The sequence below is a fragment of the Meriones unguiculatus genome, chromosome 10 (assembly GCF_030254825.1).
Source record: "Meriones unguiculatus strain TT.TT164.6M chromosome 10, Bangor_MerUng_6.1, whole genome shotgun sequence".
In the NCBI taxonomy this organism is placed as follows: domain Eukaryota; kingdom Metazoa; phylum Chordata; class Mammalia; order Rodentia; family Muridae; genus Meriones; species Meriones unguiculatus.
The window spans coordinates 120,050,237-120,122,325 of NC_083358.1; the positions used below are offsets into that span (position 1 = coordinate 120,050,237).

Consider the following 72,089-nt stretch of genomic DNA (forward strand, 5'->3'; position numbering starts at 1 on the left):
AGGAAGGTTGAGAACCACTGCTCTACACATACACCATCACTCTACAGTCAGTTTCCATTTTTACCCAGACTACCTAGTAATACCATATGCTGTAATGGAAGTTGGGGGTTCTTTGTAAGCTCAGTTATATTATGTACATGTGTTTTTGTTTTAATCTCAAGAGTAGGATTTCAGTTGGGCCATAGTTTTTCCACACCTCTTCACTGTCTCACAGGGGTGTGGCGTTTGCCAGCTGGTTAGGACCGTCCATGTGTGGCCTGGAGAGGGGCGTGGTCTAGGTCTCCCAGAAAGAGAAGGTGTGGCATGGCCTGCTGTGGCTTGTGGTGTTGGCGTCTGGCATGTAGCAATTTTGGAGAGACCAGAGATGGATGGTGTGGTGGTTTGGAGCAGACAGACGGAAAGAAACAAAGAAACAAAGAAACCAGGCACAGCACCTTGAAGGAGATTGCTAGCTGGGTTTGCCATTGATGGAGATTGGTATAGAGCCCAAAAAACAAAACAAAACAAAAATGATCTTAAACAGCTGGGACAAGTAAAGGGCCCTCTCTCCCCACTAGCTTTCTCAATCCTATTTAGGGTTGGGAGATTGAGGTCTAAACACCCCATATAAAATAGAGTTTTTAAAATGAGCGCTACAATATGCTGTATTTAACCTAAGTAGAGGAGGATTGTAAATACTTTAGTTATAGAAAGGTGTGGCTGGAGATGTTCCAGGATGCAGCCTAAGTCAGCAGGAGGGCAGTGAGCAGCCCTGGCCTGAATATCCCAGTTCTGTAGGGAAAGCTAGAGCAGCTGAGGTGGGGGTGAGCAAATATTTTTTTTTAGTTAATGGGCAGTTACTGCAATTTCACATAACACTTCAAACTTGTGCCCTAGCTCAATTTCCCTTCTCACAGTCAACAGACAACCTTTTGAAATACATTTGCAAAGTTAAATTAGCTTTAACACCTTTTAAAACATCTTTCCAAAAGGGCAGAGACATGCTTTGGCTGGTTTTGGGCTGTCAACTGACCCTGTTTTCCGCTTCTTTAAGTCCCCAAGTTTCTGTAAACTAGCTCAGGGAACATGTTGAGGCTTTTCAGGGGAGAATCAGAGAAAGTAAAACAAACCCAAATGTAGGGACTTGGAGTCACCCTCTGTCACCTCTGTTTTGTTAGTATTCATTTAGAAGAGCAGTGGATGCTTTGCCTGCCTTCCTTGGTCATCTATACTGGGTGCTGGCACTTTTTCTCTAACACTTTCCCAAATCCAGGTGCTGCCAGGCTTTCTGTCCCCACTGCACAGAGAATGGTGGCTCAGGGATCAGGACCCTGTTTAGCTTCCCCCACTCCCTCCACTCTCTCCCATACTACCTCCCCTGCCATCTCCTCCTCTGTCCTCTCTTCCCTCACCTCCAATCCTAACTTTCCCCTTCTCTCCCTTCCCTCTTCTCTCTTTACCTCTTTTCTCCTCCCCTCTCCTCCTTTCCCCTCTTTCCTTCTCCTCCTAGCTGGCATTCTTTTCACCTCTCTCTTCCCTTCTTCTGGGAATGACTTCCCAAACAATCATTTCAAGTGAAAACAATCCTTACCTCAGGTTCTGCTTCTATGAAACCAAACTCAAGACATTGCATAAAAATAAAATCCTTTACCTTGTCAAATCATCAAACATTTAAAATTATTCAAAACATAGATGGAAGATCAAGGCAATGTGCTCAATAACACTTTTATTTTTTTGAGACAAGATCTCATGTAGTCCAGGTTGGACTCAGATTCACTTTGCTCCTGAACTTCTGATCCTTCCGCCCCTACTTTCGGTGCTAGGATTGCGGGAGTCTGCCACTTTGCTCTGTTTATGCTGGCATGGACTCCTAGGATTCGTGCATGCAGGCATGCACTCTATACCCTGAGCTACATCCTCAATGCCACATTTTAATAGGCACAGACAGTGACTTTACCTAGCGAAGTAAGCCTCAAACTTCAGCATTCATCATTATACTGGTAACACAGTGAACTGAGTCCTTCCCAAAGCTAGCACACTTCAAACTGCAGAGGCCAAAGGATGGATGTAAACAAAGAGGCAACAACACAGGGAGAGGAAGAGAAGTTGGCTTTCTTTAAACACACTCTGCTTTGCAGGTTTTGATGTCAAGACCACACGAACGTATAATTCTGTACAACTTTTTTAAAAAAATTAATTTTTAGTGAAGCAGAAACTTGAGAATTATATATATTAATTGGAGCACGATATAATACTTCCACCATATGCAGCTGTGGAAGGTCTTTCTGTCATCTGAAGCCTTTTCTTTAGGGTGTAAACTCTCAGTGCCTCTCTCCTGGCTGTCATCTGTTCTTGCCCTACTGTGAAAGTTGTGCAGGGTGTCTAAGGTCCCTCCCTCCTCACTGATCACCTTTCACCCTGCTCTCCTCCTCTCCACAACCTCCAGTAATACCAATATGTAAACTCTTTATATATGTATGTTTTTGAGACTATAATATAATTGCATCATTTTCCCTTCCCTTTTCCTCCAATCCTTCCATGTATCCCCCACTTGCCCTCTTTCAAATTCATGGCCTCTTTTTCTTCAATTGTTGTTGTTGTTGTTGTTGTTGTGTGTGTGTATTCCTAAAAACATGAACACAACCTGTTCAGTTTGAGTCGTGTTACTTGTTTGGACATAATGAGGGCTGACCACTTGGCATTGGCTAACCAATGCTTGTGCTCTGCGCTGGGGAAGACCATTTCCCACTCCCCACTTAGTTGCCTGTACCTCTTTGTCTAGAAATGGGGCCTCCTCAGGTCCTGCTTCTACACTAGCATGTCTTGGTGTTGTCCCTGGTCAGGCCATGTTTGGAAGCAGGTTCTAGCACATCCAGGAGCCACACTCATAGCAAACCTCCAGCTCCTCTGGCTTTTACAGTTTTTCTACTCCCCCTTCCAAAATGAGCCCTGAGTCCTCTGTGTAGGAGTAGTATTGTAGACATATTAGTTTGGACCAAATCAGCTTGTAAAATTCTACCTATACTTGAAATCAGCAGTTTAATAGACGTTTTGTTTTCTCTAAAAACTGTTTTGTTATGGAAATATGTTTTTGTTTTAATCCTAAGTGTGGAATTTTAGCTTGGGCTTTAGTTTGTCCACAGCTGATAATTGCTTCCTGTGGGCATAGTCTTTGCCAGCTGGTAATGGCCTGCCTCATGCAGCATGGAGAGGGGTGTGGTCTAGGACTACGAGGGATATAAATATGAGAGTCCAGAAAGAGAAGGTATGACAGTTTGGAGAGACTAGAGACGGATGGTGTGGTGTCTTGAAGGAGATAGACAAAGAGAAGTATTTCAATGCAGAGGCTTGGAGGAGAGTGCTTGCTGCCTTTGCTGTTGATGGAGATTGGTATATAGCCCCCCCCCAAAAAAAAAAACCCCACTGATCTTAAACATCCAGGAGAAGTAAAGGGGTCTGCGCTCTTCTCCCCCTAACCTTCTCTGTCTTTCCTAGGGTTGGGGGTTGGAAGGAAGAGGATTTAAGGAACCCCAAATTTAAAAAAAAGAGTTTAAAAATGAGCACAACACAGCAGTACTTACCTTCCTATGCAGGCTTATTACATTTAAGCAGTGAACCCCAATTCTATATTGTCTTTTTAAATGTTTATTATTATTGTTATTATTTACAATTTTTTCACTTTGTATCCCAGTTGTAATGCTCTCCCTCAGCTCCTCCAGGTCCCACACTCCCTCCCTTTTCCTCTCCTATCCCTCTTTCCTAGGGCACTGATAAGGGAAGTCCTCCTCCCCTATTTTCTGACCCTAGTCTATCAGGTCCCATGGGAACTGACTGGATCCTCTTTCTCTGTGGGCTGGGCTAGGTCAACCCACCAGGGGGAAGTGATCAAGGAGCAGACAACCTAGTTCATGTCAGAGAATGTCTCTTCTCCCCTTACTAAGAGACCCACATGGAAACTGAGCTATGGGCTACATCTGAGCAGGGGGTCTAGGTCCCCTCTACGCATGGTCTTTGGTTGATTCATCAGTTGTGGCAGTCCCCTCTGGGTCCAGCTTTTTTTGGCTTTGTTGTTCTCCTTGTGGGGTTTTTGTCCCCTCCAGGTCCTTCTATATCCCCCTTCTTCCATAAGACTTCCTGCGCTCTGTCCAAAGTTTGGCTGTGAGTCTCTGCATCTGCTTTGATCCCTTGCTGGGTGGGGTCTTTTAGAGGACATCTGTGGTAGGCTCCTGCCCTGTTCCCTCTCTTCAACTGCTTCCAGTGTCTATCCTGTTCTCCCTTCTGAATGAGAATTAAGCATCTTACTTAGGATCGTCCTTGTTGTTTAGCTTCTTTAGGTCTGCAGATTTTAGTGTTTATCCTATATTATATGTTAATATCCACTTATAAGTTAGTAGATACCATGTGTGTCTTTTTGCTTCTGGGTTACTTCACTCATGATGATATTTTCTAGTTCCCACCATTTGCCTGCAAATTTCATGGTTTCCTTGTTTTTAATTGCTGAGTAGTATTCCATTGTGTAAATGTACCACAATTTCTGTTTCCATTCTTCAGTTGAGGGACATCTAGGTTGTTTCCAGATTCCAGCTATTAAAAATAAAGCTACTATGAACATAGTTGAGCATATGTCCTTGTATGGTTGAACATCTTTCGGATATATGCCCAGGAGTGGTATAGCTGGGTCCTGAGGTATGGCTATTCCCAGTTTTCTGACAAAGAGACAAATTGATTTCCAAAGTAGTTATACAAGTTTACATTCCCACCAGCAATGGAAGAGAGTTCTTTCTCTACATCCTTTCTAGCATGTATTGTCACTTGAGTTTTTGATCTTAGCCATTCTGATGGGTGTAAGATGGAATCTCATAGTCATTTTGATTTGCATTTCTCTGGTGACGAAAGACATTGAACATTTTTTTTAAGTGTTTCTCTGCCATTTGATATTCCTCTGTTGAGAATTCTCTGCTTAGCTCTGTATTCCATTTTTTAATTGTATTATTTGGTTTGTTGGTGTTTAATTTCTTGAGTTCTTTATATATTTTAGATATTAGCCCTCTGTTGGATGTAGGGTTGGTGAAAATCTTTTCTCAGTCTGTAGGTTGTTGTTTTGCTCTGTTGTCAGTGTCCTTTGCTTTACAGAAGCTTTTCAGGTTCATCAGGTCCCATTTATTGATTGTTGATCAATAAAGCCTGTGCTGTTGGTGTTCTGTTCAGGAAGTTGTCTCTTGTGCCAATGAGTTCAAGACTTTTTTCCACTTTTTCTTTTAACAGATTTAGTGTGTCTGGTTTTATGTTGAGGTCTTTGATCCGCTTGGACTTTAGGTTTGTGCAGGGTGATAAACATGGGCCTATTTGCACTTTCTATATGTGGACATCCAGTTAGACTAGCATCATTTGTTGAAGATGCTATCTTTTTTTTCCATTGTATGGTTTTTGCTCCTTTTGTCAAAAATCATATGTCCATAGGTGTGTGGGTTTATTTCTGGGTCTCCAATTTGATCTACCTGTCTGTTAATATGCCAGTACCATGCAGTTCTTATTACCTCCAGAAATTCTTATTGTACAAGGATAGTTTTAGCTATTCTGCTTTTTTTTTTCATATGAAGTTGAGAATTGTTCTTTCAAGGTCTGTAAATTATGTGGGTATTTTTATGGGAATTTCACTCTATCTGTAGATTGGTTTTGGTCAGATGACCATTTTTACTATCTTAATCCTAACAATCCATGAGCATGGAGGATCTTTTCATCTTCTGATATCTTCTATTTCTTTATTCAGATACTTGAATTTTTTTTTTCCATACAAGTCTTACTTGCTTGGTTAGAGTTACAACAAGGTACTTTATGTTATTTGTGGCTATTGTGAAGAGTGTTGTTTCCCTAATTCATTTCTCAGCCTTTTAGTCTTTTGTATAGAGGAGGGCTACCGATATTTTTTTAAAGTGAATTTTGTATCCAGCTACTGTGCTGAAGGTGTTTATCAGTTGTAAGAGTTCTCTGGTAGGATTTTTGGAGTCACTCATGTATACTATCATATCATCTGGGAATAGTGATACTTTGACTTTTCCTTTCTGATTTGTATCCCCTTGATCTCCTTTAGTTGTCTTTTTGCTTTACCTAGGACTTCCAGTACTATGTTGAAGAGATATGGAGAGAGGGGGCAGCCTTGCCTTGTTCCTGATTTCAGTGGGATTGATTTAAGTTTCTCTCCATTAAGTTTGATGTTGGCTCTAGGCTTGCTGTATATTGCCTTTACTATGTTTAGGTATGTGCCTTGTATCCCTGATCTCTCTAAGACTTTAAACACAAATGGGTGTTGGATTTTGTCAAATGCTTTTTCAGCATCCAAGGAGATGATCATGTGTTTTTATTTCTTTCAGTTTGTTCATATGGTGGGTTACATTGATGGATTTCCACATATTGAACCACCCCTGCATGCCTGGGATGAAGCCTACTTGGTCATGGTGGATAATATCTTTTATGTGTTCTTGGATTTGGTTTGTGCATATTTTATTGTTTATTTTTGCATCAATATTCATAAGAGAAGTAAGACAGAAATTCTCTTTCTTTGTTGGGTCTTTGTACAGTTTAGTTATCAAGGTGACTGTGACCTCATAGAATGAGTTTGGTAATCTGTTTCTGTTTTGTGAATAGTTTGGAGAGTAGTAGAATTAGCTCTTCTTTGAAGGTCTGGTAGAATTCTGAGCTGAAATCATCTGGCCCTGGGCTTTTTTTTTTTTTTTTTTTTTTGATGGGAGTCTTTTGGTCAACTTCTATTTCTTTAGGAGATATAGAACTATTTAATTTATTTACCTGATCTTGATTCAACTTTGGTAAATGGAATCTGTCAAGAAAATTGTCCATTTCATTTAGATTTTCAAATTTTATGGCATACAGGCTTTTGAAGTAAGACCTAATGAGTCTTTGGATTTCCCCTTTTCATTTCTGATTTTGTTTATTTGGATGACGTCTTCTCTGCCTTTTAGTTAGTTTGGTTAAGGGTTTGTCCAACTTGTTGATTTTCACAAAGAACCAGCTTTTGGTTTTGTTGATTCTTTGAATTGTTTTTTTTTTCTAATTTATTGATTTCAGCTGAGTTTGATTATTTCCAGCTGTTTACTCCTCTTAAATGTGTCTTTTTTTTCCCCCTGGGGCTTTCAGGTATGCCATTAAGGTATGCTACTTGTGTGAGTTGTCTCAAATTTCTTTATGAAGGCACTTAATGCAATGAACTTTCCTCTTAGCACTGCTTTCATTGTGTTCCATAAGTTTGTGTAAGTTGTGCCTTCATTTTCATTGATTTCTTTTTTTATTTCTTCCCTGATCCAGCTATCGCTGAGTAGAGAGTTGTTCAGTTTCCCTGTGTGTGTAGGCTTTTTGCTGTTTCTGTTATTATTGAAGTCCAGCTTTAGACCACATGGTGTGATAATATATGAGGTATTATTTTGATCTTCTTCTATCTGTTGAGGCTTGTTTTGGGGGCCGGATCTGACGTCCCAAATGTCCCAGGAAACCTGAAGCTGCTGTCCTCAGGGATCCAATGTCTGGCTGCTAGAGCGGAGGGTCCTGGACCTGGAGTTTCATACTCGCTGGGGTGTGCAGAAAATCCTGGGGTTCACCATTTGCAATTCCTGGACCAGGAGAGGGCCGCGGGGGGCCTGTATCCTATCAGCCCTAACTCACAGGATGGCCCCACGGGTCCTGGGAAGCCCAGGGTCGATGCTCTGGATCCAGCCGCCCATCCACTCACCAGTTTTGAAGCCTCAGAGCCTCTGCCCCTCAGGGATGGTGCATACTGGAACTCCTCTATATTGTCTTAAATTTATTTATTATTATTATTATTATTAATTTTTTTAACAGCTGAATAGTCTTCCATTGTGTAAACATACCACATTTTCCTTATTCACTCTTGGCTGATAGATATGTCCATTTAAAAGCGACAAGAGCAGCAGGGCTTTTAACTGTGAAGGCAGTGCTCTAGCCTCTTCACTTCTTGACTGCTGTGATTGGTGCTACATGAATATGGGTTTTAATTATCTCTTTAACAAACTGACTTCATTTCTTCTTGACGTATGCCCAGGAATGGGATTGATGGCCATATACTGGTTTTATTTTGTTGTTGTTGTTATTTGTTTTTTAGTTTTTAGACAAGTTTTTGTACTGCTCTATCTCATTACTATACTTAATTATATATTCATATTGACAGCTAAGCAAAGCTTCTCTTTTCTCTATGTCCTAACTGACATTTACTATTTTAATGCACTTTTAAACTTAAAAAATTTAGGCAGAGTGTGGTGGTACATGCTTTTAATCCCAGCACCTAGAAAGCAAAGGCAGGTGGATCTCTACATGCTCAAGGCCAGCCTAGTCTATATAGTGACCTTTAGACTATTCAGGCTACATAGTGAGATCCTGTCTCAAAACAACACCCTCCAAAACAAAACTATAAATTGAGAAAAGGCAAAGTAATTTAATTCTGTAACTATTTATAAGCAAAACAATACAGGGATTAACTATTTGAAGTGCCTCTAGCATTAATTTGACTCTTAACACCTAGGCAGAAGTTCTTTACCTTCCTGATCTGTGACCCTTCAATACAGTTCTGCACTGTTGCATATTGGGAACTCACATTTTGAACCTCAAACAAGAAGCAGAGACAGCGAACTCTAAATGGCACAAATCTTGTTGGAATCTCATGGCCTTCCCCCATTGACTCCAGCATGAGCACACCCTGTAAGCCTCCCAAAAATCCACTCGGAACCAAGTATTCAAATATAGAATAATATGGGAACATCTCCTTCAAACTTCACAATAACAATAGTAGAAATGCTTCATTACTAAGTGGTGCCTAAGATGGTTTCAAAATAATTCTGGGATGAAGTAGGTAGGTGTTTGAATTTAGAGTATACACAGGTCCAAATAATACCCAGAAGCCCAATGATAAGTATACTTTTCATGCTTTTATGTATCAGTTAAAATTTAAATTTTAAAAAGTCATGTAGAAAATGATATGGAAGTAGAGGAGGAGCACTAGGGTTGGCAAAGTTAAACTGGGATGGGAAGAGAGAGGATGGGGAAAGGGAAGGATTGTGGGATAATCAGCTGAAACCTAAGATGTATAAGGAAGCTGTGTAGAAGCCCAGTGTTTTATGAGCTAACAACAATAAAAGAAAAGAGTCTGAATGAAGACACCCTGTGTAGATGGACAATGCTGCCCTCAGAAGCCATCATTTTTTAAATGAAAATTCTAGAGCCAACTTTGGCCAGGAAGCTCTCAGAGGCAGCAAGAACAATAGAAGCCATTGACCTCGCTCTTAGCCACCTGCTAGAACTAAATGATAAGCCCCTTTTGCTGAAGACATCATATGCTGAAGATGCAGGGCATAGAGAAAAGTTGAGGTTCAACTAGAAGCTTCTTCTTTGTTGGCTAGTTTTCATAGTACCAGAGACGTATATAGGTTACTGGGGATGAGCATTCATCATCAGCGGGAATAATGGTACCTATCTGTTAGAGTGACAGCCCTTTAGGAAGGGTCAGGGGTGTAGCTCAGGGGTAAGGATGCTTGCCTAGCACATGGTAGGCTCCGGGCCCCATCTCCAGAGCCAACCACTATCACACCAGATCAATGAAACCACTAAAGCCTCTTAAAGACAAGGGAGGGGGCAAAGAAAGTTAAGAGGAATACTCACGTATGTATGTATGGGTTTGTGTGGGTGGCTGTGCCATTCTTTGCTTATAAGCTGTTAAATTTCTGTGAGAGTAGGCCATCAACTAATGTGAGTCATGAGAATTATCACCAAACTCACCAAAGGTTATAATGTTATCAACATTGTCATCACCATCAGTTTTGTGCTCATCTTAGCTATGGGTGAAAAAGCAATATACTTTTGTCTAGTTACTGGCTAATCTAGTAGTAAAGTTGCTTTTGCTATTAATAAAAGCCCAAAGGAGAAATATTATCCAGGCAAAGAAATTATTTAGTAATAGTCAATGGAGATGCTCTTTATAAAAACACAATACTTAACTCATTTTTCAAAATAATTCGTCCAGGTGTTAACTGACGCTGAGTCATCTGGAGAAGATATAAGGATTGTTCAAAGCATTCAGTGTTTCATCTGGGAAGATAACTGGCTAGATCATAATAGATCTACTATTTTGTTACTAGTATTTAACACACAGTTAGCTTGTTGTATACTTGTAAATGCCTAACTGTGGTGGTTTAATATTACCTTCCAATGAAATCAGAATAAATTACTGTCCCAGACAACTGCTGACCTACTTATTGACAGCCAGTATCTTTAAAGAAGACAAAGCAGAATATTCCAGACAACTGACTCCTAAAACAAGAGTCTGTAAGTTTAGCTTAGAGTGTTTTCCTGTCATTTTGCTGCAATTTAAGGAAAGATAATCCAAGTTTGGAGACAAGTTTTAAAATTTTTATCAGACTAATTAATCAGTGTGTGTGTGTGTGTGTGTGTGTGTGTGTGTGTGGAGTGGTGGACAGGCATGTCATGATGAGTGTGGAGGTCAGAGGAATCAGTTCTCTCCTCCCACTATGCGGGTCCCAGTAATTGAACTTGGGCGGTAAGATTTTGTGGCAAACTCTTAGCTATAGTGAGGAAAGCAATACCTATTTGTCTACTAGCTAATCTGCTTATGAAATTGCTTCTGCTGTTATATAAGTCAAGATGGCAGAAAATATCCAGGGAAAGAAACTGCTCAGCACAGACCTACAGAAGTATACCATCAGTTTCAGTGACAAGTTAGTTTTCCATGTTCTGAGTGGAGATTTCAATATTTTCCCTATTAACTCTGGGCCATGGTTGAGAACAAACTGCTCCTGGCATTACCACGTTGAGGTCAAGTTTGTCTTTCACCCTTGAAAATGAAGTTCTTTGGACATAGAAGTTGTCAAAAATACAACATGAGCATGATTTGTAAATGTATCCTGGTCTTGGCCAAGCACACATTGTACTAGAGAAATGAGATGGCTGCAGAGCTCTGCCCTGGAATGTGCTGTTGTTTTGATACTGAGGCCATATAAACCACAAAGCAACATCCTGAAAAATACTCACCTCTGTTCTTGTTCATCTCAATAAACTAGGGTCCTTGGTAAGGAGGGCAGAAAAGAGTATGACCCAAAACTAAGAAATAAAAATAAACTTACAAGGAAGACATGGTGTTCTCTTGGGGTACATGTTGTGAGTTATTTCCATTATTACAGCCATGGAAAGATGGAAAATAAGCTGCCAGCAGCAGAAGCAGCAGCAGCATTTAAAGATAAGTTTATTGGTCTGTTGTGTCAACCATGAGAAAGCTATCAATATTGTTTCTCTATTGAAACACGTATGTGGTCTAGTCTCTCAATTGAGTTTGCCATCTCCTGGAAGACAGATACTCAGAATACTTTCCTTAAGCATTTTCATTTCTTTTGTACTTAGAGAATACATATGCACTTAATTAGTTAAGAGTGCCCTGATAATGGACAAGACAGTAAGGGAAGTACAGAATGACAAAAGGTGATTAATTCATTACCATCATCTAGAGTTGAGTCCTTTTGGATGGGCAGCCATGAGCCTCATGAGACCACATCCTCTTAAATTGTGGCTAGTATACCCAAGGGACTGACATTTCATTTACTTTACATTTAAATGGATACTCAGCTTCGAAATTGCAAACAACTCATTTTTATTTTCACTGGAAATCGACCTTCTTCTATCCTTCTTTTTTCTTTCTCCTTCACTCTCCCTTCTTTCCCTTTTTCCTGTCTTTTTGGTCTCTCTCCTCTTGTCCTCACAAGGGCTTGCTATGTAGCCCAGACTGACCTTGGACTCATAATCCTTCTGTCTCACCCTTCAAGTCTTTAAATTTTTCCTTTCCTCTGGTCTTACACCCCAGGAGGCTTGTCTCAAAAGAACTGTCAACTGTAAAACCTTCTGAGGGTATAAAAGTCAAACCTTAATATTCTAAGTACCAATGAGAGACCAAAAGATTAAAATGAGCAGTTACTAAAGTTTAAGGCCTGAACTAAGGCTAGCTGGGTGAGGTCCAGTAATGTCCTGAGAGGAAGAACCTGTCATACTGCATTCTTTCCCCACCCACTAGAGAGAGATACAGTTGCTAGGAAACTGGCCCATCCCCCTAGGGAGGGACACCAGGTCATTAATGGTTTGGGGACCTTCCTATAGCCAGTCAATTCAAAATGTAGCATTTTGACCAATAGATGCTTGCTAGGCAAGAGTCGCCTCTGCCTTGGGCATGCTGGGAGGGACCAGAATCTTTAAATCACCCAACTAACGTGAGCACCGGGCTCTCGGTTCTTGCCGCTTCAATGTAGGGGGTTTGATCCTGAGCTGCAGTTTGTAATTTGTAATAAAAAGACCCTCATATGGTTTGCAATGGACTCGGCTCCTGGTGGTGGTCTTTTGGGGTATTGAGATTCGGGCACAACACCAATAGGAGCACAACCCAGTAAATGAGAAATCAGGTATAAAATACAAACAGTGCACACCAGAGACCACTCCTCCTTTCTCAAAGGTAACATCTCATTCTTAGTACCACAGATTGCCTTAACTTTTTAAAATAGTAAGCTAATTCTAAAAGTGTCTGTAAGTTAACTATTTTCATGTAAAGTATTCTGGATTTTTAAAACCATAAACGATGGGTTGTGGCTTGCCAGCTCCTGCTTTAGTTCCTGTTTGTACTTCTGTGTGTGCCTGACACGCAACAGATGCATGACACCCCAATGGCTGTTTGTGGACAGTGAATTTGCTCTCCTTTCCTGGAGTGTGCATGGCGACAAATCCATCTCCAGCACTCTGTCTGGGTGTCCCTGCCTGGTAGTATTTCCCACTGGCCTGAAGACCTTTCCTTCACATTGAACAAGTATCTGAGGAGAGTTCTATCCATTTTGTGTGTGTGTGTATGTGTGTGTAATGCTGCTATCTTTGGCTTGGATAAGGTGCTCATGTGTTTGGGGCTTTGTTGTGAGAATTTCTGGTTTCTTTAAAAACAGAAATGTTCTGGGAATATGTTTTCATTTCAATCCCAGGCAGGTGTGGGATTTGGGGCTGCTTCAGATTGACCACAGCAGCTAACTATGATTTGTCTCATGCTCTAGCAGAAAAGCGATTTTGCCAGGTGAAGATAGTTTCTGTTTAGAATTCTGGGAACTCTTGATAAATGTCGGAGCCCTGAGAGGCACGGTGGCTGCTGCTCTACTGCTGCTGCTCCTGCTGGTGCCTTCTTGCTCCTGCTGCTGTTGTATTGCTGTTTGGTGATACCCTGACTTCGAAGATCAAACTTGCCCCAAGGACCATGAAGCCCCTAATCAGCAGGAAGTAATCTAAAAACATCTATGACCCCTCCCCCCTCATCCTTCTTTCTCTCATACTTAGTGTTAGGGGGTTGGAAGGGATTGCGGTGAAGGGTGGTAGAAAAAAGACCCAATAAAGTCTCCAAAAGTCTGGTTACAGGACTTGGTGCTCAGGTGGGGGTGCTCTTTGGGCCAGGGCAGGGCCTAGAAGGAGGAAATGGCCAGCGAGTAGGGCCAAGGCATAAAGTCCGTAGGCTACTCACACTTGCTGCTCTGTTTCCTGATTTTTCCAGAGCTGAGGCACCAGCCTCAAGCTTTTGCCACCAGAGCTCAGAGCCATTTGCACATCTATGCCTTCCCCTCCACAATGGCCAGAATTATTAAACGGAGTCCAAGCAAGTCCTTTGTTTAAACAGCTGGTTCAAGTGTTTGTCATCAATTAAAAATTTACTTCATTTCTTCTTCGAAAATTTCCCTGGGAGTTTTAATTTTTGAATGTGTGCTCCCTGACAGCTCTTAGTCTTTATTGAGTCAGTTTTCCTGCAAAGTACTCTGAGAACTACGCTACTGACAGTTTGCCGCAAGCACTCAAGGCTGCCACAGTAGCATGTAAAGACAGTATGTAAGGCAACAGAGACTAGGGCTTCAGTCTAGCTCCAGGAAGGTGGCAGGAGAGCCCCGGTCTGAGGGCTGGATAGTTTGCTGAACTTGGGTCTATCTATGTTTTTCTCTAGCTGCACTAAGATTTTCTCCATTACTGTTTCTGAGTAACAAGATGGGGCGCCCTTACTGCATGTCTTAGTTTCTAGCCTCTGTTAACTCTTGGATCTTTTCATTTCTCTCCATGTGTTTTTTTCCATGTTTCTTTTAGGCTTCTAGTTTGCAACTTCCCTCCTTTCCATTAATGTTTGGATCTAACAGATTTTCACTTGTGAGTGAAAGATGTCTTCCTGACTTTGAATGGTAATTTTGATCATTATGAATTTACTTTCCTAAATGTTTATTCTTGAAAAAGTGTTGAACTTTGTTCTATTACCTACACAATAAATTAAATAGAATCTGACTCTTTTAAGGTTTACTTTGACCTGTTTCTGAGTATAAAAAATCCTGCAGAGCCAATTCCCCTCTACTGTTAAACCTTCTCTTACTTGACCAGGAAATAGTAACTGCAAGCAGGGAGTGGAGTAGGAACGATGGTATGGTCTACCAGCACTCACAAAACACAAAGGCCAGGTGTTGGGGCTGCAGCCCCAAGTGGGGGCCGGTGGACAGGGAGGGAGGTTTCCGCACTGCTTTATAATGCGTGCCCGTTTCTGCTGGCATACAGAGTGACACAAAACAGAGGACCCTAGCAAACTGGTAGAACCTTAGAATGGGCCCGGAAAACAGCGCTCACAGGCCTAGCACCTCCCCGTACTGACAGGGGGATGGCTGTTACCCCAGAGCTCGTGTCAATTCACCATTGCTCCAAAGGCTGTATATAAATGCTTACTGCTCTGTAGTGAAAATAGACCCGAACGTCGATGCTGGTCCCTGGAATATGTTCCCCATGTTCATGGCTGCCTCCCTCACACCCTCCTGGATTCTGGTTCCCACATCTAGGCTGACTAGAAGAAATGCCTCATTAAACTTAGTGTGAGCTTTACTAACGTGTGGTTTGGGAAAGTTTTATTTTCCTTCTGTCACTACCTCCATTTTAAGACTACCTACCAATTATAGTTTTGAAAACGGGTAAAATCCTCATTCTGATGGTTATGGGCATAAGGCTACTACGAAGCTAGTGTGAATTAAAAACAAAAATATCTGGCACTATACAGCACGTAGGGGAACACGTAACATTATGTGAATTTCCCTGGGGAAAAGCCCTAGGAAGAAGACTCCTCCTCTGACCCTAAGCTCTCAACCCAGCCTTTCACTATATCCTCAAACACAGATGTCCAGTGCTCTTGTAATTTAATTAGTCTGGGATGAGGCCTGAACAAGGATTTTTTTTTCTTCAGACAGGGTCTCTCTGTATAGCCCCAGCTGTCCTTAACTCACTCTGTAGATGATGCTGACTTCATACTCAGAGATCCACCTGCATTTGCCTCCTGAGTGCTGGCATTGAAGATATGTGGTTCTATATGTAGCTTCCAAGTGATTTTTAACATGAACGTCAATCTGCAAAACAACAACAAACAAAACCCCCCCACCACCAAAACTCTGCTGATCTAGTGAGTGAAAGCTAAGGTTTTCATGCCCTCAAATCAGTGCAGAAGTTGTATGTATGTATATGCTGGTATGTAGCACACAAGGCAAAATAGATCTATGCAGAGAACAACTGCAGGCTGTAACAGACACTGACAAGAGCTGGCAATACTCTTGGCTGACTTCTTAGATTCCATTTTTAATGTTAAACCCACACTGGTTACATAACATTGGGGCTAAAGGTTTTACATAACAACTTTTGAATGCCTGAAACTCAGATTGTTGATTTTATAGAAATGTTGGTTCTCATGTCTTTGAAAAAATTACTTCCAAAGAATTTCTCTTTGCCTGGGAAAGCTGCAGATTAAAATGTTCTTTTTTAAAAGCACTGTTTACTTTAAATCCCTTTAAAAAAAAAAGAAAAAAACAACAAACTCTACTTATTTTGAGGTTCATTCATTTCTAAAAAAGGACTCTTTACGAAACTTAGCAAAGCAAACGAGCCCAACAGTGAAGAAGCAGGCAGCTGGGCAAGTCTGCTCAGTAAGTGAGGAGCTTATTGTCTTTTTCACTTAGGGTGTCTTCTAATCCGACTGCCTTGTTGCTGCACTTAGACCTCAGTTACAGGGTATCTAGACTTATCCTTACTCTTCTAATGATGTCACAAGTTTTAGTAACAGTTAACACTTAGCTATTTTAGAATAAAACACAGATAACCTTTCCACCTCAGGAATAGTTTCAGAAGTCCAAACTCAGTAGAAGCAAAACACTATAGTGAAATACATAAAGATTTTTTTTTTTTTTTTTAAAAGACAGGGTCTCATTTGCCCCAGGCTGGTCCTGAACTATGTAGCTGAGGATGACTTTGCCTCCACCTCCCAAGCACTGAGATTAAAGGTGTGGGTGATGCTTGGAATAAAATCCAGGGATTTGTGCATGGTAGGCAAGCTCTGCCAGTGAACTATAACCCCAGGCCTGAAGTATAGCGTTCTTGAGAGAAGATGCTACATAGAAATGTTTTCATTGAGACATTCCCTCAAAAAGTGCTCTAGTATATAGAGACTGTACTATGCAATGTATATACCTTGAACAAAACAAGAGTCAAAGACTTCCAGTAACTGGACAAGCTGTACCAACTTCTTCCTTCTTACAGTGTTGGGCACAGAATAAGCATCCAATCTTCATTTATAGAAGGATAGCATTAAAGGGGCAGTACGTGAAAAATATTTTTGTAGACAACACCATCATAAAAGAACAGTTAAGGGCCAGTTAAGGATTTTTTTAAGGGCCAGGTGTGGTGGTGCACACCTTTTTTTACCTTCCCAGTAATTGAGGCAGAGGCACCCAGATCTTTCTGAGTTCAAGGCCAGCCTGGGCCCCACACAGAGAAACCCTGTCTCAAAAAACAAAAACAAAACAGTTAAATGGGCAAAGAAAACCGACCATAGTTTTGTTTCTAGTATGTGTATGTATGTGGATGGGTGTGCTTATGCCAATTCGTATGTGTGGAGACCAGAAGACAGCTTGTAGAAGCTGGTTCTTCCCAGCATGTGGATCCTGAAGATTGACGTCAGGTCCTCAAGCCTGGTGGCAAGCACCTTTTCACAATGACTTATTTTATTGATCCCCAAAATAGATCTAAGACTAAAATTTTTTTCTTCCTAGATGTGATCTGATGAACTGCTTGAAATGCCAGAAGGATCTCAATACTACGTCTAAGACACACAATGAGGGAGCCTTGTGTCGCCACTAAAGGACTCCTATGGCTTCTTAAGGAAGAGCCTCTGCCTATTCAATGGAAGTTGATGCCTCAAGCCAGGTTCATTCCTCCAAGTGGCGCCGTGAATGTCAGGATTCAAGACTTTTACAGTCACTAAATGGGCTTTCAAGCCCTATATATATTTTGTTCCTTGCATTTTTTTTTTGCGGGGGGGGGGGGGGCACGGGCGGGAGATATTGAGAGACATCTTTCAGGGGCACAGACTTACATGTGTACTGTACCTTCTGGGTTATAGTGAAGCCTAATACACGTTCTCTTTAGCAGCAATGGGCAGTTTCATTTGAGCTGATTGAACTGAACAGAAGTTAACAATGGTCCTCTGGCCAGCCTTTAGCATGAGACACTGACAACATTCACAAAGAGTGAATGTGAGGAGGACCTGGAGGTGCAGGCGGCAGGGAGGCCTGTGTCACTGTATAAATGAGGTAGCAGTAACGGATGTGCGGATGTGCGAGGTGCAGCAGTCTCTCTAAGTTCAGCTGGGTGGGCTTCTCAGCAGGGAGCTCTCTCCCTTTCCAAGTGTATCAAATCTAGCAAGCCATTAGCGTGCTACATTCCTGATCCTAAAAGAAAGCCCTCAATTTGGGCACTGGTTAGTCAATTAAAATTTGAATAATCCTAGTATTATTACTGGAATTTACACTTTCTCATTTGCAATTCAATAGTACTGTTTGGCACACAAAAAACACTGGAGATCTTTGATAGTCACAAGGAAAACTGGGGCTGACTGCCTTTGCAGATGTTCCATTAGCACCTTAACCAATATTAACTCAAGTGCTGAATGAATTATCAGTTTCAGCAAATGATAGACTGACACAATCTGGTTGTAAGTTACCATCCAGCCTATGGCTAACCAAACACAGGGTAACCCGGGAAAGCCTGGTCAGGACTGCAGGAAGCCCACAGGTCGTCCCTGGAAGGGGAGAGCAGCTTTCCTCAATCTGTAAGGCATTTCCAGCAAGAGACTAGCCTGCTTTCAGAACTTTCCTGGTGACTGGACACAGGCTAGGGCTGGGAGGTAGCAGGATGAAGATGAGGAGTTGTTTTTAATCCCCGTTACAAAAGCTTGGGAAAAAGATAAACCTTAAGTCACCAAAGACCATTTCCTTAAAGTGTTTTTAAAATAGATACGTGAGTGATCTTCAGAACAATACATGGTCATGGATGTGTTAGACCAGACAGGAAGAAGGATATTTGGGACAACACTTGAGTACTATATAATCAAGACCCAGGAGGAGTGACAGGTGCCAGCTTCCTGCCAAAAACAGAACCATGAAAACCAACCAAGCCAAACCAAGCCAAACCAAGCCAAACCAAACCAAGCCAAACCAAGCCAGACCAAACCAAACCAAACCAAACCAAACCAAACCAAACCAAACCAAACCAAACCAAACCAAACCAAACCAAACCAAACCAAACACACACACATGAAACACCCCCAGCACCAAAAAGGAAAAAGTGAAAAAGGATAGCAGGGATGGTGGGGTGTGGCATTTTAATATTTTATGAAGCAGAAACTGTGTAAGGCATGTGTCTCAAACAAAGGAAAAAACCCCAAATATACAACTCTAAAAATGTTATCAATGTTTAATGTTTTGAGGATTAAGTAACAAATCAATTGAAGTTTTTGTTTTTTACTTAAACTAGCTTCATTTCATCTGAATTTTTCTAAGAGTTAGAAATTTACCATTACACTTACTGGTTTAGAACCATCAGATTTTTACTTCTGAAAAATCTAATACCTTTAAAAAATTATAATCTTAATGTTAGCACAAAATTACTTCCTAACATTTTGTTTTAGAAAACTTACTGCAGCCAAAGATAACCTATTTTTGAATTATAGTACTGCAAGGCACATACAGGACTCGCCTCCGTTGAAGCACACAGGAGATACACTCCCCGGAACAGGATCTTAAAAGTCCTTGGACAACTGGAAACACTACACAGGTTAAAACACAGCCCCACAGCATCATGCACCTTCTGCAGGCTTCCTCGGCACATGTGTAAATAATCCTTTAAAGACACTTGTTCTTGAAACTAGGCGATGCTGAGGACAGCATAAGCAAAAGCCCCAAAGGCTGGTGGCTCAAGTTAAAACTGTTATTGCCTCCATAGAGACTGATCATCTCTACTGTTTTCAAAGACTTGAATTTAATAATGGGGTAATGATACCAGAAACAAAGATTTTTCACTTTTCTTAAAACAACCTATGTTGAATCTCTAGCTTCAATTCTTTTATAAAGAATGCTAAAAGAATTATTTTCGTTCAGTAAAACTGAAAATACACCACTTAAATCCTTCTACCAAATTTAATGCAGCTTAATTATAGAGACCAGGTACACTCCTTTCCTCTCAACATTTTTGGTCAAGCATGTCTAACCATAAATGCAAATGGAAGTTTAAGAGGTAGATTTTTTTTTCCATGATGCATTTTTGTCAAGAAAATAAAAACAACCACTGAGTGTATTTTTCTGAAAGTACTCGGGTCTGCTGAAGAGAAAAATAGAGGATAGGTAAGCTATGGGCTGCAGCCTGACATGGAACAGCTGCAGTACTGATGTTCTGTGACCAGACGCACTGCCAGCTCTCTCAGGTCAGAACACGAGTCTGCCAACTGCATTAAATCCTCCTCCGCCCCCTCCACCAGTCGGCCCACAGCTTCCTGGTGGATCATTGTCGTCAAATCCATTGGGCCGAAATGAACATGAAGTAGATGCAGCTTGTAGAGCCCGGGCTCGAGCATTCAATTCTTGCTCCTAAAATAAGAAGTAATGTTTACGATCTGAATTAGAACGCTGAGTACAATGGGTGAGTAAGGCACACATACAAATCTAACCCTTAGTCTTTATCAAACAAGGACTCTCCATTTACGACACTTAAAGACATTGACACCAAGCACATGTTTTTAATCCCAGTACTTAGGAGGCAATGTTTGAGGTCAGCTTGGTCAACACAGTTCTAGGACAGCCAGGGCTATACAGAGAAACCCTATTTCCAAAAAACAAAATAAAGTAAACACTGACATCTATCTTTGTTAACTCCCACTGAAGTACATGCTGCAAACGATGCAGAGGGCAAAATCCTGATATAACTCTAGAGAGTGACACTTTACAACAGAGGATAACAAAGCTTCTGAAAACACTCTATTATAAAAGGAATGACATTCCTTAACAGCTATAATCAATTTTGGAAGTGTGAGAAATCACTACACATGCCTGAGTTTCCTCCCTATTGCTTCCTTAGGGTAAAGAGTTGAGAAACACCAATGAGCAAATGAAGCCCATCTCTTCTTCACAGTGGTATTTAGAACTCTACTATTAGTTTATTGAAAAGTCTCCCAGGAAATCAGTGGTATTTGTTCCAGGTACATGCTGGGTGCTGTAAATACTAATGATTTTATCTTAAAATATTGTTCCTGGGAAGATGAGCTGGCCTGATGAGTTCCGACTCTGGAGCCCACATGGTCCAAGCAAAGCACTGACTTCCACACACTGTTCTCCCACTTCCACATGTGAACAATATGAATGCATACACATATGCTCATGCAAAAAATGTAAAGAGTAAAAAAAAAAAAAAATTCAGTTTTACAAAGAGCAACTGTAAATAAATAATGGCAGAAGCACATAGCAGTGTGGTAAACTGGACCTAAAATCAACACTGAAAAGAAAGGCCTCATGTTCAAATACCATGTGGCCAGAGGAACAGGTAAGCCAGAAGAACATACAGACCCAGACTGCATTCCAAGTGGAATAGCTGTGGCTCTAAAACATGCCTGGCAGCTCAATCATGGGAAAAGCTTCTCATCTACTAATCATCCTAACAATGAAAACCTGTTTACTACAGGAGGGCAGGCTGTGCTGGGCTATGCAGTATATTTTATGCTATAGATTTTCCCATTCAGCTTGGCCCTCTGTTCTCCACTCTACCTCTCCAACCTATAAATACTGTGGTGGTTTGTAGTGTTAAGTGAAACCAGGCAGGAAGAGATGACTGCATACACCTATTTCTATCACCTGGAGATTAAGCCACCTGGATGAGCATTAACGCTAATCAGGCCAGTTCTAAAATTCTAATTACTTTGTAAAGCTAATTAATTTTTATAACACTCTCGAATACTGCCATACCCCTATAAAATGTAGCATCCTTTGAATATTTTATAATTCAATAAATCTGTAAGGCTTTGAAAAAAATTTTCCATAAAAATCAGTACTGATGGCTCATTTCTTCTTTTAGCATTTTATGGCTTCTGTGATTTCAAACATAAAACTTAAAGTTACCATTTAAGCTCATGAACTTACTTGAGCTAGCCAATTATTACTCCTGTAATTTAATCTACAAGTTACTGTGGATTCTTTTTTTGTTTTAGGGAGAGGGTCTCTTTATGTGTCGTATGCCAGCCCCCACCTGGTAATCTTCCTGCCTCCAGTTCCTTCAATGCTAGGCTTGGTGGTACACACTCACTATCATTCCTAGCTTCTGCTGGCTCTTTTCACTGACAGGAAGTTGGAAAATTTCACAAAAAATAACTTGAAGAAAGACTTCAATTAACATTAAAGGAAATAGTTTCTTGAAAGAATATAAATTCATCTCATATGAAAGTTTTACTCCTCAGCTTTTACTTAGTAAGTGTTCTACAATCCCTTGGCTCTGTGGTAGACCCTTGAAGAACACACACAAACAACCTGCACACATTCATCAACTTTTTTATCTGATTCATCTGAATGTCATTTTCTGTTAACACACTGACAAAAAGAACCTGCAGGAATTAACATCAAATTTAATTGTGGGCCAGTGAGGTGGTTTTGTGTGTTTGCTGTCCAAACCTAAGGGCCTGGGTTTAAAAGAACCATGTAGAGGGAGGAGGAAGAGAACTGACTCTACAAAGTTGTCCTTGACCTCCACGTGTGCACTGCCCCTCACAATAAATAAAAACAAACAAACAAACAAACAAAAAGTAGCAGCTGTCTTCTCTGCAGGTGGAATAGCGGGGCAGAGGAGCTGTGCACTTATATTCCATTACACTTTCTCTCTCTGTATGGCATGATCTGATATCATTTTAATTAGAAAAGATTATCTTTTGCCGCTACAAGTAACTGAGGCAGTTTTGTAATTAAAAATAATGTCTCCTAAATTGCAGATAACTGGTACCTTTCACACATTTCCCAGTTGAAATATACACATCCAGATTTAAGCTTCAGTATCCCTGGAAAATGTGCCAAGTGTGAAATTACCATATTAACTTCGTAGTATTTAATATTGTTCAGGAATGACCCTTGTGCTTGCAACTCACCTGTAAATACAGTTTGTTGTCCTTCGTTATGGCATCCATTAGCTCTTTCTGCAGTGGTGGATCTCCATTGACCCAGACGCCACTGGCTGGATTGTCACTGCGTAAGCCATTAGCACGGCCCTGTTTTTTGTACAAAAGCACGTAAGCCGTGTCTTTTGGAAACCTACTTGTGATTTTCTGGACTGACTGAAATGAAGTAAATGTCACCCTGCTGTCATTAAACAAAAACCACTCCTGTGACGTTTCCTTGTTTTCCAAGTCCTGCTCAATGACTGTACTGGGGCTTTCTCCGCCTCGTAAACAACTCTGGGATGGTGTTAGTGCCAGACTTTCAGACTGGGGGCACATCTGGTGTGAGGACCCTGAACCTGTTATGTTTCTGGCGTAAGAATAGTAATGGCCACTCTCCGAGGACACACCAGAGTGCACAACAACAGAACTTAGCAGGTAGGGCACCACCTTGGGGCAGAAGGCATCTTCAGGGCCAGGTTTTAACTTCTTAGCGAGGTTCTCATTAATATCATTGAAGTCAGCCTCCACAGACCAGCTTTCCGACAAGGAGGAGAAGGAAGCAGTTCTTTTAACAGGCAACTCCAAAACCAGTGGCAGTGACACATTGTCTAAAATTTTTCTTCTCACGTGGTACTTCTGATCATATGAGAACCTCAGGAGCGTAAGGATAAGGTACTCAGGTTCCTCTGTGATTTGCATGGTTTTCTCAGCATTCTGTAGAGAGGCACAGTTTTCACAATAATACTGGTTGTCACCAGTAAGAATCTCTGGAGCCAAAAAATAGTTTAGTAAGTCAGTTACTGAAGGTGTGGTTTCACCTCCTGGATTCTGAGGTACATCTTTACTGACGAGAATCTTTGCAGATTCACTAGGGACAGAAGTATTTTCTGCACAGTGAAACTCAACAGGAGGACTGCCTAATAATCTTTGATTCACAGCTGAGTCACAGACAAAGGCAGCTGTTGCTGGATTATAAACTACTGGCTCTTCTTGTGGGTCAGCGACACTGGTTTGCATTAGCCCATCATCATCTTGTGCACCGGGTAATGAAGCTGGATCTTGGAAAGACAAGTCTTCCACAGAAGGGGTAGGACAAAAGGCTAGTGAAAGATCTGTGAAGGCCTCCACTTTCTGTGAGGTACTCCTGCAGTTCAGGCAGCAGATGTGAGTCCGTAGCTTTCCCCCGAACATTTTCTCTATTAGCGTTTTCTCACCGGCCCTGGTGCCGGGAGACTCTGATGGCAGAGCAACGTTACTGGCTACTTCTTGTGAAGAGGTTTCAACACAGCCCAGACCTTCAGAAGGTTTGTGTGAGGACTCAACGCGCAAGATCTTCTCTTCTTCATGGAGTCTGCAAGAGGGTACATCATCACATAGCCAAGTTTAACGTAGTCTAGGAAAGCCTTAGAAGACTCTGCCCACTCTACACACCCATCTCATGTTCTCTGCACTGCTGTTTACAGCACATCACACTGCTGCGCCGTCTCACACATTCCTTATGTGCTTGACACTGCAGTAGCCTAGCACCAAGAAACTGATGACTACACTGAAAAAAGGAAGGATGTCCAGGCTGACTTAACTTTCCTAGTTATTCATACCACAGAAAGGAAGAGACAGAGAAATATATAGATATAATAGGTTTTATTATTAATTAAGTGGTAAAAAGACACTACAACATACCAAGCCCTTATAATTACAAATTGTTTCTTATGATTTTGGTCTCAGGGCACCTTAATATTCATTTAAAAAAAAAACAAAAGCAAAACAAACCCTACTGAACCAGCATCTCTACTTGGTGGCGCTGTTCTGGAAGGTCATGGAATATTTAGGAGGTGTCGCCTTGCTGAAGCACACTGCTGAGGACAGGCGCTAAGATTTTATAGCTTGGCCCCACTTTCTGTTCTCCCTCTGCTTCCAGCTGCCAGGCTGGTCCTAAACTCCTGCTGCCCTGAATTCTCTTCCACGATAGACTACAGGTTCTCTTAAACTTGAGCCAAAATACATTCTTCTCCTTTATGTTGATTTTACCTCTATGTAGGTATTTTTCCAAGAAATAGAAAAGTAGGTACATATATACATACGTATGTATATATAATTGATATTGACTATATTAAAAACAATAAAATATATTTAAACATCAAAAATTAATCTGTAGTATTTTAAGTGAGTGGCACTCTTTACATTTTTTGAGCATCTAAGCATCTGGCTTCATAGAAGACAACTGGACACTGGAATCTGTACCGCATACTTCCTTATTCGTATCTCCTTTTTAAAGATGAAATATGAGAAGAAAACCTGAGCTCCCATAGATATGTAGTTAAAAGGGGACTTGACAGATTTCTGAGGTTTTGGTAGCCCCTTAGGAACCCTGTTACTATATTTTGATAACAGGTACTCTAAAGTGAAAGCGTCCAAAACAAAAACCAAACAAGAACAAGTAGCGCAGGGTGTCCACTGTTCATATTAGGGTGTTTTAAAGATCAACTCTGAAAATGTGCTTTAAAAATCAGTATTAAGGGGAACAGATGTACTAAGAGATGACACAGTTCAAATGAAGTTTAAAATACTTTGTACCTGTCCAGCAGAAACCTGAGGTACTCAGAGCAGTCTTGTTGTGACCTGGGAGTAAACCATGGTGGTCTGGAAGCCTCAAAAAATATCCGAGGTGCGTACGCTTCCCTCTGGAAAATGCAAGAAAGTGACTTATGGTACAAATCAGTAACTGACTCATAAAGATTACTTAAAATTATCCCACACTCCATTTCTATCAAAGTGTGCCAGAGGCAGAGGAAACTTTCACACTAAGCAAGCTCCAGTCACAAATGAATTCTGCATAGAACTGACAAGCAGAAAAGCCATGGGACCGGCTCATATCAAACAGCCAAGCAGGCAGCAGGGGTGACCACAACAGGTCTCAGATGTCTCCACTCTTGACATACCATCCCTGATATATCCCTCTATGACACTCATGTATTTGAGTCCCTAAGGTTTTCGAAAAACTCAATGTGAGAAAGATGTTAACAAACGAGAATGGTGTGTGTGTGTGTTGTGCAAAAGAGCAACAGGAGTCATGCACATCTATTTTGCTGGGGATTTCTGTCATCCACGTATGGAAAGAGCATGCTTGTTAAGACCTTGATTATCTCTTGCTCTCCATTTCTCTCTGCTTGCTTCCTTTCCTTTCCTTTCTTCCCCACCTCTTTTTCTTTTCCCCTCTCTTCCTTCAGAAGTGCAATGGTATTTGATAATGGACTCTAGGGTCACCCAGGCTCAAATCCCAGGCATTTTCACATGGTACTGCACAGACATAAAAAGACCTGATAATGACCTGAAAATCTGGATTCTCACAATATTTTAAATATTTGTGGCATAAAGCAACAGTTAAGAAAAATTTTACATGTGTTAAGACTTATTCTATAGCACTCTGAAGAAAGGGTCAGCATCCTAGTGCCAACCTCAGAATAAGTTTTTTTTTTTCTCAGCCAACTGGAGACATTTCTGTCAGTAGACTTTGCTTTTGAGGATGAAGAAAATAAGAAGACTGCATAAGGGCTAGAAAAATGTTAATGCTTGCTAAGCTAAGCATCAGCTTTCCTAGTAAGAGAAAAAGTCTTTCACCTATGCGGGAACATCTGCCTACCTAAAGTAACCCTATTGTTGTGCTATCTGACAAGGTCTCTACAGTGACAGAACCTCAGCGAGGCTTTCTTGCTAACCCTCCCCCCTTTTTGATGCAGGGTCTAACTACACAGCCTGTCCTGGAACTCACTGTATAGACCAAGCTGGTCCTGAATTCAGAGATCCACCTGCCTCTTGAGTGATGGGATTAATGACATGTATTACCATGCCCAGCAAAATCATCTTTCTTGAAAGTGAGGAAAGTTCCTAAGGTTTTCTTTCCTAATCGTTCTGATTACATAAATGAAGAATACACATCTGCCCAGATGCACATACATGTTTATGTAGAAAGTAAATACAGACAATTAATTAGTAAATTACTGGAAAACAATATGTGAGGAGAGAGAGGTTTTTTGTTTGTTTGTTTTGATTACAGTCTAATACTGCTTTTGTAGTCATGACTGGCCTAAGACTTTTGTCTGATCCTCTTGTCTCCACCTCCTGAATACTGGGATCATAGAAATGTGCCACTACACCTGGCTAAGAGGCAGTTTTCATTTCCTCGGGTACTGATATGTTAATTTGTTAACATATTTCTTCCAGGAGAATATTATTTCTGAGTACACAACTGATTCTAATGCTACGTCATCCTTGCTTTTATTCTTTCCATTTAAGAAATTTATTCTAGCTGGGCACAGTGGCACACATGCTCATAATCCCAGCACTCTGAAAGGCAGGGGCAGGTGGATCTCTATAGGCCATCCTGATCTACAAAGTGAGTCAAGGACAGCCAGGTCTACACAGAGAAACCCTGCTTGGAAAAACTAAACAAAAGCCAAAACACAAACAAGAAAAAGAACAAAAGAAATTTATTCTAGTCCTAACAACTGCTCTTTCCCGACAATAGGTCATACTGTGAGACAATGGCAATCACAGTGAACCAGAAAAATAAAGATTTATGTGCTACATGAGTGACATACATGAATTCTATTTATGTCCAAGCCTTAGATAGAAGTTCCTTGGAAGCAGGGTCCCCGTTAGATCTCACCACAGACTACAGGCAGAAGCTCTCTACTACATGACCTTCAGCCACTGCCTCAAGCTGATGTCCCTGAATTGACCTGTGGATATGAAAGATCACCACAAAATTTCAAGTTTAAGAGCTTAAGAGAGGAATAAAGACCTGCAATTACAATGAAAAGGTAACTAAGAGAAAACAGAGAAAAACCAGGTGGTGTGGAGCACATCTTTAATCCCAGCACTCAGGAGGCAGAGGCAGGAGGATCTCTGAGTTCCAGCCAGGGCTACACAGAGAAACTCTGTCTGAAAAACCAACCAACCAACGAACCCACCAAAACACCCTCCCCCAAAACTCATTAAGATAATATGTAGTTTAAAGATCATGCAGTTTATATGTACATATAACACACATACTCACTTGTGTATGAGCCAAAAAAGCAAAAAGATGTTGTAATTTTTTCATTAATGAATTACACCCATTCAGATTTAAAGATAATACTTGTCTTCTGAAACTGAAAAAGAACAAAATATAATGTTACGTACATACACATGCACTTTTTATTTTTAAAAAAAGCCGAAACAAAACTAGTTTAAGGACTGATTATCCTCCAAGTTACCTGACTTACAGGATATCTCTTTACATAACAAGGTTACTAGTACACTTCTGTCACAAAGGAGGCAGGATGACAATAAATGGATGGGCTCTTGCTACATGATCTGGTCTACATGCTGTCACATTTCTATTTTCTGGGTTAGAAAATGTAAATTGCCTAAAGTATTAACTTACAAAAAATTAACTTTGAAATTATTTCAAAATAATCACCAAGTAAGAAATATGCTTCCATCAAAGTATATCATAAAGTCAGGGTAATTTAAAAAGAACAGGAGTACAGCTAGAGAGGTGGCTCAGCAGTTAAGAGTGGCTGCTCTTCCAGAGGACCTGGGCTGAACTCACTAACAGTCATCTGTAACTCTAGTTTCAGGGGCTCGGACGCCCTCTTGTGGCTTCCATGGCACCAGGCATTAAAGTGGTGCATAGACGGACATGCAGGCAAAACATCAAAATAGATAAAATATATAAGAAGTCATATGGGGGACAGAGAAAAGGCTCAGTCGCTAAAGATGCTATCGCTCCTGCAGAGGACCAGAGTCTGGCTCCTAGCACCCATGTTAGCAACTCACAGCCACCTGTAACTCCAGCTCTGGGGATCTTACAGCCTCCATAGGTACCTGAATTCTTTTCTCTCTCTCTCTCTTTCTCTCTCAAAAGTGAAAGTCTTAAAAATAAAAGGAGTGTACTACAAGCCAGGTCTGGTGGCATATACCAGTAATACAACAATTAGAAGACAGAGGGGAAATTTAAGTTTGGGGCCAGTCTAGGTTACAGAGTGAGTACCAGGACAACACTGGACAGAGGAGAGAGGGACAGAGTCTATTCAAACAAACAAAACAAGAGTATGAAAACAAAAACAAAATCCAAAAAAAAAAAAAAAAAAACCCAGTATAGGATAAATTGGTTAAACATCTGAAAAAAACCAACCAACCAACCAACCAACCAACCAACCAACCAAACAAACAAAAGGAATCACCTTCCTGAACAGAATACCAAAAGCACAGGCTCTAAGATCAACAATCAATATATAGGACCTCAAGAAACTGAAAAGCTCCTGTAAAGCAAAAGACACTGTCGTCAGAACAAAACGACAGCCCACAGATTGGGAAAGGATCTTTACCAACCCTTTATCTGACAGAGTGCTAATATCCAGAATATATAAAAAACTAAAGAAGTTAAACAGCAACAAATCAAGTAATCCAATTAAAAAATGGGGTACAGAGCTAAACAAAGAATTCTCAATAGAGGAATATCAAATGGCAGAGAAAGACTTAAAGAAATTATCAAAGTCCTTATTTATCAGGGAAATGCAAATCAAAATGACCCTGAGATTTCACCTTACACCCAACAGAATAGCTAAGATAAAAAAATCAGGTCACAACACATGCTGGAGAGGATGTGGAGAAAGAGGAACCCTACTCCATTGCTGATGGGAATATAAACTTGTACAACAACTTTGGAAATCAATCTGGCACCTTCTCGGACAATTAGGAATAGTGCTACCTCAAGATCCAGCTATATACCACTCCTAGGCATATATCCAAAAGATGTTCAAGTATACAACAAGGACATTTGCTCAACCAAGTTTGTAGCAGCTTTATTTGTAATAGCCAGAAGCTGAAAACAACCCAGATATCCCCCAGTTGAGGAATAGATACAGAAATTGTGGTACATTTACACAATGGAATACTACTCGGCAATTAAAAACAAGGAAATCAGGCAAATGGTGGGATCTAGAAAAGATCATCCTGAGTGAGGTAACCCAGAGGCAGAAAGACACACATGGCATATACTCACTTTTAAGTGGATATTAGACATATAATATAGGATAATCATACTAAAATCTGTACACCTAAGGAAGCTAATCAAGAAGGAGGACCCTGGGTAAGATATTCAATCTTCATTCAGAAAGGCAAACGAGATGGATATCAGGAGAGAGAGAAAATGGAACAGGACAGGAGCCTACCACAGAGGGCCTCTAAAAGACTACCTAGGAGGGTATCAAAATGTATGCTGAGATTTATAGCCAAACTCTGGGCAGAATGCAGGGAATATTATGAAAGGGGGAGACAGAAAGTGGGCGGGAACATGAGCTCCACACGGAGAGCAACAGATCCAAAAAATCTGGGCACAGGGGTCTTTTCTGAGACAGATACTTCAATCAAGGACTATGCATGGAGATAACTTAGAACTCCTGAACAGATGTAGCCCATGGTAGCTCAGTGTCAAAGAGGGTTTCCCAATAATATGAACAGGGACCGTCTCTGACATGAACTCATGGGCTGGCTTTTTGATCACCTCTACCTGAAGGTGAAGCAGCCTTACCAGGCAACAGAGGAGGACAATGCTGCCAGTTCTGATGAGTCCCGATAGGCTGGGGTCAGATGGAAGGGGAGGAGGACCTCCCCTATCATTGGACTGGGGGAGTGGCATTGGAGAAGAAGAGGGAGGGATGGTAGGATTGGGAGGTGGTGAAGGAGGGGGCTACAGCTGGGATACAAAGTGAATAAAGTGTAATTAATAAAAATAAAAATTAAAAAAGTAAAAAGGATTTTTTTGGGGATCTAAAGTCTAGATACAAAAATTGAAGATGTGCCTGCATAAAACAAAAATATATAAATAAAACACTATAAATTTGAATCACATGACTGGAAGAAAGTGCTATAAGATTATACTAAGTTTATATAAACTGACATGAAAACCAAACAAAAAGTCAACAGAAAGACATACAAAGAAAATACTAGCTCATTCATTTCATTTTGCCCTGAGAAAAGAGGGAAAAATTCTACAATGATCAGCAATGTTCACATAAAAAACATAATGGCTGTGTGCAGGGCATGCATCTGTACACCCCAATACTCAGGTGGCTGTGGCAGGAGGTCATGAATTCAAGGCCAGTCTGGGCAAGACCCTACCTTTTTTAAAATAAGAAAACAAGAAAAACATTTGCCAAATTATGAACAATTTAAGACTGGTTAAATCAAGTGCCGTCAGAGGGGCAGGGACACAGGTACAATCTTACAGAGGGTCAGTCTGGGCTGGGGAAATAGCCAGTGCGTAAGGTGAGGACTTAAGTTCATGTCTCCATGAAAGCTGGGCAAGGTGCCTCTCTTCTGTCAACCCAACACTGTGGGCACAACAAGCAGATTCTGGGAGCTCACTGGCCAGTCAGTCTCACTAAAGTGGGGTGCTTCAGCTTCCATGAGGGACCATCAGGTGAAGGTTCGATTGAGGACAATTATCCTGGTATCATCCTGTAGACTCAGCCTTCCCCACGCCTCCATAGTGTTTAAAGGAAAATGACCTGGAGTATTCTAGTCAAAGGATGTCTTACCTGAACATGGTTACAGAAATGTTAACTATGAGCAGAACAATATGCTGCTCACCAAAAGTATAGGGAAGGCGATGAGAGGCCGGAAGATGGCTCGGTGGGAGAGGTACTTGCCACACACGCCTGATGACCTCAGTTCTAGTACTGGAACCCATGGAGAGGTAAGGAGAGAACTGACTCCACAGCGTCTTCTTCTGGCTTCTACACTGGTGTCATGACATGTATGTCCTAACCCAACACTAACTTTAAAGAAAAAAGATAAAAACCATGTCCTACTCACTCAGAGTAACAGATCCATATTGCTCTCACACGGGCAGGTGATTAAGTGCTAAAGCAAATGACTGACAAGAAAAACTTTCAACAGGACTTCTTCCAGATGTGTGTGTACACATACATTAATTATATGCAACCGTTAAAAGAGCTGAAACAATGCACATGGCTGACATTTTTGAGAATGTATGCATTTTGGGTTTTTATAGATTTAAAAAAAAAAAAAACAAAACCATAAAAAATAATTAACGTATTCCTTAAGAGACCTTCCCGTTCTGAGTTACCATTATGGGCCACCACAACTCCTTCCAGTTACAGTTGCTTCATGACATGGCTGGAGAGGCGCCCTCTGGTGGTGACATACAGACTCTTCAGCCTTACCGCTAATACTGCTTGTGTCTAAGGTAAAGTACTCCTTTACTTTAAAACAGCAAAAGCTGTCAAATACAAACAACCAACAACAAAGCTCAGTGGAACCCCAAACACCCAGGTTCTTATAATCTGGGACAAACAACAAAACCCTAAAGCTAAGTCCACATCTAACAATCTATCCTTCCAGGAAGTGTGAACAGCAACAGCTCCCATCTTTGGGTCAGCTCAATTTTATTGGCACTAAGAGAAAAATTCTTTCTTTTTCTTTCCTTTCTTCTTCTTTTTTTTTTTTGAAAAGGAAAAGCTGACTATTGTTTTGTATCTTCAAACATACATATCTGAGAAAAAGCCTCTTGTAGTCCAGGCTAGCTTTGAACACACCATGACCTCTTGCTCCTCCTGCTTCCATCGCAAGTGCTGGGCTTGCAGATGTGCAAGAGCACGCCTCACTTTGTGAGGTGCCAGGGATGAAACAGGGCCTCCTGCACTCCAGGCAGGTGCTGGAGCAGCTGAGCCTCCAGCACAAGGACGCCACTCAGTTAATGAGCAGCTGACTCCAGCTTTGTTGCTTTCAAAAGAAAATGGATTTGAAAGTAAGTTCATGGGAATGGAAAGAAGCATGCCGGTTTTCACATCTGTTCAGGAACCAACACCTTGGGATGGATGCAAAGCTAAAAGCAAAGAAGCAGCTGCTGATATGGATCAACAGCAGATACGTATAGCCAGAGAAGAATATAAGTGACTCTTCAAAGGATAATATGAATTACAAAATACAGTGGGACAGCAGAAGCAAAGAAACAGGTTAAAAGCAGAAGTACCACAGGGCACGTTCACTCTTTGGAGTCAGCTCAGTTAATCCCTTGGTTCCATTACAAAGCTATGAAGTCACCGGGATTAAAAAGTGCCATTGCGAATAACAATGTGCAGTCTAACTGGGCAGACAATTCAATCATTCCTAAGTGTTAGGGGAAGTTTCACATCAGACTGAGGCAACTGAATGGCAATGTTAGCATTTATGCTGCTTACATGGAAGGAGGGGTGTTCTCACTTTCTCAGCCTGCACTCATTTCCAGTTAAAACCAAAGTTCACATTGAAACTTACTCTGTAGCCATAAACAATGCTTGTAAAACACTGTTCATGTAGCATGTGTTTCCCAGGTTAATAAGACCCGTTTTCCCAGTTTCAGATTTTCCAGAGAGTCTAGACAAGCAAGATGCCAAAGCATTGGATTGAGAAGTCCAGGCACTTTGATTGAGAATCAACTTAATCTTCTCTTCACTGGGCTTAGGAAAATCCTAGGTCATAAAGAAAAAAATATTTTAAAAGGAAAAATTTTTTTAAAAAATGTTTTAAACAAGCTAACAACACAACCGAGGATCTTCCCCACTGACATTTAAGCTTTCTTTGCTCTTACTCATTTGTATATTACAGCCAGCATTTAGTCAGCCCTTTAAAAAGATTAAATTACACTACAGGGTGATGGTTACTCTCAATTGTCAACTTTACTGAATCGAAAACAAGGAGGCATTAATTAAGTACACTTTTGTGTATGTATGTGAGGAGTCTCTAGAGAGGACTGACTGAGGAGTAGACTCACCCTGCATATGGGTTGTGACATCCCACAGGCTGGGGCCAAGGACTAAACTAACAGGAAAGGAAAGTGAAAAGGGCAGCTGTGTGCTGGTCTTCCTTTCGCTGCCTCCTGTTCTGCTCAGGTGTGGACAGCTCTTGCGTTATAGCCAGCAGATTGCTGACCTCGTTCTCACTTCCCTACAGTGACCGAGTGGACCCTCAGACTGTGAGGCAAGGGAATCCTTCCTCCTGTTCGTGACTTCTTGTCACTAACTCCATCAGAACATCAGGAAAAGTAACAGACAAGGGAAACAGATGCTTCCTAGAATCTTAAGAGGATTTACTTATTTATTTTTTTGAGACAAAAATCTCAATCTGTAGCCCAAGATCACCTTGAACTCAGTAATCCTCCTGCCTCAGCATCCCAAGTGCTGAAATCACAGGCATGAGATACCATGCTTGCCTTAAAATACTTTAAAAGTCAACAGAATAAGAAATTCAAATTGCACGTGAACTGCTTGTAGTCAAGTTCCAAGATCACAACCCTGGTTCATGCAGTACCAGCCCTTAGAGATGGTGGCCTACTGTAGCAGGGATTAAAAGCAAGTTTAGCATAATGACCTAACTGTGAAAAGTGCATCACTGGGGGCAGGCTTGGAAGTCTCTGATGTTCAGGCCAGTTCTCTCCCTGTTGCCTGCCAATTCAAATGTAGAACTCCCAGCTCCTTCTCCAGCACCATCTGTGCCTGCACGCTGCCATACTTCTTGCCATGAAGATAATGGACTAAACCTCTGGATTGTAAGCCAGCCCCAATTAAATGTTTTCTTTATAAGAGTTGCCATGGTCATGGTATCTCTTCACAGCAACAGAAACCCTAACTCGGACACCAAGGTTCTATCTTAATGTTTACCCCAGAGAAAACTAACACTTTGAAATGGCATTTTAAACCATGTTTCTCTTGTTTTGTTTTTACTCCTGACAGCTTGGGGTAAGAGTAAGCTCTTCGCTTCTGAGTTCTGGAAAGCTGAAGAATATGGTCAATAGACATGGCATCTACGAGTGACGACAGTAACAAGCTCTCATGTCCACGGCAAACGCTTCTGTGCACAATTTACTTCTGAAAGGGCAGGGTTCTATCAGCACCACACAGGCCTAACAGCCTGGGGTTCTAGACCTAGTCCTTAGGCTGAGTTTGCTGAATAGATTCGGAAACAACACGCTCTTCATTTACCTTCCATATAGAGTAGTAAGGCAACGAGGTCTGTATATTGTTATTTCCAACATTAATATCATAATTAGAATTGATATCTAGTAACTTCTGATTAAGCCTGGCTAAATTAAGTTAGCCAATTCTTTGGCTATACTCTGATTTTGCAGTCTTCCATTCTTCAATACAAACAGAATTAATACTTTTTAGAACTTGCCTATTATGAACCTGAAAAACAAGGTTACAAATAATTTAAATAATTCTAAAGAAATATAGACATTTATAAAGTCTACAACACAAAACAAAATCAAAATAGAAGGAATCATAGTCAGGTATTTCCTTGATTCCAAGATGGATTTAATTGTTCAATATTTCTGATACCGAGATGCAAAACTGATGTCTGTACACATTTAATGTAGCATATTGTCAGTAGGCAGTTTCTTTCACAGCTCTTATACATCCAAGGTGACACCTTTTGTGGATGGCACTACAGACTAAGAAATGTGGCTAGCGACTCTCAGAAGGGTGAGAGCAAGTAAGAGATGATGCCCTGGCATCAAGGAACACACCATGGTGAAGACAGCTCATTACTGTAACAATACAATTTCCCAGACTGTGCGTTACACCGTGTGCAGCCCGGAGACTGGAACACAGCGCTCATACCTTCACTGCCTCCAGAACAGGCTCATAGAGATCTGGGAATCCGGAGTAGTGGTACATCATACAGTGGACCAACTCTGTTAACTGTACTAAAAAGGCTGTGCTGGAAGGCAGGCCGTCACTTTTGAAAGAGTGAACCAAGTTAACTACATGAGGGACAATCTGAAGAGAGAACAGAGACAAGCACACATGTTGACAGCACATCCCCAGCCGACAGGAAAAATGCAACTCTTACACGATAAGCACATCCTTTCCGCATACTTAAGCCATGCTGTTTCTTAAAGAAGTCACTGTTCAATCAGCAAGGTAAGCCTAATTTTTGAAGTCACATAACTGTAATTGCATTAAAAATTTATTTTTTATTGTATGTGTCTGAGTGTGAGTGTGCCCACAGAGGACAGACCAGGGTGTAGAATTCCTCTGGAGCTGTGAGCCACACAATGTAGGTGTAGGGAACTGAGCTCCAGTCCTCTTGAACGCACTCAACAAATGAGCCATCTCTCCAGCTCTTGTAATTGCATTTAATAGCTTCTCCTTCAGCTCAGCAGTAAAAAGCGTTTGTCACCTCACTTCAACTGCTGGAACCTACACGGTGGAACTCACTGTCAAATCACTCTCTGACTTCCACACATACGCTGCAGTGTGTGCACACACGTGCATACAGAAACCCAAAAATAAAAAATAACTTCTTAAACAGTGCCAGTTGAGATGCCTCCGTGGGCAAGGGTACTTGCTACCAAGCTTGAGGGACAGGACTTTGATCCTTAGAACCTCTGTATGTATGCCATGCTATGAACACAATCCACCTAAAATAGAAAATAAATGTAATATAGGAGTTTCAGTCACTGTAGCATTTAAAAAACTTTCACTTTAAAAATGCAGTAGTTGGTCTAGGGAACAGACCATTTGTTTTTGGAAAATTGTTTTGAGTACTCGGCTTAAGCCTTACCTGTGTGGATGCCAGGCAAGTGCCCTGCCAGTGAGATGCACCCACAAGCCAACCAGACTGTTTAACAGAACCATGTTAAAACTCCCACAAAAACATAATGAAAACCCCAAATTGGAATTAGGGAAATACCTCCATCTAGTTGTGAGTTTAAAATTTTCTTTTTCTTTCTTTTTTCTTTTTCAAGACAGGGTTTTCTTTGTATATCCTTGACTGTTCTAGACTCCCTTTGTAGACCAGGCTGGCCTTGAACTTACAGCAATCTGCCAGCCTCTGTCTCCCTGAGTGCTGGGATTACAAGCGTATATACACCACTACACCCAACTAAAATTTTAAATTTTTAATTGAAAAAATTATACACACTTTGCACGACAATGTGTACTTCAAGAAAGTCTCTGAAATAACTTAAATATGTAACTAAAATTATGCTCAGGTAACAGACCAGGCTGGCCTTGAACTCACTGAGACCTGCCTGCCTCTGCCTCCTGCTGGGATTAAAGGTGTGTGCCATCACTACCTGGCAACATCTATTTTTAAGAAACTAAAAATAAAAGAAAATTGAAAAATGTTAATGCTCACTACTGATAAGTATCTTGAAAACATTTAATATTGGTAAAGAATACATTAATGCTCATTCATTTAAAAATAGTGTAAAAGTCAACTTTCATATTATCAAAGACTTAAGACATAACCAAAATGAAACATTCTATTTAACAGAAATGGCTGTTATCAAGATAGATTATTTATCAACTCACTGTCAGTCATAATCTGATACTTTCTACGTACATTTTTGAAACTAAAGGTGTCTCAGATCCTGTATGCAAAACACCTTTCCCTCTCCACATCATGACAGTGTGCAGTCACAGCTCTGCCGGGTTGTCTCATCACAGCACTAAGAACAGCTGGTCTTGGCCCAATCCACTCCCTTTCTCGTACCGGCTGCCCCAGTCAGCGGTCAGATTCTTCAGCCAACGGTGATGTCTGTCCTGCACTGTCTGGATTTGTTCTGTGTCAAGTGCGCTGAGTCACACTGTAGGTTTCACTTTCTCTACCCTCAAGTCTATTACAGTTACTGATGTGGTCCTATTCTAGCAGGTGTATGCGGTACCACAGTCACCTACTAGGTTTGTGTTCCAGAACTGGGTGTTTGGGGAGCAGGCAAAGAAAGCTCACAATGTTTTAAATTTGATTTAAATTTTTATTTTCATCCAGTAAAGATGCTCTTGGACAATTTACACACACACATTAAACATTTTAATTATTTTCATTCCCCATCCTCTTTCTTTTTGAATTTTAATTTTATTCGTTTGAGTGTTTTCCCTGCGTGTATGCCCACGTACCACATGTGTCCCTGGTCTGTTGCCGACAGAAACCAGAAGAGGGTATCAGATTCCCTGGAACTGGAGTTACAGTCACTTGTGAGCACTACGTGTATGCTGGGAATTATCCAGGTCCAATGAAGAACAGCAACGCTCTTAACTGCTAGCCTCTCTGCCCTCTCATACTTCCCTTGGATTCACCAACCACTGATCCTACAAATCCGTTTTTCTTTGTAGGTTAATGATTTTGTGTTGGGCTCTGGTCACAGCTTTCCTCAGTTATATGTGGCTGCATGCAGCTTGGACATGGCTGCTACCAGTTTTTTTTTTTTTTTTTTCTACCAGTTTTTAATGAGAACATTCTTTTACTACCATGTCTGCTCTACCTCCCTCCTTCCTCCCTCACCCTGAGGCTACTCCTGTGTCTTAGATGACTGCTCTACCACTGAGAATATCTCTAGCTCTCACCTCTACATTTCTAAACACATAATTTTATAAAGCTGAAGTCTGTCACTTTCTTGTTAAATTAGTCTGAAACCCAAAATTAGTTTTCTCAGAAGTGAAGGGAAACAGATGAAAGAGGATTCTAAAAGTAAATTCCATAGTTTCAAGTGATGCCTTCTAAATGCTTCCAAGTTAGACTTAAAAAAGTAATTATTTTATGTCCATGAGCGTTTTGCCTGTATGTTTGTGCACACATATGCACATACCCAGGGAGGTCAGAAGAATGTGTCCGAGCCCTGGGAACTATAGTTACAGATGGTTGTGAGCCATGTTATATGTGCTGGAAATGAAACTGGGCTGTTCAACAACAGCTCTTAACCATTGCGATATCTCTCTACCCCCAAATTAATTTTTTTTAAATGTGTGAAATTGCAAGTCTCTAGAATTTACTGTACTATTAATTAAATATAATTGCTACTTAAGGAAATACATATAACTTATTTAATTACTAACTTTGCTTCTTTTTTTCATTTTAACTATGCACCACTGATCTGTTTAAAATGAAGTTTTCTTTTTATAAAAAGTATATGAAAAGCAGCTTGGCCTCTCAGAACACATACCAGAACTTACTGGTTCACTCTCAGATTCTAAACACAAGGTAGAATGCTAACGATGTTCATCCAGGCTACTGCTCACACTTACCTACCCTACACAAAATCCTCTACTGAGTTATTTGGAGTCACTGCTAACTAACCCCACATGCTTCACTGCTGGACCTCCAAGCTATCTTTAGTTCAGTTGTGCAGGGTACTTACACAGTAGTAGGTCTTGATTTTCAGGATTTACTAATTCAGACCAAAAATTTTAAGTTTCAAACCCAGATATTTCTTAAATAGGTGATTTAAAACTACTTTAATCCAATGGCTAAGATTTCAAAGTCAAGCATGTTATTTCAAGTCCCTTTTCTGGAAAGAGAGAGAAGAAGCAATACAAAAGGTAAGGAAATATTTTTCTTCTTTCAACAAATTGTGAAAGAAATAAACTTACACCAGGGCCTAAGTGATTAACCACAGAAGTTAAGGAATGGTGTCAGTGTGAAGGCAATGTGCAGTGATGTGTTTCTTAGAACTTTTGAGAAGAAGCCTTCTCTCAAATATCTTGAACAGGATGATGCCAGAAGACGGGAAGAAATGTTTTCTCTTCTTGGGCATTTTGTTTGTATACTTATTAAATTTGCTTAAAATCAAGATTCATCTGATAAATAAGAATCCTATGGCTTCACTATCAATTTCACCACAGTAAGAGCAATAACTACAAAAATCATTCAACCAAAATATCAAATGAAGTGACCTGTTGCCAAGGTTTCCTGGAAACAAAGTCTGTGGATTTTCCCTTAAAGGAAGAGTCACTGAGCAGCCCATGTCACTGACCTACAGTGCTGAGGGTACTTTGCTAGCGGAGCACAATCAAGAATAATTAATTCTGTCCTTCCTCATGCTTCCTTTGCCTTGTCACGGTATATTACTGTCCCTAAGGTAGTGGGGGTGCTGCTGCTGAGGTTCTACTCCTGTAAAACATGAGCAGACCTTGGAGAATGCAGATAACAACGTCAATGTTTCCTGAAAAGGACAGAGTCCAAATAACATTTTGTCATTCCTCATCTTTAGTAACTGACAACTGCAGTCAAATCAAAGCTGGCAAGCGACTGGTTTCAGGTAGTAGGTAGCACTGTGACTATGACTAATGGTGGAGTTAGTGGGCTGAGAAATAGGGAAAAGCCCTATATCAGAACTAAACTGTTTTGTGCTTTCTAGCGCTATCGCCCTCTTCCACCGTGACCCTGCCCCACTGTACGTAAGGGCCTTTTGCGGTGACGGCTCCCTCTACGGCAACTTCCAGCTGCTGGCAATGGTTGTATGTGGGGCAGTTTTGGTGAAGCACAAAACTTTCTGAAAATATGTTCTTTGCCAGGAATAATTTACAAATTCAATGTTATGAGTTTATAAAGCAGCCGGGTGTGGTGGCACATACCTGTAATCCCAGTACTCTGGGAGGCACAGGCAGGCAGATCTCTGGACATTAGAGGCTAGCCTGGTCTACAAACTGAGTCCAGGACAGCTAAAGCTACACAGAGAAACCATGTCTTGAAACCTCCCCCCCTCAAGAAAAAAAAAAAAGTTTGTAAAATTATGTGAAATGATACAAAGCTAACCTACAGTCTTTTCATTAAGCACACAATGTGAGCTACATGTTGAGAACAAGCGTCTCTACTTTTAAGCGCTTATATCATACTCACCAAATGGAATGCCTCTGGAGAATGCTGAAAACTAAGCAGCATGTGGGAGAGAACTGCGAGAGCACCAGGTCTCACAAGAGGAAACCAAAGTCGATTAAAAACCTGCAGAACGAGACACCATCCTTAGAGCTCACAGGAAAAGCACTAACCCTTTCCCATGCTGACAGCCCTTTATGTCACTGTTCCCTTCTTCCTTGAAAGCTCTAGAATAACACATTATTAGACTCTGAAAGACGAAAAAGGAAACAACAGGTCTGACATCAAAGAGAACTTAATGAGCTAAACAATTCCCCAAATTCCCTCCTTAAGTGAAAATACGTCCTACTTTGCAAATAAGGTATTCATTCAGTGTACTCAATATTTACTGAACACCTACTATTATTTGGCACTGTTTCAGGCACTGTAGGTCACACAGGCTTATGGTTAGAGACATGCAGAAGATAACAAAAAAGCAATAAACAGCAATACATGCTAAAAACACAAAGTGGAATACAGTGATTAGGAAGCACTGGGTAGCAAAGGACTCGACATTTTATAGTGCGTGGTAAAAACGACCCAGAAGAAGTAACACCCGAGTGTAAAATGAAGGGATATCAGCTCCACAGACAGTTAGGAGAAGAGCTTTTACAAACAGTCACAGTGCACAGGCTCAGGTCCCCCAGACTGGTGTGCTAGACAACTAAGGACAATGTCACTGAACTGAAAGGTGATGGCAAGACTATCTGGAGATGGGTTGACAAAAGACAGCAAAAGGAGTCCCCCGTGCAACATTTATAAGGAACCAAAGGTAGGAGCAAAGAAGCTGTTGACATCAGTGTAACAAAAGATGATGATGATGACTTAGGACCAAGATAACAGTGATGTAATTGGTTAAAAGTGGTAGCAGGATTCTAGGTATATTTTAAAAGCAGCTAGAATTTTCAGGACAGAGGTTGAGAGACATTAAAAAAGAGATAAGGGTTGCTTCAAAAACTAGGGCCTAAGTGAGCAGAAGCTATTTGGGATAGCTATTTATGAAGAAGGAGAAGACCAGGTTTGGGAGTAAAAATCAGTAGTGAGATTGTACATAATATGAATTTAATATTTTTGAGCATAGGATACTCACTTCCTCAGGTATTTAGAACTTATGTCTTTGCTATGTTTTAGCTTTCTTTTGCGGTGATAAATCTTTTTATAAAAACAAGTATCTCAACAAAATCCAAAACACCCCCGCAGATACCCTACCCCAAAGAGAAAAGAAAAGCAAAAGAGAAAGATCTGAGTTTAGATAAGTGAATAAATGTTTGATGGTTTGAATAAGAATGGACCACATAGACATATTTGAATGTTTAGTCAACTACAAGTGGAACTATTGAGGATTAGAAGGATAAGGAGGTGTGTCACTGGGGTGGGCTTTGAAAGTTTCAAAGTTCATGCCAGGCCCAGTGTCTGTCTGTCTGTCTCTCTGCTTTCTGCCTGAGGGGTCAGGATGCAATGCTCTCAGCTACTGCTCTGTAGTCATACAGACTATGGATAAAGCCATTCCTGTCTACTTCCGCCATGATGATCATGGATTCACCCTCTGAAATTGTGAGTAAGCTCCAATTAAATGCTTTCTTCTATAAGAGCTTTTCTTGGTCATTGTCTTATTTAGGGTTTGCTGTGAGGAGACACCATGACCACGGCAGCTCTTATAACGGGAAACATTTAACTGGGGCTGGCTGACAGTTTCTGAGATTTAGTTTGTTATCATCATGGCAGCATCCAGGCAGACATGGTGCTGGAGGAGCCAGAGTTCTACACCTTGATCCGCAGGGATTATGTCTGGACATAGCTTGAGCACAGGACACCTCAAAGCCAGCCCCCACAGTGACACACTTCCTCTAATAAGGCCACACACCTAACAGTGCCACTCCCCATGGGTCAAGCATTCAAACACGTGAGTCTATGAAGACCATACTTATTTAAGGTACCCACAATTGTGGTGTCTCTTCACAGCAACAGGGCAGTAACTAAGAAAAAATCAATATGGAACTTAAAGGCAAACAATGAACTAAAACATAAATTTGTTAGTCATTAAGTTGGACACCTTATTGAGAGCCATAGAGCATTTATGATCACTTCACGGTGTAGAACACTTGCTGCAGGAAGTAGGGACTGAGAAGAAAGTGGACCAAAGAAAAGTTAGAACAGAGATGGCTAGGTGTGGTGGTGCACACCGTTACTACCAGCACCCAGGGAGGCAGAGCCAGGTGAACTGTGAGTTCAAGGCCAGTGTGGTCTACAAAGCCAGTCCAGGATAGCAAAGGCTACACAGAGAAACCCTGTCTTGATAAAACAAAACAAAACAAAAGCAAAAACAAACAAACAAACAAAACACCCAAAAAAGAAAAATTAGGACAGAGACTGGCATGGCAGTAAAAGACAAGAGTCTAGACAGCATAATGTTCTGGGAATTAAGTAACGAAAGTATATTAATGCGGGAGCAATGTGGCTGAGGATGTGGAGCAGGGCTGAGGCTTGACCACCCTGGGCTTGATCTCCATCACTTGGAAAACCAAAACCCAAAACAAAAAGTGTGGTGATCAATTGTGTCCTGGTTTTAGCAACACTGGAAGCAGAGTCCCCAAGGCAGTCAGGTAGAGCACAGTGCTAGGAGCTCAACGGTTTGTATTTAGGGGCTCATGGCAGCTATGCACAGTGCTGAATACCTGTAACCTTCCTCTCTGTGTGTCCAAGGCACAAGGATTTTGAGTGTGAGGCTAGCCTAGGCTCTCAGTGAGTCTGTCTCCATTACCAAAAGATAAAAACAAACATCATAACCACCATCATCAGCAACAAAGAAACAACAAACCTGAAAATACACAACAAAAGAGCTAACGGGTAGACTGTGTTTTCACAGCAATGGCTGAGAACTGTACACTATTTTCTGCTGAATATCCTTGTGCCGCACTGGCTTCTACCGCTAAAACCTAGTTGACAAAACCCAAACTGGAACACACTCAGCATCATATGCACTCCAATGGGCTGCTCCACTGCTACTCACCAGTTCTATTTTCAGCAAAGTAACATCTATCAAAATAGTAAACTTCTGGACAGCTGCCAGTCCTTTCAGGAGAGCAATCACCCACGTATCCACATGCTGAGCCAATGGCCAAGACAGCCAGTCAATCATTCTGAAATGTGAAGGAAAACACCACTATCAGGATTAAAACTATTTTCAACATAAAGTTACAATAAGTAACCACTCACTTCATGACTTGGTATTTACTGAGCTCTTAGTAAAAGTAACAGTACAAAAATGAGTGTAACTGTGGTCCATCTTCAAGCATTTTCTGGTCTTATAAGCTGACAGTTTCTGAATCAATATATTCCTATACGACTCTATGATAAATGAACATTTCTCATAAATGCCAAATTTCAAATGGATGCTTGCTATAGGGATAAAGAATTTGTTCAAGTTAAAATCAGACATCTGAACTATGATGTATGACTATCAACCAAGACTTTGCTTCTTGGTAAGTAATGTAATGTGAAACACAGCATTCTGAACCCTGGATCAGGTGTCTCTAAACCATTCAAAATCCTACAACAGAAGAAAACTTCCAATCATAAAAAAACAGCAACTGTGTCAACATTCCAATGACCTGATTTTCGATCACCGAGTATCTCCTTTCTTAAATATCAAGCCAGTTCTACGGAAAAGAGACAAAGTGCTCTGGGTTCTGATGGAGCCTCTTTCTAAAGCTGATATATAGCACACTGAAGACCAGCACAAGTCTATGAAGAACAGGCAGGCTACGTGCTTATGTACCCTGACAAAATAATCTAGTTCGATAATCAGATACTAATAAAAGAGAATGGAAAAGTTCTCAGATTTCTGTAGTCAAGAGTAAATGATTTAAAAATCTCACTTCCCAATTTACTAGTTGGGGGAATCTAAATACCTTATTTTCTCTTTATTAATTTATCTCTAGGTTATAAACACGCTTATTTACAGGGCTGTTCTGAATATTAAATGAATTAAAAACCCTAGAAATAATCATCATGAATATAACCCTCCACCAAATATTAACACAGGGAGCAATTAGCATCTTTCTAAAAAGCTTACTTATTATTATTATTCTGTGAGTATGTGTATGTGTTCATGTGTGCATGTGTGATGTGTGTGCCTTAACACACACAAGGAGACCAAAGTGTGGGTTCTGAGGAGGGAACTTAGGCTGCCAGACTGGCGCAACAAGTACATTTATCTCCCCGAGCCATCTCATCAGCCCAGCAATAAACACTGTACAAAGTATCAAAAGAAACTCTGAGCACATAAACTGTAACAGAAATACTACCATGACAAGAACCATCTACCTTAAGTCTGGGATATCATCTTTAGCAGTCTTCTTCTTTTGGCTTTTAAGATGGGTCTCACTTTGGTACCCAGGCTAGCTTTAAACTTGTGAAAATCCTCCTGTCTCAGGCTCCCCCCAAGCATTGGGCTTATAGTTGTGCACAACCAGGTTTTGTTTGTTTGTTTGTTTGTTTTTGCTTTTAAATGTTCTAAAAGTTTAAATGTTCTGAAGTAAGGATCCCAAGTGCAATGCACACTAAGTGCCAGTTATTGGGGTGCCTTCTATGTCCTAGACGAATATTCTTTCTTTTCTTCTTTTTCTGGCTTCTTACAAAAACTGTGATGGTTACAAGTCATTTAAGTAATTTCTACTAGCTATTCTTTATCTTCTAACTGTTGCAGGGCTGCTCTTATTTGTAGCCATTATACAGACTGAGAAAGAGACAAGTGCATTTCTGAGGAGTATATTCATGTTGGAGGCAGGTACAGAGCTGAGCTGTAGAGTGCTTGCTTGCTGGCTGAGCATGCACAAAGCTGTGGGTTTGGTCACCCGCAAATCATACACCAGTTATGGTGGCACATGCCTAGAAATCCCAGCACTAGGGAGGAGGATCAGAAACTAAAGGTCAGTCTATGATACAGGAGATTCTGTCTCAAAAGTAAAAACAAGCTGAGTGCGGGCGATATATGCCTTTAATTCCAGCACCTGGGAGGCAGCCACAATAAAGCACCTCTCTTTAAAAAGGTGCGGGAGGGGCCAAAATAAAACCTACAGGAGTAGACACATACTGCGAACATACCACAATGGTAGAGTGCTTGCCTAGTGTGTGCAAGACTTTGGGTTTGAGCCACAGCATTGCAATGCCCACCCCCAAATGCACGTCCCTAGTGTTGTTTATGATATGGTAAAATTGCAAAAAACGTAAATGGCCACCCATTAGGGAAAGATAAATGCACTGAGTACTGACAGTGTAGAATACCGTGGAGGCCTTGGTACTGAGGAAGCTCTGCAGAAACCTACCCATGCCTATCTGAAAAGGAAAGACATGAGCAGGTCATGGTGGCTGTAACCATGGTGGCTGTAACCTGTAATCTTAGCACTTAAGAGCCTAAGGCAGGAAGACTGTGGTAAGTCTGAGGATAGCCCAGACCATATAGTGAGTTCTAAGTCAGCTTGGGTTAGACTAGAGTTTCAACCTCTTCCTTCCCCCCACCCTCCCAACAAAAGATCTGAGATATTATTAAATTAAAAATTAATACCAGTAATTAAAAAAAAAAACATCAGCTTCTTTTCTGTTTAAATGGAAACATGCGCATGAAAATTAGGTGGTATGAGCACTTCTCTCTGGCACTGTGGACTCACTGCCCTGTAGATGGCTGCACTGCCAGAGCAGATCAAAGGTGCTCAAGGACAGAACCCTCAACTCTGTCTACAGAGAGGACTGAACGGAAGGAAGAGAAATGCCCACTTGTCAAAGGCTTGTTATTATTGTTAAGCATTTAATCTGCTTTTTCCTCGAGTCTCCTCTTCAAGTTTCTCATTTGATAATAGCCTCCATTCTACCTTATCCCAGAAATTAGAAAGTACTATGGTCTGAACATCTGCATCTTTCTTATATTCATGTGCTGAAATCTAAACCTGAATTGAGAAGTGGGGCCTCTGGGAGGCACTAAGCCATGACCAAGGTCCCAAATAACTAGGATTAATAGTCTGAATAAAGATACTAAAGGTGAGTGCTTCTGCACTTTCCCCTATGCAAGAACATGAGGAAGGTTCCATGGTGTCTTGAGTTCAGAATTGCAAACATCAGGACTGTAAGAAATCTACTTCTGTTGTTTATAAATTGTCCAAGCTAAGTTTTTTGTTTGTTTTCTGTTTGTTTTTTTTTTTTTTTCAAACAGCAGCCTAAACAGGTTAAAACAGAAGTCATTTGAGAGACAAATATTCGAGTGTTACTACCTTACAGCTAGTAAGGTATTAGGTACTGAGAATGTTATGGTCAGATATGCTTTCTGCCCTCGAACTGGAAGGAAAGGTTAGGAAAACTGTTAATTGTCAAACAATCATCAAGCAATGTTACTGATGTCTGTACTACACTCTGGACTTTATAATGCAATTTTTGAGAGTACTTTAAAATTTTAACTGTGTTAGTCCTTCATATATTTCAGTCTTTTCTCCTCCAGTGATTGTATTGCTTCCATCAAATACTTGGGATTCTAGCTTGGGCTAGACTAGAGTTGATAAGTAAGACATTCTTACAGCTCAGAGAAATACAGCTTTAAAACCCTAACATTAAAACAGGCAGGCAGCTGGGCAGTGGTGGCACATGGATTTAATCCCAGTACTTGGGAGGCAGAGGCAGGTAGATCTTTGTGAATCTGAGACAGCCTGGTCCACTGAGTGAGTTCCACAACAGCCAGGACTACACAGATAAACCCTGTCTCAAAAACAAAAACAAACAAACAAAACAACCAAACCAACCAACCAAACAATAGCCCCAACCCAAAACCAACAAAACAAAAAACCCAGCAATATTCTGAAAAGCAACAAAACAGAGTTAATCATAAGTTTTGGAATATAAAACCAACTTTCACTTTTACAAGGCAGCTGAGGATTCCATCTAGCTTTCAGTCTTATTTGGCCCAATGTTTTATAGACAGGAAGAAAGAACAGATTCAAGTTTCTTTGTATCAATGGCGACCTGGAGTCAAGGCCCATCTTTCTCTTTCAGAAGTTGCTTATCCAGCCCAGTCCCCATCATTTCACTGATTCCTGGCCTGTTTCATACTTAAATGTTATCCATGTTCTTGGAATATATTTACATTTTAGTAGCAGACTATTGTAACAATACAAGTTTGATTTCCACAAATGGTAAAGACAGAAAAATGACATTCTGAGAAGTAAAGACAGAAATCAAAGGACTTAGGTATTAATCAGTGAGTCAGAGAAAGGATGGAGTGGAGTCACACTTGCTTCTAGATTTGTGATCTGGAAACTGGCAGTACAAGTTAGCGATTAATTGGTTCCACTAACTAAGTGGCACAAAGCAGCAGCCAGGGTGAGTCTGCACGCAGAGCTGTGTAGCGCACGTGGCACTTTCCAAGATTCTTGCACACTGTACAATACTACAGTTCATGCAACGGTAATATAGACACAGAAGGCACTGTAATCCTCTGTTTAAACAGGCTACATACAGACAGACAAAGATCAAGCAGCTAAGCAAGAAGAGAAAGTTCAAGTTCAACATGAGAACAATACTGTCCCTCAGTAGGTGAGACAAGCACTGAGAAAAATGAGCAGCTTTTTAGGACAAGTACTCCCTGACTTACAACAGTGCTGGAAACCTACTATAAATAGAAAACACAAGGAGAAACCTCAACTCAACAGCCTACCAAACACCCTGACTTAGCAACACAGTTCGCTGCACAACACTGGGCTCTTATCCTGCCTGTGTGACTGACTCAGTGTTGTGGCTCACGGTGTCCAGAAGTTCAAGAAAGTTTCATACTTTATATGGTAGCCCAGGAAAACCAGAACTCAAAAGTCAAAGCATGGCTTTCCATCAGAAAGTTGAGAAGTCAAAAACTGAGATACTGTCTGTGCTGTATATTCCTAATATAATACATTTATCGCCATGGTCACCTCAATGAAACCTTCCTTAGCCATCTTACTGAAAATTAACCACCTATTTATAGACTATCCCTCTTCTTGTCTACCTTTTTCAATAAATGCTTATTATCATTTAATATACTAAATCATTTACTGTATGTTTTAAAACAAATTCAAATCCAAAAACAAACAAACAGACAAAAAAAAACCAAAACAAAACAACAAACCCAATTTAATTATGCAGCAGTATGGCAAGAACGCCAGGCCTGCTTAACTAGAACACCCACTGCTACATGTTTTAGCATTTTACAAATCAGGGTAAATGCTGGAGTCAGTGAAGTGCTATTACATTACTGTTGGTCTCTCTGACAACTATTTTTATCAGTTTGCTGAGGGTATTTTGAATGTTGCCTGACACCCTTGTTAAGTGCTCAGTAAGTCACTTCCAATGAATGATTGGGTACAAGCATAAAAGTGCTACTAAGGCAAATCAGTTTGTATCTAGACACTGGAGAATAAGACTGAAGATCACTTAGGTAAAAAGAAAAGCACGCAATGAGAAACACCTGACAATCAGACTGACAGCAGCTCCCCCCGGCAACACCAGATGCCCATAACAATGAGCTTTCAAAATGTTAAAAGAAAACACAACTATAAAGCCATAATTCTGTTCCTGGCCAAATTCATCCAGTTGAGAATGAGGGAGAGAAACCAAATTCCAAAGAGGCAAAGGCAGGTGCTGGAGAGATAGCTCAGCGGTTAAGAGCAAAAATCCACTTAATGGCTCACAAGCACCCACAACTCCAGCTGCAGGAGCTGCCCTTCTCTGACACCAAGCATGCATGTGGTACAAACGCATAGGAGAAGACAAAACACATACACAAACAAAATAAATAAATCCAAAGAGGCAAGGGCAAAGGTGGTACCTATGGAGTATGTCTGAAAAAGAAAATACAATTTATACCTAGCTAGGGGAAACCAAACCAAACCCAGAACCAAATGATGATAACAAGCACCACCCCACACGGAAGTAAGCTGCAGGAAACAGTAAGCTACAGAGACTAGAAAAACAACCCAACCAAAAAACCAGATGAGACTATAAAAGGTAAATCATTCTAATTAATTCGGAGAAACTACAAATTAATTTCATGACTTTAGTTTTAGAAATTTCTCTAAGTTTCCCACTATCAAAAACCCAGAATAAAAACAGCAAACTACCTGCAGAGAGCTTGGGTCATGCTTGCATCTTTGACATTTGGATCGGTGGTCAGGCTCCTGATGAGGACTGTGATCATCTGCAGAGGAATATGCTGCACAAGGCTTGCCAGGGCGACTGAGGGCTCAAAGGATGCATCTAGTTTTTAGTTAAAAAGACAGACAAATATAGCACGGAGGTTCAAACTGAAGTAGTTCAAAGGAGAAAAAACTCCCACACACACTTGCAGTAAGGTAGCATCATGGGTAGAGTCTAAATAAAAAGTTAAATCATAGAAATGAGAGGTCAAGAGTAAATAGCAATAACCACTCATGAGAAAAACTTTTAAGTTTAGTCAATAAGATACTTCATTATTAATATTACATTTTTGGGTTTAGATAATGCTTTGCAAAGCAGTAATGGGGGGGGGGAAGAACCAGTCAGATATCATTCTAATTTCCATGTCAGGGCGCTAAAGTAATTACAAAAATGTTATAGTAGTCATTACACAACTGTGAGACTTAAAAAAAAAAATCTCAAGAGTAGAAATTAGAGTGAAAGGGATGGATTTACTTATATAAAACGTAAGGCATCAAGATGGCTGGCCTCACCACTGCAGTGAAAGACTCCAAGAAAATACTTAACAGCTATGACAGACTACAGGCAACATTACAGAAAGGGGAAGAAAATGTACCTGATACGTGAAGTTTTAAAACTCAACCCTCATTTCTGGTTAAGGTAAAATGAGAACAGCATCACAAGTTCAGTTTGAACCTGTTGTTTCACAACTGACAGATTCTAAAGCACCTCAAGAACAGACACAGACAAAAGTCTTGGGTGAGAGGTCTTCTAAGTGAGCCTCTGACCTTTTCCTAGTTTGTGAGGATGCAGTTCCTGACAGGACAAGCACCTAAGCTGCCACACTCCCGTGTCCTCCCGCTTCCTGGATCTCTTGCCACTACACTGTTGTGGAACGAAAATGCTGATACTTAAAAAACACGGTAAACTGGGACAATCTTATAAAAGACTGTGCACGACTCACAAGTTTTTTTAAAAATGAGAACACGGGAAAACTGAAAAAAAAAAAAATTCAACGAGATGATAGGTTACATACAGTAATAACAATGTGGTACGCATCATACATGACCATTAGTCAGTAATGACTAGCAGCTTTTCACAGTGGCTGTCAGCCTGTAAGCATCCCAAAACTGGAGCAGAGGCTGCATAATTAAGGGACTTGTTCAGTGACAAAGGCCTCAGGACTTAGGCATCCTCAAACATTTCGGCTACAACGTACCACTCTGAAGAGAGAAGTCGAATAAAATTTTGGATAAGGGTATTTAGATTTACTCTACATCAAGAATGCCTCGTTGGAGGATTTACCCTAATAAAATAAGCTTGCTGACACTGCAGTCTCCAAAAGGTAATGTTTCAGGGTAGAAATCGTAGTGTGTTTATGAGAGACACCTGCTGAATTTCCAAGACACATTCTCCTGAAATAATGACCCTTACCTGTGGAAGAGATGCTTGCAAAAACTTCTTGTAGAGACGGTAGCAGCGTGGAGGGCTCAGCCTTCCATATATTCTGTAGTAAGTTACTCACTTTTGTTACCTGGGAGACATACTCCCGTAGCTCCTTCTCCTGGGAGGACCCGCACTGGAAATGACCTATCGTTCGAACCAGCTGTTGACAGAAGGTGATGGACAACTTCCCTTTGGGGACGCACTGCACGAAATCGGTCAGAAGGTCGCTCAGCCGGGCACAGAGGTGCGGCTCCGGCCTCTCACAAACCATTCGCAGCACCTCCACCTGTAGCAGGCCGAAGAGGTCCAGCACCGACGGGCAGCTCATAATCAGCTTCAGGCCGTTGTGAATGTAGTCCAGGATGGCTACGTCCTTCCTGTCCAGCGAGTGGTAGCCCTGTTGAAGGAGGCCCAACACGAAAGTCTTGTTGAAGAAGGACTCGAACTCTGGCCGGTGGTAGCGCGCGTAGGCCTCCAGCACCTGGTGGCCCACTTGCCGCTGGAAAGGGTCCTGGCCCTCCAGGATGAGGCGGGTCGTCAGGTCAAACATGGCCTCGCACTGCGCCTCGTCCAGCCAGTGCTCCGCGGATTCCACCACCTTCCGCACAATCATCCGCTTGAGGGGCAGCGGGTGCGAGGAGCTCACCAGGCCCTCCAGGATCTTGTCCATCGTCGCCACGCTGCAAGGCCAGGCCCAGGGGACGAGGAGCTGGCGGCGGCGGCCCCGCGGGGCAGCAGGGCGCCGCGGCGGAGGGGAACTTGGAGCCGAGCAGCAGCAGGTCCGGCCACCGCCACCGCCGCCTCAGCAGCCACATTTATTGAGTGGGAAGGCCCATCCGAGCTGGGACGGCAGCGGGCGACTCTGGGGCGCCGCGAGGCCGCGGTCCGCCTGCGGAGGCCCGCACACGGCTGCCTCGGCGGCCCCTCTCGCATCCGGGCTCAGGGACCCTCCGGGGCCCCCGGCTGGGCCGGAAGGCAGGGAGCGCCTTGGCGTCCCGGGGCGGCGAGGGGTCCAGCCTCCGGCGGGCGGGCAGAGAAAAGCCGCCCCGGCTTGAGTCAGGAGGCGCTGTCACCGAGGACCGCGCTCAGCCGGGTAGAGGACCTGGAGGCGACGGAAACCCCTGACCCGGAAGCTGAAATACCTGAAAACAGGAAGTGACGCTTGCGGTGCCGCAGGTAGACCCGACCTCGCCCCGCCTACCCTCTTCCGGTTCTCTCTCCTCCATGAGGTCCGCTTCCCGCTAGCCCCGCCCCTTCCGCCTCTCCATCTTGCTCCTCCCCTCCCGTCCCCACCGCGCCCCCTTCCGTGTCGCGCGGGCGCCGAGGCTCTGCGTGAGTCGCGCGGCCACGCCTGCGTCCCTGGCGGAGTGGACGTCATAGGCGGGCTTCCGGAGGAGCCGCTCCGGGGGTCCCTCGCTGTTCCGGGGTTTCCGTCGCCTGACGGGGCTTCCGTCAGTGTTGCTGGCTAGCTACTCCAGAGCCGCCCTGCACGACCGACTTCGGAGAAACACTTCCCACAAAGCAGCCCGAATGCGCTTCACAGGCAGCGTTTAAAGGCAAAGCACACAGAAAAACCACGTGCTGTTTGCAGTGGCAGGGGCAAGTAAAGTAAGCAGGCAGTTAACAATAGCCAGAACGTACAGTTAGCTGGGGCATGTCCCCCAGTTCTCAGAACAGGGCTGGGTACAGGACCTTTTGTTTGTTTCTATTTATTTACATTCCTATCACAGCCTCCTCCCTCCTCACTTCCGGACCCTCCCTCCCACCCTTTCTCCCCTCCACTCAGAAAAGGGGAGCCCGCCCTCCCGCATTAAGTCACATTCAGGTCCATACTCATCTTTTTTCACTGAGGTGGCACAAGGGGCACAGCCTAGCTAGGGGAAAGCGATCCAAAAGCAGGCAGCAGAGTCCGTGTCAGAGACAACCCCGCTAGAGGGATGCTCGTGAGCAAGCTGCCCGTTAGCTGCTTACGGGTAGGGGCCGAGGTCCTGACTATGCATGCTCTTTGATGGTGGTTTAGTCTCTGTGAGCCTCCATGGTCCTCGGTTAGGTCCTCTGTTGGTCTTCTTAAGGAGTTTTTGTCCCCTTTGGGTACCTCTTTCCTTCCCCCAACTCCCCACAACACTCCTCTAGACTGACCTAATGTTTGGCTGTGGGTCACAGAATCTGTCCTATTCCGCTGTTGGGTGAAACCTCTCAGAGAACAGCTATGCTAGGCTCCTGTCTGCAAGCATAGCAGAGTAACATTAATGGTGTCTGGGCTTGGCTCTCTCCTACGGGGTGGGCCTCAGGTTGGGCCAGTCATTGGTTGGCCATTCCCTCTTTCTTTGCCTCATCTTTATCTCTGATTATCCTGTGGGCAGGGTAGATTTGGGGTCAAAGGTTTTGTGGATGGGTTGGTGTCCCCCTCCCTCCACTGTAAGTCCGGCCTGGCTAGGAGGCAGCCCCTTCAGTCTTCACATCCCCCACAGGTGGGAGTCCCAGCTAGAGTCACTCCCATGTGCTCCGAGCTCTTCTCAGAGGTGTTTCTCGTCTCTCTCCTGGCCCTCTCGCCCCACCCCTGCTCTCCCCCTTCCCACTCCCTCTTCCACTCAGTTCTCGCTCTTCATCCACTTCAAGTGTCAGGACTTTTCACAGGGGAGGTAGTAAAGGGGGTGATGGTGCCTTTTTCATCGAAACCAAAAGTGGCCTCAGCTGAGACAAACTGGAAGAACCTGTTATGTTCCTTAGGAAAATTTGAGAAAGTGCTATTTAAAATCTTGTGTCTGAGAAAGTTTTGGAAATTCGAGAACACTGGAAGAGGAAGTGGAAAAAGTATAAGAAAAAAAAAGCTTTTTGGGAATTAAATACCTTGTTGGTGGTATTCTCTGTTGGGCAGGGGCCTGGATTTTGGTGGTGGAGGTGGGGTGGGGGCTGGATTTTGGTGGTCGGCCTGGAACTTTGTTTCTGGACAGGGAATGGGGCTTTTGTTTCTCTCAGGATTAGCTACAGTGCTTTAGAGAGAGGCCAGAGTGTGCTAGGCCAGAGTGTGCTAGGCCGGAGTGTGGAAAGGTTTTCCATGGAGAATTACAGTTTAGCTCTTTTAGAATGAGATTGCCAGTAGCATTGGAAACTGAGGTATTTCAAAACCTATGGCCATATCAGAGTGTTACAGCTCTGGGTTAAACTGCTGTGCTAAGCATGGCAGAAGTGCAGGCAAAAGCCGATGCCTGTTCCGCTTGCAGCCAAGGCCCAGGCCCAGCAGACTGGAGGGTAGGCCTGGTGAGACACAGCCCAGTGGGGGAATAAATGATGAATCTCAGATGGCCATGTTGGAAGGCTGATAGTATCACAAAACATACAACCCCAGCACATTTATTTGGAGTCAGGGATTTTATAAACCTTGGGCAGTGGGAGGGATCTCAAGGGTAAATGTGTTTGATTTGATGGGTCATGGGGTTAGGGTACTTGATTTCCCTGTGGTGGTACCGTGTGCAGTGCTTCACTTTCCAAACAGTAGCTCCTATCACAGGGAGGAGAAAAATAGTACTTAATTAGTCTATGGATGGGGAACCTCCAAGTACAGTTGAAGGTCACTGCTGAAGACTAAGATCCTTAGTAGGGTAGGCTATTTCTAGGAATAGGTAGCTAGCTGAACCGGTTTCCCTATAGAAAAGGTCTAGCCTATAATCTTCCCCGAGGGCCATGTGACACTCCTTTCAAGATGAAGGGCCACATATGGGGGGGTCTTGCTGAGAAAAGGGAGTTCACCATAATAGACGGAGTGCAAGCAAATGGCTATCCAGAGATGTCAGACTTCAACCTAATACAGCAAAGCCCACAGTTGGGTGAAGACATGTTCCAGTGCCTTAAATGGTTGGGTAAGGCTGGGTTTTACCTATGAAATGGTTGCTAAGGTAAGGAGAGTACTGGTTGTACAAATATTTATCGATGATTCGAAGCAAGGTTGTGGTAAAAATACAACTGCTGAGCTGCATTCAGTGACAGTGTGTAAATGGCACCTCACGTTGGCTGGAGTGTGGAGGTGAGGATGAAAGTGAATGTATGCACTTGTAAAGAAGAGACTTTGAAAAGAGAAACTTTTGAAGATATGTGCAGCAAGGGAGGACAGATGGGCTCTTCACATGTGTGCCCTTTCAAGTTACATCCCAAAGATTCAAAAAAACAATTTCAAACTCTAGGCCTGAGTATGTGACCCAGCAGTAAAAGTACCTGACAAGGCCTCTGACTGGACCCCTTAATACTAGAACAAACAAAATTTTTCATCATAGCCTTTTATTTTGGGAAAGGTAGCCTAATTTTAGTTTCCTTCAATCTTGTTGAATCCGACATTTCTAGCCATCATTTTATCCCTTTATAAGTGTCCAATAGGGAGGAAAAAGGTAAGTTGTTTCCATTTGCTTGAATATTTCTTTTTTTTTCTTGCTACAAGATGATCACATCAATATATTTAACATAGTCATTTTCATAATACTAAAAATAGCAGTGGAGAGGAGATAGAAACTGGAGACTCAGTTGATTTGTAGGAAGAGTTGGAAAAGTGCAAGCAAAGAGGTTGTATCTAGACCCAGGAATGGCTTTTCACCCCCCCTTCCCCTTTTCAGGTAGGTAGAAGATAAAGCTACAGAGAAAAGTTTGGCTTGGCTTTCCGGCTACATTTGAAAACAAATCTGATAGGTCCTCCTCCCCTTCCATCTGATCCTAGTTTAGAGAGGGGCAGGGAGGAGATGAGGGGGGAAGGGTGAGATTGGGAGGGGGCTACAGCTGGGATACAAAGTGAATATATTAAACTGTATTAATATAAAAAATAAAAAAGAAAACAAATACAGTGAAGAAAGTGAAGTTTCTACATAAAAGTAACTTCTATTCACCTGGTAAAATTGTCTCCTTGGCTGACTGCCTCTGTCTGCTAACCTAGGCCTAGTCCTGGAAGCTTCTAGCCTCTGTACAATCTAACTTGGGCCTAAAATGTTTTCTGCTTCTGATACTTACTGCTGAATAAGCTCACCTTCTGTAGTTCTTTCTGAACTCCAGCTAGCTGTTTCAACTTAGTTGTTTTGGCTCAAAATAACTCCAAAAATCTCTTCTAATCTGCCTCCTTTCATTCTTTGGCTTATCCTGTCTTCATCTGTGTTTAGCTTGTTCTATCTTCAGCATGTAAAACTCTCCAGGTAAAACTGATCTGAATTTCACAAACTCAACTGCCATGTACTCAACTCCACTCACTACCTCTCAGCTCACTGACTCAACTGAATTGACTAGAACTCAGAGATCTGCATATTTCTGTCTCCTGAGTGTTTGGATTAAAAGCTTGAACCACCTGGACCTAAGCTTTTCTTTACCTGAAACTTGCTCTATACCATGTTGGCCTTGAACTCAGAGAGCTGCTTGCTTGTGTTTCCTGGGATCTGTGTCTATCCCAGCTGGATCACACAGACCTAGAAAGTCTTTGGATGATTCTCTTCCTAGAGAAGCCTTGTTCTGAATTAAAACTTCTCTGCATTTCTGGAAGTGTCAGGATTGTGCCTTTGTTGTTGATTTTGTCCAGGCTGCCCCCAGAGAGGATTAGTTGAGTATTACCTTGACTTACTGATTCCTCCTGCTTCCCACTTCCCAGGCTCACCTGCCTTTGCCACTATGCTCCATTACATGAAGAGTATAACCATAGAGTAATTCTACTTCTAGCATATACCTCAAAGAATTAAAAGCAACAACTAACTATATCAGTGTTCACAGCATCATTATTAAAAAAATGTCCTAATGGTGGAAACAATCTATTTATGAACAGATAAATGGTTATGTAAAATGTGATACATGTATACAAAGGGACATTATTCAGCCTTAAAAGAATGAAATTTGATACATGGATGAACCTTTAACACTAGCACAAATGAAAGAAGCTACTCACAAAACAATACTGTGTGATTCCATATTTGTGCAATAGCTAGAATAATTAAGTTACTACGGAGTAAAATAGAGGTTTCTACAAAGGTAGAGAAAGGAGAACATTTATTCAGAGCTTGTACAATATCTGCTTGGGAAGATAAACGGGTCTGGAAATGAACAGCAGTAGTGATTGTATGATAATGGGAAAGTATTCTGCCACTGAACTTAACACTTTAAAGTATGGCTGGAGATGATCTGGCAGAGTGGTTGTTTGCCTGACATGCCTTAAGCCCTGTGCCTCAGCACTTGGTAAACTGGGTGTGGTGGTGTGTACCTGTAATACCAACAGTTAGGAGGTAGATGCAGGGACATTAGGAGCTTGTTATTTTATATAGACCAGGCCAGGCTATATGAAACCCCAAATAAAAAGAATATATAGGTATTTAGATGTGTGTGTATATGTATATATATACATATATATATATGTATATATATGCGATCCAGCTAAAAATGAGCAAAATACATGAAACACATTTAACTGAGAAGAGCATACAGATGGCAAGTAAGTCAGGAAAAGATATTCAGTGTTACTAGCCACAAAACAATGCAATTTAAAAACACAAGGCACCACAACATTCTTGTTATTACAGTGAACTTTAAAGTTGGTGACAATTCTGGCAAGTATGCAGAGAAAATAGATATACATTATTCTGAAAAATTATTTAGCAGTTTCTTTTTTTTTTCTTTTTAAAACAGGTGTCATTATGTAACCCAGGTTTGCCTCAACTTGTAATCTTTCTGCCCCAGCCTCTGCAGTACTAGAATTACAAGCATGATTCCCTACATCCATTTTACTTGGCAGCTTCTTAAAATTAAACGTGTTGGCTGGAGCGATGGCTCAGTAGTAAGGAGTGCCTACTGTCAGCATTTCAATTGAAGTACTCACATTGGGTGGCTCACAGGAGCCTGTAATTCCAGCTCCAGAGAGACCCAGTGCCTGTGACCTCAGTGTGCACCCGCATAGACCCATCTCCACTGCCACACAGACATATGTACATAACTTTAAAAATCTTTCAGAATTAAACGTTTAGTTAATCATATGACCATGCAGTTGATATTTCAGAGAAATGAGAAATTATATTAAAATAAAAGCAAGTACACACAGATGTTTTCAGCAGGTGTTTGTGTAGTAATCAACATAACGGTAATCAATGGAATGGTTAAACTGGATAAATAAACTGGTTCATTCAAATACCAACAAGAGAAAGCAGCAGGCTTGATAGGCACACCTACCCGATCCATCTCAGGAGTATTATGCCAAGTTAAAGAAGCAATCTCCAAGTCCTACTCTGTCTAAGTCCCTTTGTATAGTATCGTCAAGAAGAGTTTTAGAGACAAAAGACTGGTGACTGCAAGGCTTTAGGATGGTAGAGGCAGGTGAGTATGACTATAAAGGAGGAGGCTGATTCTTTGTGATGGACTGGTTCTGCACCTTGATGCTTACATACATATATTACACACATCATACTAATGTTAATTTCCAGATCTTTATATTCTGCTAAATGTAGGTAGATGTGTAACATTGGAGGACATGAAATGAAGGGTTCAAACGGTCTCCATATTTGTAATTCTTTGTAATCTACTTCAAAATAAAAGGGACAAATGACCTCCCACTCATATCTAGCCTTCATTTGTAAGTAGCCAGAGCTTATGATCAGGTGATTCTGCTGCACCCTCTATAATTTTCCCAACAACAACAATAACAAAAACACAGTCTCTAATATTTAGGAACAGTGATGCTGGAGATTTCCAAATCATATTTCAAGAGGCAAATGTAAACATGATCATGCATAGACGATGGGCTGACTAACTGAATTTTTGCTCTTACCTACTTACATATAACTGAAGAACAAAGTATGAATAAATCATGGTGGTCAGAAGTAAGAGTTATTTCTATTCATCATTAACCTAAAAAAGAGGAGTTCTGTATAATAAAATCTGTAGCATGTCTGGGCCAACGTGTAATGTGGAATTGTTGATTGTAAAGAATGATGTAGATAGCCAGGTGTGGTGGTGTACTCCTGTAATACAGCACCTGGGTAGGCAGAGGCAGGCGGTTCTCTGTGAGTTTGAGACCAGCGTGGTCTACAAAGTAAGTCCAGGGCAGCCAAGGCTACACAGAGAAACCCTGTCTTGAAAAACAAAACAAACAAAAATAATGTAGATAGACCCTGTCTTAGGTTGCTGGAGATGCTATGATAATGTACCACAGGCTGGTAGGCTTAAATGACTGAAACATAAGCTTTTACAGCTCTGGGTGCTGGAAGTTTAAAATCAGGTTGTCAGCAGACTTCTTTCTTCCATCTTGCTATGTCTTCATAGGGACATCCGTCTTTGTGTGCAAGGAAAAAGAAAAGTTTCTACTCCATCTTTCCTACCCTACTTCTTTTTCTCTTATAAAAATAGAAGAAGGATTGTGTGTGGAGAGGAAGGAGTCCAAAGAGAAAGGGGAGGTGAGAACAAGAAAGGATGCTGGGTGGGGAAATAAAACAAATATCACGTTTTCTCTTGCATGTGGAATCTACATTAAAATATGTATTCATATATATGTACATACATACCCACACACATATGAAAGCAAAAGTGCAGCTGTGGAGAGCAAGGGGACTATGAGAAGGAGCAGTAGGATCAAGGAAGGATTATGGGGGTTAAATATTGCTATATATGAAAATGTCATTAAACCATTTTGTATGCTAAATTAAAAGGCTAATGACAAACTCAGAAGAACACCAGCTTTAATAGATTCAGTGTTATATTTAATTATCTTTTAAAGGTTTTTATCTCCAGATATGATATGGATGGTAGGAATTCAACATATGGATTTAGCTGGGGAGGGGAGCCAAAATGTACTCCATTACATAAATCTGTTTTCCTAGTGTGTGGACTATTCTTGCTCTTATCTGAAAACCAGCCACTTTTAAATCAACATATCACCTGAAATAGAGGTGAATTGAATTTAAAATCGGGGTAGAGCTCAGAAATCTCAAAATTTAGTACACCCTAGGTGATGCTTACTCACAAGCAGACTTGAACACATTAATGATCTTTTTGCACTATATTACAGGTCAGAAAATAAGTACGTACATGGCAAGCCCATTACTGCCATAACTGCAATGCTGCAGGTTTTAGGCTCCTTGGTGTATAATTGCAATAAAGTGACTTTTTTTTGGGGGGGGTTGTGAAATAAGAGAAAGAAACTCCCTTTGGAATATTTAGAAATTGAAGATATCTTAAGATCCCGTGGAAAGCCAGCCTGAGAGGCCAGTCTGTGCTGTAAGCCTGATATGGTGCTGGAGACTTAGAAATCCAGCACAGGGAGGCTGAGGCAGAAGGGTGAGCGTTCACAATAAGTCTCTGCCTCACAGTTAATTTGAGCCCAGCCTGAGTTACATGAGACTTTGAATCAAAACCCAAGTGACTCCTAAAAGTTGTTCTTTGACCTCCCCCCTCCACATGCTATGGTGCCTGTCCCCATAAATAAGTTAATTTTTAAAGAAAAGAAAAATGGAATTACATGTGGCTTGTATGATTCCTCACCAGTATTGGGGACCTATTTGAAGTTAGGGATCATGAATGCTAGTGAGACCTGACAATTTGTTCTTTTTGCATATAGCCATATTCACCTTTACAAATCTAAGCAGAGAACAAATAAGTAGAATGTGCGACAGAACCGCTGATGAAGTAGCAAAGTTCAGAGAAGCAGAGTATAAGTGCCAGCCCTTAGATACTGGACCAAAGTTTACCTAGTATGGTTGCTGAGAAATGGCAGATGTTAGCGGAGTGACAGCAAGATTGAGCTGTGGCAAGTTTGTTGCAAGCAGTCAGACTTTTTATACATGTTTAGGTTATTTTTACACAATTGTGTTTGTTTCTCAGTTTCTCTCTTACCCTGGCTGTTGGGGGTTGGTCTGGTGTTATGTATGCTAATTACTGGCTCCCACGATAGGGTCTTTGTCTGGACAACCACACTCTCATGTACGCCTGTCTTTGTGCGAACCTTGCCTAAGAAATTAGTCCTTTTTGACCAATAAAAAGTCTACCTGGGCAGGGCAAAGGTGAGGTGGGCGGAGCTAAGGCTCAGGGCTTAGGGAGTAAGAGGATCTTTGGAAGGAGAAGGACAGGAAGAGACGAGGAAGGAGGAAGCCTGGTGGGTTAGCATGGAAAAGGAGGGCCGGGAGGAAGGACTCTGAAAACGGCATGGAAAGGAGTGATCAAGATGAAGAATAAGCAGTATTTATAAGATTATGGATGGGAGGTAGTCCACTTAGGAATGATTAAAAAAGACGGAATGGGATGGGGGCTAGGGGATACAGGATAGTGTATGTGAAGTTATCTGTCCAACCCAAGATGATATAATTATAAAATCTATCAGGAGTCTGTGTCCTTTATTGATTATGATAGCAATTTAGATAATACCACTGTAACAATAGGACAAATAATAAATATATTTATCCCAACACCTTTTTTCAGCAACACCTGGCTATAACACAAATAATTGAGACTTTTATATTTGTTTAAAAATAAGCACAACAACAATAACAAAAAACCACAATAACCGAGCAATTATCACTCTATTTCTTAACTGTGTAAGCTAATTTGGCTTCTTCCCAGCATGCATCCCAGCAATACTTGCACTTTTTGGCTTTCCTGGTCCATGTCCTTTCTCCTGGTGTTTCCTGGACCTCTCCTGTTGCTGAATCCCCATATTTCCTCTAAATCCTCCTCACTGGCTGGCAGGAAGTCCAGCCTTATTCTCTCCACTGCTCATTGGTTGGCCATATTGGCAACCACTTATGCTTTATTGGCATACCAGGGGACAATTGGGAGCAGGGCTTACACATCATTGAGACAGGAGATCCACAAAACATGGGTTGACACCAGATATTGGGGGTAAAGAAATCAGCATTTCAAATCTCACTCAGAAGGAGAAATAGAATAGTTAGCAGAAGCAGCTGAAGAGAGGGAACAGGATAACAGAGGGCACACTGAAGAAAATGAGGGTGGGGATCAGATATGGGGTGATCAGGGCAGGAAGACAGAGGGCTTGCAGAGAGAAGAGAAACCATGAGTGGGGCCATTGCTTAGACAGGCTGGAGATCTGCAACAGGGCGGGCCCCTGGGAAGATATAGGAGTGACTCTAGCTGAAATCCCTGGTGGCGGGGGTCATGGAGACTGGAGAGGCTACCCTCTAATCAAACAGTACTCCCAGTAGAGGGAGGGGAACACCAACCCACCCACAAAAACTTCCACCCAGAATGTGCAGGGAGATAGAGCAGAGATTGAGGGAATGTACAACCAATGCCTAGCCCAACCTAAGATCCATTCCAGTGGGAGAGAGCTAACCCATAATACTATTGATAACACTCTCATTCCCATGGGAGTAGTGCAGGCACCCCCATACAGGCCGACCACATAACAGCTCTCAGAGCCCAGCACTGAAGTAAATGTTCTGCTGTGTTTAGAGGAACAGTGAGCAAACCATACCTTCATCCCAGACAAACCTTTATTTCTCAGGGTGGCTTGCTGCAGACTCATCTGAGAGAAAGGGCCTGGGCCTTTTCTTGTGGGACCACACACTAAGGTTTGATGGCAATGCACCTCTTCCAACAGGTCCCTTCTGTTCTGAGCTCTCTTTTTTAAACAACAATTAAGGAATGAGATCCTGCATGTTATGATTTAGAAAAATGCCATATTATAGGTATTTTTATGTATAGTTGTAAGATATACAAAATTAAGAATCTTCACAATAGGAACTGTTGCCAACTTCCATTTCTTCCTTAACACACACTTATCTATCTTCTCCAAAGTTCTCCACATTTTTCTTAAGAAGGTTCTGATACATTGCCAATCTGCCATAGTGGCATTATTTTTATGGAAACTCCTATTGTACACCATTGCCCAAGTCGTTGTTACTATTTCTGAAAGTTTCTTTACATGTATTTGTAATCCTAAGAAGTTACTTGAAATATGTGGTCTTTCTCTAATATGTCACACACCCGATTTCCTTTCCTTGCCTTGCCTTGTTTTCACAACACTAGAGGCTTTTTGGTAGGAAAATTGTTAGACTGGCATCCAGACTAAAACATAACTGCAGCAAGCAAAAACATGGCCATCATAATGTTTTCAAAATAAGATAGTACCTTGTTTACCTGAATCAGCTTCCAGGATATTTCTTCTCTCTCTTTCTCTCTCTCCTCTCCTCTCCTCTTCCTTTTCTTCCTCCTCCTCCTCTTCCTTTCCTGGGTTCCACAAATAGTCCAAATTAAACATGCAAATGTAAACTTTCAAAACTAGAAATCATATATAAGGGAGAACACGAGGTATTTCTCTTTTTGGATCTGGGTTGCCTCAGTGTATTTCCCTATTCCATCCATTTCCCTGAGAATTTCGTTGTTTTACAGATGAATGAAATTTTGCTGTATATGCACACATCTTCATTATCCATCCATCAGTTGATAGATGTCGAGTTTGAGTCTGTTTCTTAACCATTGTGAATAGAGCAGCAATGAACTTCTCTGTAGGATATGGAGTGTGTGGATATAGGTATAGTGGTATAGCTGGATCACATGGTATTTCTACTTTTAGAAACTTGACTTCAATTTGTGCTCACACAAATTTATATTTCCACCAATTAAATTAACACTCCTTTTTCTACTATACTCCATCAGTATTTGTTGTAATTTGTTTCCTTCATGGTAACTATTCTGACTGTGGTGAGATGGAATTTTATAGTGGCTCTTCTTGAATTTCTCTGATGGTCAATGATGTTGAACAGTTAATAAAGGTTTATTAGCCATTTGTATTTCTTCTTTTAAGAACTCTCTGTTCTGATCCATGGTACATTTTTAATTGGTTTTTCTTTTCTTAGTATTTATTTAGGGATATTTACTTTTTTGATGTGTGGAGTAAGGGCATGCATGTGTCATTGGTGCACAAGGTTGCAAGTGCATATGTAAAAGGCGAAGGGCAGCATACATGTCTCTACTTTTTTTTTTTTTTTTTTTTTTTTTTTACTGAACCTGAAGCTCACCATATTTGCTGGCCAGTGCGTTCTCAGGTTCTGTCTACCACTACATCTGGGTTTTCAAGCACATGTGGTCATGCTGGGTTTTTGTATGGGTTCTGGGAACTTGAACTCAGGTTATCTGGCTACACAGCAAGTGTTCTTACCCACTGACTCTTGCTCTAACTTCCAGGATATTTTTGCTTAATCATTTTATCTTTAGTATCATTTGGGTTCTGGACATCCATGGAAATATGATTCAGTGCTCAGACTTTTAGAAGAATGTCCTCAATGAATAAAGTGGGATAAGCATAAATTGAGAGAATATCCCTAAATAAATAAGAATGTGTATGGCAATGTATTGATAAAATAGCATACAAGCCTGGTTTTACCCTAGTGTTCTCTTAGTAACAACCCTTCAATATAGTTATACAGAAAATTACAAGGATTGTTTATAACTCTTTTTTTCTTGACTCTCCTGTGAAGTACTTTCATAACAAATTCTATTTTTGCTACCTCCTAACTTGGCAGGCGATTTATTATAATTTGCTTCACTTCTTCCATATTCTCTTGTCTGAAAACTATCATCCTTTTCCAAAACTATCAAAAAATTGTAGGTGAAAGATTAGCCTATGTAAGAATACTTTTAAAATTTAGTCCACTTAAAATCTATAGCATTTGTAAAATGATCTTTTCAAAACGCAATACTGATGATGTAATTTTTCCTACCTAGAATGCAGTGTTATTTTCCTACTTAGATGCATTAAGGACTCCAAGCCTTAAAGCAGGGCAGGGATTACTGTCACGGCCCCTGGCTGTTTTGCCCTCAGTTCACACTCTCCTCCGCCCACCGTCTCTTTTGCAGATCTTACAATTGCAGTACTTCCACTCCAGATGGTCTTCTCTCACGTTATCGCTTGTGCTTGGACAGTTTCCTATGTTCCCTTCTTCTGATTGCTTTCTGAGACAGGGTTTTTCTGCACAGCTCTTGTCCTGGAACCTGTTCTGTAGACCAGGCTGGCCTCAAACTCAAAGATCCACCTGCCTCTGCCTCCCAAGTGCTGGGATTAAAGGTGTGTCCACCATGTTGGTCCTCCTGTATTCTCCACATCTGAGATCAGTCCTTTTTTTTAATTTTTAATTTTAATTTTATTTTTTCCTTCTTCATGTGTCTGGAAACTTGTGTTATGGGCCCTCTGCACACAGACTTCAGGCAGTTTTACTAAGAAACAGTTCGTGCAGAGTCAGTTTCACAAATGGCCAATCTGCTGACAACAATTTGGCAATGGACAATGTGCAGATTAGTTCACCCTCCTGACCCAGGACGATTGCTGCAGCTGCCTTCCTGGCAGTGTTAGAGGCTGGCAGGAGCTAGAGCGGAGATAGCAAGCTGCACCAAAGGAGATGCTTATGTTGGAATGCTACACCACTGGGCAGCAGTAGAGTAGTAGGGCTTAGTGCTTAAAGTGTGAAAACATAAAAATGACGCTCAGCCCAGACACACAGTCAAATTCAGTGTTAAAGAGATGCCATGAATTCATCAAAACTGAGATGAAGACTTCAAAAGTTGTCAGCAATTTGGTGAATTGATCATTTGGTGAAATGAAGATCTGGCAGACTATTCATCAAACTGATTTTCTAGAAACTGAGTTTTGGCAAACTAGCTTTCAGTGAGTTGTCTGTTAGGGAATTCAGTGAATCAGTGATTTGGAAAACTGACTTTTGGCAAATTGGCTTTTGCAAATTATTATTATTATTACTATTTTTTGGTAAATTGGCCTTCTTATAGCATCATACACACTCACCTTGTAGCATTTTGTACTTAATGTTTTCCATTTGTTTTATGATTATTAGATTACAGTACTATGTCCCACTCTTTGCAAGCACCAAAGGGGAATGGTAATATTTGTTTTTATTTATTTTTGCATTCTCAGCTCCAAGTATCACATCTGGCATATAGTAAGTACTTGGTAAATGTTTGTAGAGTGAAAGAAAAGAATAATATGTTGCCAAAGAACAAAATGAAATGAAAATGGACTTGGGTACCACTAATTGGATCTTAATTACTAAAATCTTCAGGACCTAATTTTTCTTACAGCTGAGTAGTCTGTATGGATGCTGCAAATATGTATTTGTGTGCATGCACCCATGTGCACACACACATACCCAAACACAAACACACACATACACAAAATCTCTCTCTCTCTCCCTCTGTCTCTCTCACACACATCAGTGCCTTTTTAACCTTAGTGATGATGCTCATATGTATACCTAAGGCAAAGAGGTAATTCATATCCTATGCTCAGTAGGATGGAGCAGGATGGAACAGGATGGTATAACATTTCATCACACTCTTCAAAAAAGCACTCAAGTATAAAATGTTCTGGAATTTTCTACCTAACATTTTCAAGGTCATGATCGGTGATAGGAAGCCAAAACCAGAGACAGCAAGGAATGCAAAGCCTTGGATAAATGAGAAGCATAAAATGAACTGCATAAGTACTCAATACGTTACTACTGTTAGATGATCTTGCCCAAAAGTAGGGTAATAAAATGATCCTGCAGTATACTAGACTGTGCTAAGCCATTATGTTTGGTTGGCTAGGCATAATTAATGTATTTTTGGCATAATACAGGCATGTTGAGTAGTTTTATGTCAACTTGACACAAGCTAAAGTTATCTGGAAGGAGGAAATATCAATTGAGAAGATGCTCCATCAGACCTGGCTGTGAGATATTTTATTAATTGGTGATTGACGAGGTAGGCCCGCCACGGTGCGTTGTTCCAGCCCTGGACTGGTGGTCCCGGGTTCTATGAGAAAGCAGACTGAGCAAGCCATGGGGAGCAAGCTAGTAAGTGGCACCCCTTCATGTCCTCTACGTTAGCTCCTGCCCTCAGGTTCCTGCCCTGTTTTGAGTTCCTGTTCTGGCTTTCTTCAGTGATGGACTACAGTGCAGAAATTAAAAGCCAAATAAGCCCTTTCCTCCTCAGCTTGCCTTTTGGTCATGGTGTTTCACCACAGCAATAGTAAACTTAACTAAGTCAACAGGTTTACCAAGATGTAATCTCATTATAAGTTGGAACATCTGTGTAATGGTGCAACATCAGTTCTCATAAGGCCACCTGGATGGGAGTGATATAAGAGAGGATAGTCTCTCAATTATAGCCAAAGAGAATTGATAGTGAGGTGATGCCTCACACAGAGTCTCTGTTTGTAGTCACCCACGACCACCAATAGTAACCACTTGCACAAGGGTCTGGGAATTAAAAGAGACAGAGAACATGAAAAAATGATGCCAAGACAGTGCTCTGATCAAGGTGCCATCTTTATTACAGAGTAAATCATTTATATAGATTTCCAAGTAAACATATCCAAGCAAAACAGAAAGCTTAACCAAGCAAAACAGGAGGCTTAACTAGGCAAAACAGGAGGCTTAATTGAGCAAAACAGGAGGCATAAGCAAGCAAAACAGGAGGTGTCTGCTGAAAACAAGAAGAGCGAGCCAGCATGACTTGCATGTACATGACCATCTCCAGTCCAATGGAACAGCTACCTCATCTGTTGTGTTATTAAACAATAATATGAAAACAGAGATCAGAAAGAAAACAGGAATTTATAGATTCCTACTTATCATTGTAATAAAGGGTACCTTTTTATAGGCTGCCCATTTAATTTTACAACTTGTGTATTAAGTATTATTAGTTATGTTTTTCTGATAATTGTTAAGATCTATTGTGAAGCTGGTGGGCTCTGCATGTGGTCTCTACTCCTAGGCAGGCTGAGGCAGGAGGATCCCTTTAGCCTCTCCTCAGGGCAGAGGATCCCTGAGCCTAGGAGGATCCCTAGACCAGCCAGAGCAACATAACAAGATCCTCGTCATAAAAAATCCAACCCTCCAAGTCCTCCAACAAACAAGGTTTGTATGTAGTTAAACACTAAGACATCTATTTCATTTAGTTACAACCAAAAGAAGTATATATTAGGGATCACAGTGTTTTAGGAAGACTCCAATTCATTATTTACTAACAACCTTTTATAAACTTTTTGCTTTTGGCCAAAAACAATTTTGAAATTTACCTTTCTTTTCATGTTACCTTTAAGTCAGCCATTAAAAGCATCTGAACAAGTTCCCCTTTAGTGCATATGTACAACAAAGTAGGTAGATGAGTTTGTTCCTTGACAAATTGGGTTTTCTTCTGACCTTTATGTATGATCACAGTAAAAGCTATCCATTCATTCTCTTTCTGTGTGGATGACATTATTCATTGAATTTGTGGTTTCATTTGTGAAGAAACCAATCTTCATCTCTGAATGCAGTTCATAATAAGCCCAAGGTGGGGTCATGTGACAAATGACATTACTTTCTAAGAACACAGCAGTAAAGAATCCACTGTCCAGTAGGTGTGGTCTTTTGTAGGATCATTGCAGCACCAGGTTGATTTGGCTTTAGAATAGGTGTTTTGTTTTTTTTTTTCCTTTTTCTTTAGATCAATGGTTCTTAACCTGTGGGTCACAACCCCTTGGGGTAGAAATGATCCCTTTTACACATCAGGTATCGTGCATATCAGATATTTACATTATCATGTTAAGGTTGTTCTGATGCTATGTATTCTGATGCTCATTACTTGGCCCCAAGATCTGGTTACTGCCCAGACAAGATGCACCACAAAATGACGTTTGTAACCTTGCCTAAGAAATTATCCCTAATTGGCTGATTAAGAGGCCTGAACCTGAGCAGAGCAGAATGGGGTAGGTGTGGTCAAAGTTCACCGGCTTTGAGGAGAGGAGCATCATAGGAAGAAGAAGGAGACAGGTACCGGAAGAGAAAGGAATCAGGGAGCCGAGATGGGTTAGTGTGGGAGAAGCACATGGTGAGCATGGATGGAGGGAACAGCCCACATGAGAGAGTAAGCAAGTATTTATGGAATTATGGATGGGAGGTAGCCTGGGATAGAGCTGGGAGGTAAAGGTAGTTTATAAGGTGAATATCTTCCCTGCCTCCGGTAAGATAAGGATATTTGAAAATCTGTCAGGTGTTTGTGTCTTTTATTGATTGTGATAGCTGGTTAGATAATACAGCCATAATAATTATAGGGCTAATAAACATTATTACACCACACCATTATTTTACAACATTATGATTCATAACAAAAATTACAGGTATGAATTATCAACAAAAATAGTATCCTGGTCACCACAACATGATGAACTGTGTTCAAGGTTCTCAGCATTAGGAAGGTTGAGAGCCACTGGCTTAGAGTTTTTTAGTTGGCAATAAAGTGGCATTGCCTTATTTGTTTTGTAGAGGGTGGACAATATAAATAAATATTTGGTCTGTTTGGCAAAAATTATGATTCAATAAATACTCTAGAAAATGCTGCAAGTACTTTTTAAAACATGGCTTAAGTGCTGATTAAAATTTTCCTAATTGTTTAGCATCCTTAGTCATTAGGGAAATGCAAATCAAAACTACAATTAAATAAATGACAGCTCATGCTGGCAGGGATGTGGAGTAAGGAGAACACTCATCCGCTGCTGATGGGAGTTCAAACTATGGAAATCAGTGTGACATTTCTCAAAAATGTAGGAACAGATCTACTTCAAGATCCAGCTCTACTACTCTTGAGCATATACCCAAAGGACTTTACATCCTACTAGAGACGTTCATTGCTATTCTGTTAATGATAGGCAGAAATTGGAGACAGACTAGATGTCTGTCTGTGGATTAATGCATAAAATAATGTGGTACATTTAAACAGTGAAGTATTACTTAGCTGTTAAAAAATAAAATCATGAAATTTGCAGGTAAATGGATAGAGTTAGAAAAAGGAAATCAACCTGAACTCCAGAAGACAAATATAGTATGCAGTTGCTTATATATGGATGTTGGCTGTTAAGTCTTTGATAATTAGGCTACAAATCCATATAACCATAGAGGTTAGGCATAGAGTAAAAGAATGGGGCAGGTAGGTGTATGTGTGTGTTGGAGCTCCCTAGGATGGGGAATTAGAATAGATAATTAAAGATGGATGGAGGTTGGAGGATTAGAATGGGAAGGATCAAACAGAGAAGGAGGAAGAAGAAAAGCATGAGGGAGAGTCTCTGAGGAGGGACAGCTAAAACTAAGAACCATTTGAGAGGTCATATGGAAATAATACAGTAGAAGCTTCCTAAAATATATATGTATATGAAGGTGATCTAATGGAATTGCCAGATAACAAGGGAGACTGAGCATCAACTGGACATCTCTCAGCACCAAACAGAGCCTTCAGTTCTGGGAATGGGTTACATATAACAGAGTTGTTGGCCAAAGTGGCCCCATGGTAACCTCGAAACAACTCAGGCCATGAAAGCCATTGGTGCTTTCCAGGAACTGATGGTAGACCTGTTAGTAATTTAAAAATGATGCCACATGCACACAACATATCTTATATGAAAAAGTTTATTTGGGGAAAAGGAAGCAGAAGAGAGTTAGGGCCTGAGCAAGCCATGAAGGCAGAGACAGAGACAGAAGGGCAGAGATTGGGGAAGGGGAGCACCCTGACAGAGAAAGGGAGAGAGCAGAGAGTGAGATATATTGAACCACCCTTGTATACCACCTTGTATACCTGGGATGAAGCCTACTTGGTCATAGTGGATGATATCTTTGATGTGATCTTGCATTCGGTTTGCAAGTATTTTGTTGAGTATTTTTGCATCAATGTTCATAAGGGAGATTGGCCTGAAATTCTCTTTCTTTGTTTGGTTTTTGTGAGGTTTAGGTACCTGGTGACTGTGGCTTCATAGAATGAGTTTGGTAGTGTTCCTTCTGTTTCTATTTTGTGGAATAGTTTGAAGAGAACTGAAGTTAGGTCTTCTTTGAAGGTCTGGTAGAATTCTGCGCTGAAACCATCTGGTCCTGGGCTTTTTTTGGATGGGAGACTTTCGATGACTGCTTCTATTTCCTTGGGGGATATAAGACTATTTAATTTATTTACCTGGTCTTGATTCAGTTTTGGTAAGTTGAATCAATCAAGAAAATTGTCCATTTCATTTAGATTTTCAAATTTTGTGGCATATAGACTTGTGGCATATAGTAAGTCCTAATGATTGTTTGGATTTCCTCAGTGTCTGTAGTTAAGTTCCCCTTTTCATTTCTGATTTTGTTGATTTGGATGGTGTCTCTCTGCCTTTTAATTAGCTTGGCTAAGGGTTTGTCTATCTTGTTGATTTTCTCAAAGGACCAGCTCTTGGTTTCATTGATTCTTTGAATTGTTTTATTTGTTTCTAATTGATTGATTTTAGCCCAGAGTTTGATTATTTCCATCCATCTACTCCTTTTTTGGTGTGTCTGCTTCTTCTTTTTCTAGGGTTTTTAAGTGAGCCATTAAGTTGCTTGAATGAGCTGGCTCGAATTTCTTCTTGAAGGCACTTAGTGCTATGAACTTTCCTCTTAGCACTGCTTTCATTGTGTCCCACAAGTATGGGTATGTTGTGCCTTCATTTTCATTGAATTCTAAGAAGACTGTAATTTCTTTCTTTATTTCTTCCCTGTTCCAGTTGTCATTTAGTAGCAAGTTGTTCAATTTCCGTGTGTGTTGGCTTTTTGCTATTTCTGTTGTTGTTGAGATCCAGCTTTATTCCATGGTGATCAGATAGGATACAAGGGATTATTTCAATCTTCGTGTATCTGTGGAGGCTCGCTTTGTGACCCAGTATATGGTCTATTTTGGAGAAGGTTCCAGGTGCTGAGAAAAGGTAAATTCTTTTGTGTTTGGGTGTAACGTTCTGTAAATGTCTGTTAGGTCCATTTGATTAATGACCTCTGTTAGAGACATTGTTTCTTTGTTTAATTTCTGTTTTGTTGACCTGTCATTTGTTGAGAGTGGGGTGTTGAAGTCTCCCACTATTAATGTGTGGGGATCTATGTGTGGTTTAAGTTTTATCAATGTTTCTTTTACATATGTCGGTGCCCTTGTATTTGGGGCATAGATGTTCAGGATTGTGATGACTTCTTGGTGGAATTTCCCTTGATGAGTATGAAGTGTCCTTCTCCATCTCTTTTGAATAATTTTGGTTGAAAGTCTGTTTTGTCAGATATTAGAATTGCTACTCCTGCTTGCTTCTTGGGTCCATTTGCTTGGAAAGTCGTCTTCCAACTTTTTACCCTCAGGTAATGTCTATTTTTGTGACTTAGGTGTGTTCTTGTATGCAACAGATTGCTGGGTCTTGTTTACACATCCATTCTGTTAGTCTGTGTCTTTTTATTGGAGAATTGAGTCC

The 72,089-nt window shown here is 41.2% G+C and overlaps 1 protein-coding gene across 1 annotated transcript; it reads right to left on the reverse strand.

Annotated features, from left to right (window-relative positions):
* Positions 1 to 18,731: 18,731 nt before the first annotated feature.
* Positions 18,732 to 52,023, reverse strand: Usp38 (ubiquitin specific peptidase 38). The gene is made up of 10 exons (XM_021648613.2): positions 50,864 to 52,023; positions 49,375 to 49,510; positions 43,251 to 43,380; positions 40,226 to 40,327; positions 35,224 to 35,382; positions 32,882 to 33,075; positions 27,612 to 27,705; positions 25,130 to 25,236; positions 22,544 to 23,906; positions 18,732 to 20,009 (listed from the first exon to the last, which is right to left on the reverse strand). The coding sequence occupies exons 1-10, from the start codon at positions 51,543 to 51,545 to the stop codon at positions 19,848 to 19,850; spliced, it is 3,129 nt and encodes a 1,042-aa protein (XP_021504288.1). The 5' UTR covers positions 51,546 to 52,023; the 3' UTR covers positions 18,732 to 19,847.
* Positions 52,024 to 72,089: the final 20,066 nt, after the last annotated feature.

What these genes read in the sequence shown, in the direction of transcription:
- Usp38 (XM_021648613.2), bottom strand. Translation starts at nt 51,545, where the DNA reads ATGGACAAGATCCTGGAGGGCCTGGTGAGCTCCTCGCACCCGCTGCCC. An exon ending in GCATTGTTTATGGCTACAGA is followed by an intron (nt 27,706 to 32,881) that starts GTAAGTTTCAAT and finishes GTTCTTTTTCAG; the next exon opens with TTTCAGAAGACAAGTATTAT. An exon ending in CTCAGGTTTCTGCTGGACAG is followed by an intron (nt 23,907 to 25,129) that starts GTACAAAGTATT and finishes ACCCTCTTGCAG; the next exon opens with ACTCCATGAAGAAGAGAAGA.